A 72089-nucleotide genomic window follows, 5' to 3' on the forward strand; every position below is an offset into this window, starting at 1 on the left:
GCATAGGATAGCTTTTTTTGTTTTATTTGTTCACTTTTCAAAAATCTAATGTACTCATTTGCTGGGAAAATGCCTCGGAGAACCCATATATTCACCCAGGGAACTGCCCTGAAGTACCTTGTATTTGAAAGTTGTTCGTAACAAGACTCGGGATGACGGAATGCATGGATAGGATAATTTAGATTTATATTTCCGAATTTTTTATTTTTGGACTGTAATAATTTTTGACATTTTTAACTCTTTCTGTGTTCTTTTGTGTGTACGCCTTTTTTGTGTTTTGTCACAACCGAGTTAGTCTTAAAAGCAGTTTAAATTCAATGTAAGTGACTATGTTATGAGACTAGATCCGAGGGTGCCTAACACCTTCCCTAGTCAACTAAATCTCCTAATCTGAATTTTTAGTTGCTTACCATTAAAGGAATCAACTTGTTATTTGAAAGGGTATTTTGTTTTCAAATGTCGGCACACTGCAACCCAATGCTAAGTGACGATTCCGATTTTGAAACCGTTTTCCAATATCAGTTTCGTCACTTTCAAAATTGAAAACCCTTTGTACTTAGAGAAATACCATATTTCATCTCATTTTCGTATAAAAAGGTAAAAAGGTAGAAAAAAGGGTGTGAAAATATCAAAGGAGCGAGATTAGGCTAAAGTTGGACATGTTAAAACGGGTAACTCAATAAGGGCAATTTGCAGGATTGGCATTCGCTGGGGGTGGTCTTTAATTTTTACCCCTCAAAATGGTGGTCTTTAAATTTTGCCCTTCAGGCAGAAATTCTGCCTTTGCATGGACAGATTTGCAAGGCAGAATTTGAGGAAGAATTTTGCAAATTCTGCCTTGCGATTTTTTTTTTTTACTGAATTGGGATTCGAATCCACAATTTCGAGGTGTTAGGCAAAGAGAAAAACTTAAAGACCACCAATTAGAAGGACAAAAATTAATGACCACCCCCAAAGGAAGGCCAATCCGTGCAAAAAAAAGATTCAATAAAAGGGTTGTGTCATAGCCCATCCAAATTTAGTTGGGTCAAGCTGCACCACTCATTTTGGGCTAAATAATGATGCACAACATAACTTGCTCAATTCATGACTTTGCCAGCTATTTGGAACCCATTACTTTAATTAAACGGGTTAGCTAATTGGGCCATGGACAATGATATCATTTGGGCTCACAACATGGGCTACTTTCAACGATCCTAACACTTCACTTAGCGGGGCGCTTCCAACTTTTATTTCTTTGCTTAGCAATATGCTTTGCTTCTGTGTCCCAATTTATGTATACTCTTTTGACATTGAGATGTTTCAGCATAATACTCTTATGTTTCTATCAATTTTACAATTTTCAAGAAATTTAAATGCATCTAGAGATACATATTTTAAACGTTGTATTTTCTCTATCAATGGATAAAAGATTTTACTCATTGATAAAACTAATAGTGTAAAAGTTATACAATTTAAGTTTTCAGACTCTACTTCATTCTTCCAAAAAACTATGTTGTGATTGCGATTTGACAATCACAATATTTATCACGAATAACAATTGCTCCAAAGAATTACGCACTTCATCCAACATTTGGTGAAATTCATGCATCAAATTGATAGTCTCGTTACATGTAAAGCTACATGTCACGTACGCATTGGATTGTTGTTAACACCGGGTATGCATAAATATTTCCTGTCTGTTGCTACATTATTCATCACGACATTGACTTAATAAACTCAAACATCCTTTTAGAAAGAAGGAATATGCAACATTTAGTAGCTTGTGCAACCAGTGAATTATAGCACAATTCAGTTGTTTCCAAGTCCTTTATGTGGAACATTACTTTTACACTTATATTTTCATACACGGTTCAAATAAATATAGGAAAATGTTGAACCCCAGTTGAAGAATCAAGAACCAAAATGAAATGTTCTTACATTGTTTGTCTTAGATCTTGAATCTTGCTAGTTGTGGGCAATGAACACTTTCCACTAGTAGAAAAAGACCTCTTCATACTAATAGGAACTTTTTGCAGTGAACGTCCAAAGGAAGAACTCTTCATTGATTTATACAAACTTGAACTTCTATCTCCTCTCTTTGAACTCGAACACCCTTCAATTGTTCCTGAATTCATCTCATTCATCGCGAGGTGAATCTCTTGAGCAGCAGAAGAATCCATTGAGACCGATCTTCGTGCTGGCTGAAGTTCATTGTTGATCACTTTCACTCTATGCTCAGCTAAATCGCTAAAAACACGAACCCCTTTCTTCCTTCCATCAAGAACACGTGGAATTTTCATCAATAGGTCCATAGTTCTCTCCTCCTCGTTTGACAAGGCATCAAGATTTTCAACTCCACGCCTCATTTCATCATTTCCCTCTTCATCCAATTCAAGATTTTCCAGTTGATCAACATTATGCCTTCCATTATTCTCCGATTGATTGACTTCATTTGGACTAGAGTCATCACCTATATTTGTGATTGATACAACTTCCACAAAATTGCTCAATTGTGGGATATTATCCATATTGGAAACTATAGGAGCGCGACACAACGGGCAATTCTTGTGTGACCTTAACCAAGTATCAATACAAGGGATATGGAAAGCATGACTACATTTAGGCAACAACCTTAAACTCTCATCTTCCTCAAACTCAGTCAAACAAACAGAACAATCAGTCCCTTCAATCAAATATTCATCTTTCTTGTACTTAAACACTGAAATTGAATCAATGACATCTTGTGAAAGTCCAATAGTACGTATGTACCAAATTGGATGATCCATAACTGGCCCATGATTTTCATCTATAACAAAATCGTCTCTATTTTCATCCAATTGTGAAAGATTTCTCCTATTTCTTGAATTGGACCTCTTCCTCTTAAGTATAACCATGTAACAAATGAACACAAAAACAGCTCCAAGAACACAAAGCATTAAGATAAAATAAAAGGGCATATGATATTTTTCACTTGTAGCACCAGGTATAGGAGGAGGAGGAGGAGGAGGAAGGGTAAAGAAAGGGTCATCATTAGGAACAGATTCAACACAATGATCATCAGGACAATCATCACTTGTATCTGGAACAAATGGAGGGTTTTCTAATGGAATGGGTTTGAATATAACTTCTAGCATCTTTCTATTGAAAAAAGCCATCAAATAAAACAGAACGAAGAAAACAATACCTTTTAAGGTAACAAGAAACCAAGAATATGATGTCCCTTTTCTTGGATTCCACAATACCTTAAAATTTTCAAGAAACTATGAAAAATGGTAATCTTTTTTCTTGGATATTCAGGGAAGATGGAAAAAACAAGAAAAAATTGGAACCTTTTTCTTGATTTGTTTTTTCCCACTCTGCTACATCTCATGTACACTGATATTTGCTAAGATTTTCCCTTGGTTTTGGCTAGGAACCTAGGATGAAGGGATAAGGGGAAATTTACTAGAAATTTCCTTGTTTTGGAGTTTTTGTGACAAGTCAATGAGGACTTTTACGTGTTATACGCGTTAATAAAAATTGTGGGGCCTTACATGACACAAAAGTCCAAGAGACGACTAAAGTGGAAAAACAACAAAATTGATTGAGGTTTTTTTGTGTATATCTTCTTACACAACGCTAGTGTTACTTCATGGAATGAGCTAATATCCAAAGGAAGCTTGTGAGATACCATAATCCCATTAGGAAACTAGTAAAGTGAAATTGAGCTTAACTTCTATATATTGTAGTGCAAAAAATTATATTAATTGGTTATTTATAAGGTAATTGTAGATAACTAATTAAATAAGTAAAATTGGTGACTTGAAAAATAAAGTAAGAAACATGCTATAACAAGTGAAACAAAACTTTAAATTTCTCTACACTATCAAAGGTCATTTGATTCACTTACTAATCATGCGGGGATTATAATACAGAGATTGTTTCTATGAGGATTAACAATACGGAGACCGTTATGCGATGGTTAACAATAAAGGGAATGTTATAGGTGAATTATTTACTTTAAAAGGTAAATTTTTGTCTTTAAATAACTTAATCCTCATATTATTAATACAAGTACTTTTATTCAATATTCTATCATGCATAAATAATAGTACATAGTTTCCCCATTACATAATGTGGTTATTATTTAATAGCGCCAACCAAACATGACATCAGAATTATACGACGATTATATATACTTATGCGACTTGGTACACTGTACTTCTTACACTAACTCCTAACAAGCTAACGCAAAATTTTGAGCAAGTGGCATGGACTCATTTTCATAGCTTGACTTATATGTAGAATTAGATCTGAGATTGTAGTGGCTCTAAAACTATCTTTTGTTTCAACTTGATATTTATTTTGCATTATATTCAACTAATGTCGGTTTATCATGTATACATCTTTTTTTCTTCTAAAAAGATAATATGTGAAATTAGTTATTATTTCGACAAAATGAAGTAGCATCACCTATTAGGAAGCTAAAATATGAGTGAAATGTTAAAAGGTCCTATGGGATGTCAAGGTGTGTCACGAGGTTGAGATTAACCGAGAAAAGAATCGGTCTTTTTATTTATATAAAATCAAAACAGTTACGTACTGTAACAAATAATACTTGGAGTATGGCAGATTATCAACTTTATTTCTTTTTAATTTTAGGCCAAACCCATCAACAAACACATGTGATCATCCACTTCTTTCATCCACTTCTTTCACTTGAGCACTTAAAAGTGGCCCTTGTTCCATTTAGACACTTCAGGTGGGTCATTCCTATTCCACTTAGACACTTTTTGCACCGTTATCGGAGCAAAACCAACACCAGTCGTCTCCTACGTGGATTAAGTAGCCAATTAAATTGTGTCAACTCATTTAAATTGTGTCAACTCAATTAAATTGTATCAACTCATTTTAATTGTAAATTAACTAATTTGTAAATTCGTGGAGTTTTGACCGTTAAAAATTGGGGCTTTTGGGTTGGTTGGATGTGCAATGAGGTGGCGCCCCCTTTGGTATTGGTTTTGCTCTGATAACGGTGTAAAAAATGTCTAAGTGGAATAGGAATGACCCACCTGAAGTGTTTAAATGGAACAAGGTTCACTTTAGGTTCTCAAGTAAAAGAAGTAGACGACCACAAGAGTCTGTCGATGGGTTTGACCTTAATTTTAACCATGGATAACTTCTCCGAAGTTCCGAAGTGTTCAAAGCTTTAATTAACCTCACGTTTAAGGACGACAAAGTAGGTATCCTTTCTTAATTTTAAAATAAATTCTTGGACTCTAGCAGGTTATCAAACTTTTTCTTTTCTTTTTAGGCATGGATAATTAACTTGCCTAAACTCTGAAATGTTCAAAGCTTCCAACCTAGATATATCTCATTTATGGACTACAAAGGAGGTACCGTTGCTACTCAACTCAAAATATTTTACTTTTTAGTTAATTAGTTTTAGAGAAAATGAAAATCATGTTACTTTGACTAGTCGATAACGTTATCTGACAAGTTTACCGACGATGCAAATTTCGACAAACGTTCCATTGAAAATTAGCAATTTTCTGGTAGTTAAACCTTGACATATCATCACAAATACTACATGCATTTGAAGAGTCCCGCATCATATGAACAGGGATGTGTAAGGTTGTGCATTAGATTTTTCTGTTCGGTTTTACGTTATTCGGTTTCTAAAAAGTTCAATCAAATTCGAACCAAAATAAGTTTTGTTTGGTTCGGTTATTTTCTTTTCAGTTCGATTTTTCTTGATTTGGTTATTCGGTTGCGTCATATGAGCTAATTAACATAATCAAATAGTTATATTTGAATGACAAAAAAATATATAATAGATAATGAGAACTAATCATATCAAATTTCTTAAATATGTTTTTTAATCTAACCACGGGTAAACCTTTAAAAACACAATATTTAAAAGTATATAAATTCGTGTTTATAACCTGAAGATTGAGAATAAGTCATTTTATATCCTAATAGAAACCCGTCACTAAGTAAGAAAAGATTAAAAGTGGTAAATCACTCAAACTCAAACTCCCTTAAGTAATAATTCGATTTTTTTGATTTTTATTTTTCTAAATCCGAAACCGAATCAAAAAAATCAAACTTTTTAATTCTCAATCCGAAACCAAACCAAAAAATCGAAAAACCAATCCAAATTAAAATTCGGTTTGGTTCGATTTGGTTTTTCGGTTTAATCTGAATAATGCACATCCCTAGGGATGTGTGGTCTCCGGACGGATTTGGGAAATCCTCCCTTCATGAACTAGCTTTTTGAATTGAGTTATGCCCATGATTTATTTCTTTACGTGATATCAAAGCAGGACCCATTAAAATTATAGTGGACCGATTTTTTATGTGCATCATCAGGCACCCTAATCATCACTTATTAATAAATTATAAACCAAGAATTATTCAAGTGAATATTTCTTTTTTTTTAATCGGTTCAAAAATATATATACTTTTATAGTTGGTAATATTTTTTTAAAAATTATTTTACCTTAAAGTGAAAATATAAGAGATGTTGGTGGCCTTAGCTTGTGTGACACAATTAGTCTCATTGCCCGTAAGGTGTTACTGCTCTATTTTGTTTAATCATTTTATATAATGCGAGTACTTAATACTTATTAGAATCAAATATTGTTTCTACAATATTTCAGAACCTAACTATTGAAGATTCTTATTAAATATGAGCTTATTTGCATATATTCTTAGGTAATGACTTTACTCTTCAACTATTGATTGTCCTTCAACGCTCTAACAGAAATGGAAAAAATTAATTAATTGCAAGATAAGTTGCATACTTTATTAACTTCAAGCCGAAATTAAATATGTTGGTTAATTCCTCATCAACAATGTGAAAGTTTCAACCAACTGAGTTACTACATCCGTACAATTAATCAACTCAATGTTATAAACTTCAAGAAAGTTACAAATACGAGAACTTAATTTCTGTCACTCCTTTGTACTCATTTTCTTTTTTCCGTTTTCTTCATAATTCCATATCTTTTTATATCATTCGAAATTCTGAAAGGTCATTACCTGATATCTTGAAATAACCATTTTCTTGCCCTTGCCTCTAAAATAACTATCCCATATGTGTGTTTGATCAACAACATGATTTTATATCTTTGTTCTTTCTTAAACCTTGTGTTTAAAGGTTGTGGTTAACAGATAATTAACTTAAAATGAACACTTCTTAATTAGAAGCTTGATCTTTCTTTAACTAAGGACAAATGGAGGAGCAAATAGAATCTATTTTTCCTTCAAAAGCAAATATAATATATTGACTTTAATTTTATGTATGTATTATATCTTTAGTTATATTCAGACGCAAAGAATTTCTCCCCACACCCCACCCACCAACCCCTTTCTTTATTCTTACACGCATCATATATTAAATACTACTATATGTTAGAAAACTAAAACGTTCTCCAACCAACCAGATTGTGCCTCTTAACCAGAAATTGGGCCCCACCAATCCTATCAACCAATCAGAAATCTTAATCTTATGGCCTTTCTTTTTCACTTTCTTGATCATTTTGACAATCCCCTATATCCAACAACAACCATCTACCAACTTCCCTTTCATCCCTTTCTTGATTTATTGACATATAATTTTGCAAAAATAACCAAAATCAAGAAGTTGGGATGATGGCTAGTTGGTTGATGAATAACCAGAAGTTAAGTCCTATGGGGTTGATGATCAAAGATGAGATGAATATGAGTTATGTATTTGGCCAAAAACAAAAAACTAGTAGTATTGATCTTATGCAGAATTGTGACTTGCCTCCACCTTTGAAGGTATTTTCTGGTCCAGATAAGTCGGTGCTATCACCGATGAATGATAACGTGTGGAGGAGGATGGAGGAGGAACACGAGGGGGTGAATATCGAGCTTAAACAAGAAGAGGGGAGTGATAGATTAGAGCTTTTAAAGGCGTTGAGACGATCACAAACACGAGCAAGAGAGGCAGAGAGGAAGTACCTTGCATTGCATAAGGAGAAGGAAGCTCTTTCGAATTTGATGCTTGAAGAATCAGCGCGATCGATTGCTTATAAGAACTGGATTAAAGTTCTTGAGTTACAAATCCTGCAGTTAAAAACACAAAAGCAACAGCAGCAGCAACAACATGAACATGTTGAAACATGGCATAGGACAAAAGAAGATGAAAATGGTACAAATGGTATAACATGGTTTATGGCAATTGCTTTTTGTTTAGGCATAGCTGCAATTGGCTGCAGATACCTGCTTTGATTGTCTAACAGGCTTCTAGATTGGCACATCATACTCTAGGCGAATCTCACATCAGAATAGGAAAGAAAAGCAAAGAAATTTATAAGGTATAACACAAATTCACATGGTACGCGCGCTTTTGGGCTCAATGATGGTGTTGCCCGAGGGACAAATCCATGAGACCTGTTGGGCCAAAATGGACAATATGTGTCGTGGGCTTGAGCTGTGACAGATTGATTTTCTTTCCCCTTTTGTTTTTTTTTTTTTAATTAATATTCTGAATTGTTTTTCCTTCTCTCACACAAATGAGATGTGCATAGTAACACTTTGTTTTGCAGTTGATATTATAGTACTATGATGTTGGAAAAAACAGAATTAACCAAATTCCACAAATGAGACAGAAACTTTATACTATTGTAATATGGCCAATTTAACTATTCACAAGCAACATCAAAGGTTCTGAAGACAGACAAATATATGGATGTCTCTGTGTGTGTATACATACAGGAGCAAATAGCAGGGACACATAAGAGGGGGTCTACTATATAAACATAGATATGTACAGACATAAAAGCACAAATATATACATGAATGCGCTTACATAAACTATGATTCCCTATTTTCCCATGTAATGGAGCGGTGAACAGACCTCAAATGGTCATAGCAATTATCACTGCTGTCGAAGAACCGCGAACAAGCCCAGCAAACATGTTTCCCGCACCTACACTCGATATGATTGCAGCCATCCACCTTCTCGATTGTAAAGCTGCACACCGGACATTTCTTTACATTGTCTTTCCCCTTGGACCATTCCATTAGAGAGGAATCCGGATTGCCTTTGAACTCCTTGTACGTCTCACATGAGTACGGATGATACTCCAGGTGGCATCTCGTACACGTCTCCACGTAGCATGCACCACAGACAAATGGCGGTGAACCAACCATATTGGAATCTGCAACACAATAAACTGAAGGGCAGTCTGGTGAGGGACAAAAGCGATAACTACCCCGTTGGCTGCCACAAAAGCTCCCAAAGAAGCCCTGAAAAGTTCTTCCAACTTCTCACTCGACAATAGAGACTTCAAGTCAGCGAGCAAAATGGGTTCCCGGCAACCTTGATGCATACAACACAAGGGGAAACCTTCCCGGCTTTTGATTGCGGACTTGCATTGCTCTAGCAAACATGACCGACAGAACGCATGGACACAAGCTTCAAGTCTATAAGGATCCTCCAAATCACACAAGCAAACAGGACAGTCCGCCTCATCTCCCGTCGTTTGAGTTGGAAAACTTCTTTGAGCAATTTCGCAGATTATTTCCTCAACTTTTTGCTTCAAGTTTTTAGTACCATTGATACAGATGCAATGACGCTTTGTGTTCAGAGAGAATTCTGCTCCAGGCACCTTTTCTTTAAGCGCACTAAGATCTGGTCCAAACGTCTGAACAACTCTTTTCATCAGGTCAGGAGGCAAAAGTCGTCCACGAAGATGCACTTCAAGTTGTTTACTTTCATGTAATGCCAGAAGGGAATCAATAAATCTCTGCTGAGCCATATTTACAACATTGTCTGAAGAACCAAAGATTCTTACAAGCAAGTTATGCTTGTCAAAGAGAATACAAGTTCCTGTTTCCTTCTGAATCATGTTCATAATGTTACTTCCTTCTCGAGAGAACAGAAGTTGAACAATAGTCGGAGTAATGTCCACGTGATCTACAATCTTTCCTTTCATAAGTTGCTCCAAGGACCTTCTCGTCTCTACCACAACTTTGGTGGCAGTGGCAGATATCTTAACTATATAGGAACCGTTATCATTTCTCTCTAACTTGCACTCCACATCTGCAAAAACAATCACAGGTTCAGTTTAAAACCAAATTCAGCACTTCCTAGTTTGACACAGAAATAGCCAGTAGACTCCAGTAAATGATGAATAAATAAAGGGGTTCTTTCATTTTTGGCCCCTCGGCCAAAATTAATTACTGCCGCTAGCCAAAATATACAAAACTTACACATTAATTATGTATATTATATGTGTATTATAATTGTGCGTATACAATATGTATATTTATAAGTAATATACAAAAGCTATACATTTGCTGGGCTGCGAGGACTTCCCCAAAAACTACCCAACGTGGTCGTTCGCCAAAATTCAAAAGTGAACAGGAACGATGTAGTTGCACAGACTTCATTTTTTTGCGCGGATTGCCCTTCTTTTGGGGTGGTCTTTAAATTTTGCCCCTCATATTTGTGGTCTTTAAATTATGCCCCTCATATTGCTGGTCTTTAATTTTTGCCCTTCGCATTGCAACTCTGAGCGTTCACGCAGAAATCATGAGGTTCTGAGTTCGAACCCCCGTTCAAGCATAAATTAAAAAAAAAATTGCAAGGCAAGGTTTGGGTCGCGTGTATGACGGATCCGGCATACTCTTGTTAAGGAATTACCAAATTTATGCCGGACCCGGCATACTCATGCCTTATGGGCAAACTTGGCATAAGTATGCCGGATCGGGCATAACTTTGGTAATTCCTTAACAAGTTTATGCCGGTGGGGCATACTTTTAATGGGCAAATTTTTATGCCGGACCCGACATAAAGTTGTGAAGGAATTACCAAAGTTATGCCGGACCTGGCATACTTATGCTAAGTATGCCGGGTCCGACATAACTTTGGTAATTCCTTCACAAGTGTATGCCGGTGGGGGCATAGCGAAATTTAAGCTCTGCCTTACGATTTTTTTTTTAAATTTGGGGTTCGAACCTGGAACCCATGAATTTTAGCCGAAAGAAAAATTTAAAGATTTCAAATATGAGGGGCAAAATTTAAAGATCACCCCAAAAGAAGGGCAATTCTGCAAATTGCCCCACAGACTTCCCGGTTAGCGCAACCTCGTAACCAAGCTGATCATAACCTGAGTACAGGGGTAACAAAATTAGCCCATGAAAATATGACCCGCCCAACCCGCCAAAGTTTGGGTTGGTCATTGACCCACCCATTTCAGCCCATCAAAAAGTTGGGCTAATCTGTAAAGCACAGGCAGGTTTTATACCTAGCAGGAAAATAGGGGACAACATTATTCTGGCTCATGAGTTAATAAAAGGTTATAAAAGGAAAGATATATCTCCAAGGTGTATGATTAAAATTGATCTCCAAAAAGCCTATGACTCTTTGGAATGTATATATTTGAAGCAAGTTATGACTGAAATTGGGTTTCCTGAGCAATTCATTGGATGGACTATGGAGTGTGTGCAAACAGTGAGCTATAGCTTTCTCATAAATGGTGAGCCAACTAAACCATTTGAAGCAGCCAAGGGACTTAGACAAGGGGATCCCATGTCCCCCTTTCTGTTTGCCATAGGAATGAGTATCTCAGTAGACAACTTTATGGCCTACCTGAAGTCAAGTCATTTCATTTTCACCCTAGATGTGCTAAACTCAACATTAGCCATCTATGCTTTGCGGATGACTTACTTCTATTTGCCAGGGGTGATGCAAAATCTGTCATTACTTTACACCAGTGTTTCACTGAGTTTTCTTAGAGTTCAGGACTGCAAGCCAATCTTGGCAAAAGTGCTGTCTATTTTGGTGGACTGACGACACTAGAACAGAACAAGATATTGCAACACCTAGGATATAGTTATGGGGAACTTCCATTTAAGTGCTTAGGAGTACCACTTGCAACTAAGAAGATCTCTTTACTCCAATGGCAACCCCTCGTGGACAAGATCACTTCTAGAATCTCATCATGGACTGCAAAGCACTTGTCCTATGCAGGCAGGGCTCAACTAATCCAGTCAATTCTCTTTGGGATTCAATCATACTGGGCTCAACTCTTCTCCATTCCAGCCAAGATCCTATACCTCATTGATGCTCACTGCAGGAGCTTTTTATGGTCATGGACTGGAACCATTACCAAAAGGGCACTGGTAGCATGGGAGTCTGTGTGTACTCCAAAATGTACGGGTGGGCTTAATCTCACTAATGTTGTTTTGTGGAATAAGGCAGCTTTAACTAAGACATTTTGGGACATAGCTCACAAACAGGATAAGCTATGGATTCGATGGGTTCATATCTACTATGTCAAAGATCAGTTGATAGACGATATCCAGGTGCCAAAACAGGCATGCTGGTTACTAAGGAAGATCTTTGAGTGTAAAGATGGGGTTCATCAACTGCAGAACATCAGTAGCGGGAAAAGCTTGATACAACAGATATATTATCAGTTAATGCCTCCTCTACTTAGAGTTCCATGGAAAGCTATCATGTATAAGAATGCAGCAAGACCTAAAGCAAGATTCACTACCTGGTTGCTCATGCTAGGAAGGATGACAACCTCTGATAGATTGATGAAATGGGGAGTTCAAGTAGATTCGGAGTGTGGATTATGCCATCAGCGTGCTGAGTCTAAGGAGCACTTGTATGTGCACTGTGAATATACTAGGAATATATAGAGTAAAATGGAGCACTGGATGGGACTGCTGCCCTGCATATTTGCAACTTGGGAGCAGCACATTACATGGATGATTGCAAACTCAAAGGGAAACTCTCAACGTGCAGAAGTTTTCAGAATGATTTACTCTGAGACTGTGTATGGCATATGGATGGAACGAAATAGACGAATCTTTGAGAAAAGGAGCCAGGAATGGAATATTGTTGCAAAGGAGATTGCCTATGTCACCTGTGTTCGAGCCCCAACCAGAATTAGGCCCCTAGTACTTAGTTTCAAATTTTAGCTTCTGGCTCAAGTGTTTATTTAGAACGGCAAGTTGTATGTAGCTATGCCCAGCTTTGTTATTAAGGACTCACTTTGGTGATTAATATAAAAACTTAGTTACCAAAAAAAAAGTTGGGCTGATATATAGCCCAAGTTGATCCATGAGAAATCTTGTCAAAATATTTTCAAAAAGACAGTTTTTATTTGATATGTTCTATACAGCCAATAGCCATAATAAAGGGATTTTTTTTAATTAGGTGCTACAAAATTTATAAAAGAACAAACAAAGAAATAAAAACTTAGTAAGAATTGAGGGATTAAGTTATGACTTACTTTTTAGCCCATTTCAGCCCAAGTGACTTTTGCGTAACTCGGCCTATTTTGACCCGCCCAAATTCAGCCCGACCCGCCCAAATTTAACCCAACCCGTCCGTTTGACACCTTACCTGAGTACATAGCAACATTTTCCGCAAGTGAAGAAATAATTATGTTTTTCAGTACTTCGTCATGCTCGGCATGCACTCGAGGATGCCAGCTCCAGTAACTGGCGACGATCATATTTAGCTCGTTTTTAAGGCAGGCTACTATTTCCAGTACAGTCTCCTCGCATCTCTTCATGGATTTGGCATTGATACTATTATCCCAACACCAGTTGTTCTTTTCTCCAGGCAGGGGCGGACCCACGTGTTGCCAAGTGGATTCAATTGAACCCACTTGGTCTGTAAATCTACTGTTTATGTAGGGAAAATCATCATCACATTTTAATATATGAAACCTTTTGAATCCACTAGACACAAAGCTTGGCTCTGGCGCAGCGGTCAAGTGGGTTCAAATACACCTTCAGAATGCGGGATCGAACCTCTTTAGACACGCTGCATGTTGTATTTTGTTACTTTTGGCCAATTTTCCTGCTATGCTACAAAGATCAAAGTATTGGCCAACAAAAGTCAGTTAATGTTGATTGGTGGTCAACTAGCTAGCCTTTATATTGTCTTTCTTTTTTTCCAATGTCACCTTTTATATTTTGTTTTCTTACTCAAATTCAATAAAAAATAATTATATAAAATCTATTTTACCTTAAAGAAATTAAAATTTTATAAAATGAATTTTGATACTCTCTTTTATAGTTTTTTTGCTAAAAGATGCAACTATATTTGTTGAAATTATATATAGTTTATTTTAATATAGTTAATCAGTTTATATTAGTTTTTTAGTTTACAACTTTTTTGTATCGTCTTTTGTTCGTAAATAACAAAATTGGTCATTATGAATGAATTTTGTTAAATTACATAGAGTTAATAGATTTTTTAATTCTTGTTGAAGTAAAACTCTTTTAATTAGATAGTTTTTCTTAAAAAAAAAAGTAATAGGTTCTTTGTAATTTTTTTTTCTCAAGTTGTTTTAAAAAAAATTGAGGGTTGAGTTTAAAATAAGTCTATTTTGAGATTACATTATTAACCAAAAAAGGGCGGGGGGGGGGGGGGGGGGGGGGGGGATTGTTCTGCTTAACGCTGCTTAAACTATTGGTTATCAATCCTCATTTATTACGTCGTAATTGAACCCGCTTGTGTAAAATCCTGGGTCCGCCACTGTCTCCAGGCACCATCTCCCATTCCCTGTAAACAGATAGTAAAGTAAAGAGGTCACCGTTCGGATGGCAGAATTTCACCTTACGGCGATCAGACTTTAGCTTGTCTCCTTTAGAACCGACCCTACAGAAAATGCTACTACAATTCGCCGTAACGGCAGCAAGCACAACACCTTCTTTACTCAAACATTGATCAAAGCAACTGAGGATCATTTTTCCCAACCGAGGTTCATAACCCAACTTGACCAGTTTAAGTCCTTGTGCAGTTAATTCATATGTATCGTCATCTTCTCTTTGTGTAACAGCTCCTAGCTGAACCAGATTTCGAGTGGCCATCTCAATAGCTTTGGGGCTAGGTGCATCAACAAAATCAAAATCCTGTACATTCTTGATACCTAAAGCAAGAATTCTCATCACTGCAAGACCAAGATGAACTTTGCGAATTTCAGGTTCCTGATGACGTGGCATACCCTCGAAATCACTTTGAGAGTACAGCGTATAGCATTTTCCAGGTTCAGTTCTCCGTGCACGACCAGCTCTTTGGTTCGCAGAACTTTGGCTCACACTGCATATCCTGAGAGTATTCATGCCAGTGCCAGGTTCAAACCTGCTTCAAAAAAAAAAAAAAAAAATTGTTTACACTGAGTATGTTGTTGTTAAAAAAAAAAAAAAATCATAATAAGAAAAATAAAAAAGACCTGCTTTCTTTAACCATGCCAGAATCAACAATATATTTGACACCGGGAATTGAGAGTGATGTCTCAGCAACATTTGTGGTGAATATAACCTTTCTCCTCCCTGGATAATGAAGAAACACTCTGTTTTGTTCATCATATGATAATTTGCCATGCAAAGGTAATTAGGTAAAACAACAACCAGAGATGCTTGAAACTTCTCACAAGCAAACTCAACTTCACTCTGAGATGTCAAAAAGGCTAAAATAGCTCCCTCTCCCTCACTCCTATGTATATCAGTCACCATTTTGATAACACCATAGACATAAGAGGTTCCATCAGATTCACAGGGCACATACTTAATATCAACAGGAAAAGTTCTACCGGCAACATGGAAAGTTCGACAACCAAGGAAGTAATCAGCGAGCTGGTTTGCATCGACTGTGGCAGACATAATAATAAGCCTCAGATCAATCCTCTGATCAAGTAGTTTCTTTATCAACGCTAAAATAAGATCGGTGTTTAAGCTTCTTTCATGTGCCTCGTCGACTATGATGCATGAAATCTTGGACAAAGTCTTGTAATCCATATAGTGCTGTAATAGGCAGTGACCTGTGATAAAACTTATCTTTGAATCAAACTGTTGACAGGTGATCGAATTATCGTCGTAGCACCCCTGGCTTTCCTCTCTAACTCGACTTGCTAAAGAGTTGGCAGTGAGTTTCCGAGGCTGAGTGCAAATCATAGAACCATTTCCAGCTATTCCTGAATCAGCAAGGAATTGCGCTAATGGTGTACTCTTTCCTGATCCAGTCTCTCCAAACAAAACCGTCACCTAAAACATAACCAACAAAAAAGAGGGGATAATTACATTTTTGGGCCGCTCAAAAGAATAATAGCGAGCAAATGAAATAGGTTTTTATATCAAGTATACATATGATATACATATTGTATACACAAATATATATGTAATATACATAATCAGTGTGTAAGTATTGTATATTCTGGCTAGCGCCATTCAAGTCACCAAGGATGCATACAAACAGTTACAAAAGCTCATCACTCAAAAACATCCACTGTGGAAAAGTCAATTATGAATGACTATATTTACCACCTGGAAACAACAGGATAATAACAGCTAAGCACAAGTTATAGGTCCTCTTAATCCAGTAAAGCAATTTATAACTCCTTCACCAAAATGTTCGAGTAAATTTTTTACAAAAAACAATAGAAGCTGCAAACTTTTTTCAAGATAAGTGAAAATAGCTGTGATTTCAATTGGTATATATCTATACAGAAGAAAGGAAAAACAGCATACTTTGAAAGTATCCGTGATTATTAGCAAAATGTATTGCAACGACTTGCAGAAAAAACTTAAGCTCATTAATCCCTCTTTTACACTCCCTCTGTCTCAAATTAGTTGAATTTCTAAAAATAGTTGTCTCAAATTATTCATCATTTTATAAGTTTAGGAAAAAATTAATTATTTTTTTCCATTTTACCTTTACTACTAACTAATAATTGTTTTTGAACTACAAACACCTCAATAGAGTAAATATTTAACGAAGGGAGATTATATCTTTTTATAGAAAAGAATAAAGAAGATCATATCTTAACACATAAATGAGGGAAAAATAATCAAATAAATATGTTAAACTTGAGTCTTTAAATAAACATGATAAACCGATAAGTACTTTTCAATTGACTAATTAATTTGCCAGTGTTTTAATATGTTAAAATAAGAAAATTTTCAGTTGACCTCAAATAGAGTTAATTGATATGTTACCAGGTGACAAAATATAATGAGTGTCTAGAAGAAGTTCATATACTAGCACTTGAAATTTATACAAGAATTGATTGGAGTATTATTTTTTACCTCGAGGGGCATTTGGATGTAAGATTTTCATCTATCAACTAGAATCAGCCTGCGCTTGAGTCAGTGAACTAGATCATTTAGTGAGTCTTTCGTCTGTCACGATTAAATGAAGGGTTCAAACATTATTAGTAGCATATCATCCCTCCTCCTCTGCAATGTAATAAAAAAAACCTAAGAAAAATCTGCAAGTTATTAAGTGCCGATCCACCTTTACTTAGAAATTACGAGGGGTCGTTTGGTTGGTTTGCTGGAAGATATAATTTTCACATAAAGTATAACATTTGGCTCCCATTTTTTCTTTTTCCACAAATAATATTAACATATGTTGTGCCAAAATTTATGTGTTACTTTATTATACAAAAGAAAATGTGAAATAAAAATGAGACTATTGATACTATGTGAATTAAAACAACAATGCATAACTCCTCGCTAAACCAAACGATCCCTGATTGATTGAATAAATAATTTTAACTATAGTAAGTTACTTTTACTATAGTTATTTGCTTGGCCTAACTAAATTTTGTGTGACCACAACAGCCGCCGCCTTCATGGCAAAAGACGGCAGCTATAACTCTAATCCTAGGTGAGAAGTTTTTTTATATTCGTTGTAAAGTTCTGATTAATTTATATTTTTGTTGCACAAATATCTGATATATAGGTAAAAGTTACTTACGACTGTTCATATTATTCATCTTTTAAAAAATTTGCATGTTTTTAAGGATAAAATAACAACCTTAATCATAAGAAATTTCTCTAAACTATATTTATCTCTAATAAAATATTTCAATTCTTAACACTCTCGAACTAGGGAACGTCAAACAAGGATTTACATTAGCAAAAGAAATGGACTACAATGAACTGAAGGTGTAAACGGACTGTTTACTTGTTGTCCAGCTTATTCAAGAGGAGTATATACAATATCACCCGCTTTGGGCTATAATTGAAGATTGTAAGTATCTGTTGGAACCAATAAACCATGATCAAGCATATCTAAAAGAAGGCGAACCAATGTGAACCACGATCAAGCATATCTAGAAGAAGGCGAACCAATGTGCTGATTATTTGACGAATGAAGCCCATAGAGCACGAAGAAAATCTGATAATTTGAGAGAACGCACTAATGAAAATGAAGTTTCCTCTAATGCCAGATTTAATCCTTGTGGATTATGAAAAATATAAGAACTTCGCTTAGTCAATTTACCAAAAAACAAAGGTGGATAAGAAGGATAACTCTTTTTAACTTTTCTGGAAGATCCAAGTGTTTTCAAACAAATTAAGCTTGTTAGAACCACTAATCATCCTCTGCTGTTCAATTAGATCTCTCTTTTAAAATGAATGCAAAACCAGTCCAACTTTATAATTCTTTATCTGTGATTTAAGTTAATCAACTACATCTCTGTCCCAAACTAATGAAATCAACTACATCTATGACACAAAAGTTACTTAAAAGCTTTTGTAATCACCTTTCCTCTTTAACTCTTTCACAAGATCAAAAAGTACATAAACCAACAAAGCTAAAAACGATGTTTGTTTAACAAACTACCAGAAATGCAAGTCATGGAATTGAACCCCAAATCAGTCAGCATTGTTGGATAATTCATCGTGGCTCGTTCTACCAATTTCAGAACCATTAATGTGGCCATTGGCATCGTTGGAACCATATATGTGCCCCAGTTTCACGCGTTTGGTCTCTAAGTATCTTTTATTTTCTGTAGTTATAGGAGCCAACAGTGGAACTCTACCCGAAATTGCCAGACCATATCCTTTGAGCCCGACATACTTCGCAGGGTTGTTTGTCATCAGTTTCATTGTACGAACACCCAGATCCCGTAGTATCTGAAATCAACAGGTTAATGTTTAACAGAAAAACATAAAAAGAAAACGGAAAAAAAAAACGCGTGAAGGATAGGGGATGTTGCTATTAATATGTACCTCAAGAAAATCACAATTTTTTCACTACTAGCCGAAAAATTATGCAGCTTCGGGAATGCTATGACAATGATTTAAAGTTGAAGGAACGAAATATTTTACAAACTAATAGCTCAGGGATCAAATCGACAATTTACTGCAGAAATATAAAGGGCTATAACAGCAATGACATATCTCCTCTCACTCTCAGTAAATATATGATGCAACCTTGTTTAAGAAACCGAAAGATTAGAGATGTCAAAATTGGCCGAAGTTTGACCAGCCCATTTGTTTAAGGGTGAATATCTCAAAAGGTTATTGAACTTTGAGAAATTATGTAGTAAAGCCATTGAACTTTGCTATATATCAATAAAATCACTTAACTTTGGCTTATTATCTCATAAAATCACTCAATTACATATGTCATCAATAAAATCTGACATGATAATATTAATTAATTATTTTATGTCACGTAGACGTGGGCCCCACAATAAAATAAAATAAATTCATATCTTTTTACCCACACCCACTCACCAACCCTTCATCCAAAACCCATTTTCCCTTATCTATACCTTCTTCTGACTGTGTCCTTAAAATTAGGTTGGATCAAAATAATTACTTAGAATAAATGTTCACTAGTTGTACAATTAAAGAGGTTAAAAATTTTCAACTCCAGAAAGAGAAAATAAATGTTCTAATGTTAAAAGTATCAAAAATTAATAACATTTTTCTAATAATACTGATTAAGGAAACTATAATCATCTCAGTTCTCAAATACTTGTACAACAAGTGAATTTACCAGCATTTCGTGCGGTTGTAAGAACTTATGAAATACTTTTTGTAGTTTTCTTTTAGATAAGAAATAAAGTATTTAATCTGTGTGTGTATATATACACACACACAAAAATTAATTTTATAAATTGATTAAAAGACAAATATTCTTATTAGGTTATTGGAGTTAAGAAATACGAGTTCACGTTTATTTGGGTCGATCATCTAACTTCGAAGCAACAGTACTATGATACAACCAAAAATGAAAAAACCAACCAATTCCCTGTTAAATTGAAACATTTCCGCATGGTGTGTGTCTTTTGTCGTCAATGATTTACATCACTCTAAAATCAATAACTGAAAAGTTATTGGTAGAAATTGCAACAAAATCTGGATTAGCTTTGAGGCAGTCTTTGTAGGAAAATAGAATACTTCAATTCAAAATAGAATAAAAAATGGATTTATTTTATTTTATTGTGTGGCCCACGTCTACATGATATAAAATAATTGATTAATATTGTCATGTCAATTTTTTTTTATGACATATGTAGTTGAGTGATTTTATGAAATAATAAGCCAAAGTTAAGTGTATGTAGCAAAGTTTAATAACTTTACTACATAATTTCTCAAAGTTCAATGACCTTTTGAGATATTTACCCATTTGTTTAACTTTAGCCCATTTGATCTGTCCGATTCAGTCCATTTAAAACTAGGCTGATTGTTAGCCCAAATTGACTTATGAGTAACTTTGTCAAAATACTTTTAAAATAAACATTAAATATTTTTAAAATAAACATTTTTTTTGTTTTATATGTTATATATAGCCTTAGCAAAAGGAAAAAAATAACTTATTTGGTAATTGAACAATTCATAAGGAAACAAAAAGAATTAAACTTGGTAAGAATTGGGCGGACTGGGCTATGACCCAGATTTTAACCCATCTTGACCCAGCCCAAGTAACTTTTAGGCGGGTCATTTTACCCATTGTGACCCGTCCAAGCAGAGGTGGATGTAGCACTATAAATAGGGGTTCAATTGAACCCCAAACTTTCAATGCGGGATATAAATTTATGTGTAAAAATTTACAAAAATTACAAAAAATAGTGGATATGAACCCATAACTTTAGAAATATAATGGTTCAATGCTAAAAAATTTAAAAGGTTAAACCCCTAGAGTTTAAATCCTAGATCCACCTCTGCGTCCAAGATCATCCCAACCCGCCCAATTGACACACTACTCAAGACAAGTAGGACCGATAGATGTTACTAAAAGTTAGTTTTATAATCAACGAAATGATAACTTTCTTTGCAGTGAATACCTGTGCACCAATGCCATACTCCCGTGAATCAACAGGTAATCCCAGCTCTTCATTAGCTTCAACCGTGTCGCGCCCGTCATCTTGCAGGATGTAAGCACGAAGTTTATGTCCCAAACCTATTCCCCTGCCTTCATGTCCGCGGAGATATACTAAAACACCCCTTTCAGCTTGCTCAATTTGCTTCATTGCAAGTGCCAACTGCTTACCACAGTCACACCGGGCTGACCCAAATATGTCACCAGTGAGACATTCCGAGTGCACTCTGACAAGTACATCTTTCCCATCCCCGATATCACCCTATTGAAATTGAACCTTGTCATGATTGTCAAGAATAATCAGAAGAATACTCCCTATTCAAATAAATCTTGTATTCACAGTATTACCATTTTATTTTCCAGATTAGTCAATAAATAGAGCTGGCACTGGAATTACAGAGAAGTTGTGATTAAGGTCTGGTAATGTTGCTAGTGTTGGGCTGGTAGAACTACAAGATCATCTAAAGAGAGACATACCCTGTTAGGCCAAGCTTCTAAAATCATTTTATTTTGAAAAGAGCTTTTTACAAAAGTGCTTTTCACAAAAGTACTTTTGATGAGAAGCACTTTGTGTTTGGCAAAAAACACTTTTGAGCAACAATTAGTGTTCGTCAGGCTTAAAAAAAGTTATTCCAAGTGTATTTTCTCAAAAGTACTTTACAGGAAAAGCTACTTTGACACACTTTTTCTTCTCTAAAAGATTGGCCAAACTCCTCAGCTTAGGCCAAAAAAAACACCTTCTTCGGAAGAAAAAGCAAGTACTTTTGATCTTGGAGAAGCTTGGCCAAACAGACTATTAAAGCCACGTAGAATATGAAAGGAGCTATTTATTCAGCCCTCTAATCACAATTTTGCTTACTTTGACCATGGCAATATGCTCAATTCCATCCAAGACAGACTTAAAACAGTAGGCTTTAAAAGGTCCCCACATTGTTGGTATTGGTGCAGCAGCTGCTAAATCCACCAGTTTCTCTCTTTTCCTTCTATACCTGTTATAGAATATGGAAGTCACTTCTTCTCATTTGACGCTAGACTAATCGGGAAAGAAATAAAAAGCAATTGGCTTTACAAAGTACTCTCTGAAACTAGATATTCATGAACTAGTGGTCAGTCTAGCTATTTTGAGACTGCAGTTACTAGTACACTTCAGTAAATTGGAAAAGTTTAGACTTGACCACTTTAGGCATAACTTACAAGCTTATTCGATTTGCCCATCATCATATTTTCCTTTTGACTCTGTTTCTCATTTCTCATGTTGATGTCTATGCAGAATGAATATTGTCAATTGATAAGATAAGTCAACGATTCAGAATCATGCAATGAGACTAAGGCAATCCTGACATTTGAAAGACGTGTTTTATTTGATTCTGCAAAATCATGATTGATTGAAATAGAAAGTATTTAGAATTAACTTTAAAAATTGGACTGGTTGACCCTTGTACTGTGAATCGTGTCATTCTTTCTCAACGGAGGGTTTTTTTCCCCACTTATTCTCCGAGGGATGGGGTTTTTTGGTCAAGTTGATAAGTCAATAACCAGAATAATAACCACAAGTAAGGTTTTTAGGTTGTACACCATTTTCAGCCTTCATGAGTACAACCTCAGTTGAATTAACTTTTTTAAAATGCATCTATTTCTCTAACTTGACCTGCATTCAAATTTTGTTACTTCAAGCAGCAAGTGCTCATTATCAAGCTCTTGAGTCCCAATTTTCTTTATAATTGATTGAAATAGAAAGTACCAGCAACATCTCCGAAAATTCTTCAATTTCTTCTTTGACATGTCAAAAGGATGTTATCTAGGACTAATAGTGTTAGAATTGTGAAAGCTGTTAATGTTAGTTTGCATTATAAAGTATTTACCTGATCAAATCGGCAATGGATACAATCTTCAAGTTCTCAGCCTGAGCAAATTGTCGAAGCCTCGGCAACCTGGCCATGGAACCATCATCATCCACAATTTCACAAAGAACAGCAACAGGCTCCAATCCAGCCAATACAGCAAGATCAACAGAAGCTTCAGTATGACCAGCTCTTTTTAGGACCCCTCCTTCTCTATACTTGAGTGGGAAAATGTGTCCAGGTCGGTTGAAATCCTCGGGTTTTGAATCACCAGATGCTAGGGCCAAAACTGTTTTTGCCCTATCACGAGCGGATACACCTGTTGTGGTACCATATTTTGCATCCTATCAGATCCAACTAATTGGTGTCAGACAAAAATGAGTCGTGGACACTAAGCAAATATCAGAGCAACATGCCCTATAGTGTATGCTTTTGACTTTTGAACACGGAGCAAGTCAAACCAGCCCAAGGGCAATCATAAATCATAATAAATTACAACAACAATGACAACAACAAAATACCCAGTGAAACCTCACAAGTGGGGTCTAGGGAGAGTGAGGTGTATGCAGACCTTACCCCTACCTTTGTGGGTTAGAAAAGCTGTTTCCGTTAGACCTCGGCTCAAGAAAAATGGTTTCCAGAACAGGTTTGAAAAGAATGCAAGAGTTAAAAAAAAAAAAAAAAAAAACTATGAAAATATTGAAGACAAGAAAGTACTGACAGCAAAAATAGTAAAGATAACCAAAGTAACTCATCATAAATTAATTTCTCTTATTTTATTTTTAATTTCTCTTTTTTTTTTTCTCAGACCGAATAGTAGCTTCTGGAACTATTAAAAAACAAAAGTAGTGGACAACAGGACATACCACAGAAACAGTGAAAGCAGTACTAAGTTTCTCCTCATTTTCCTTTGGCGGCACCATGAGTGGAAGTTGAAGCCTATCTAGATCTTCACCTTTCATACTTACACACACAATTCCAGTTCCATATTTTACAATGAAGGCCATTGCTTCAGGTGTCACCAATTGTGCTGCCATTATTAGATCACCCTCATTTTCTCTGTCTTCATCATCTACAACAATCACCATCTGCAAGTCTTTTTCCAAATTACTAAGAGATGAAAGTATAAGTTTCGAAGTGTCCTCCTCTAATAGAGGCGGAGAATTAGAGAGTTCTATACCTCAATTGCAGCATTTAGAAAAGAGATAAGTACAGTCCAATGCCTTTTGCTGATCTTATTTACAAAATAGCCAACAAATCTATAGGTTTTGTATATTTAAGTATAATACACATAATATGTATATTATATACATACATAAAATATACTCAGTGTATATGTTTTGTATATGTTGGCTAGCGCCAAAAATGGGAAAAAAAGCCCTTTAGAAAACGAGCAAAAAAAAAAAAAAAAACAAAGAAGTCCACATCTTAGGAGCAAACTAACCTTGCCCTGACGAATGTCTTCAATAGCCTCCGGAATAGAAGAGAATCCTGCAACGGTCTGATCCAAGTCAAATTCATCAACACCAGAGAGAAACCCACTTCTGTTTCGAGTTATTTCTGCAGCAGGTGTTCCAAAATCTATTTCATCAGATTGATTCTGATTTCCAATTTGTTCTGCTTCATGATTAACAAAAGAACCATTTTCTACACCTTGGTTGTTAAAACAGGACCAAACATTGTCTTCTCCTGATATTAGTCTAGCCCTTAGTATTCCGCTACCACTTTTGAAGCTGAAGGGTAACTTTCTAGCAAGACTTAGTGAGGACAAATCTGTTTTGTGGTTTGCTGTAGTTGCCTTGACAAAATACAGACCATGGTCGGATCTAATAAGAAAGAGAACATGAAACACAATTATCTGTGAAGCCTTACATCAGAAGACGAGATGGAAAGCAAGAGAAGTAAAGTGCTTGACTGATTATACGGCCTGAAATATTCAACTTCTAGGAAGTAACACCCTTTCGTGCACTTCATTCCATACCAATATGGCGATATGCTCATAATCAACTAGTCAGGCCCACACATTCCAGAACATATTACGGAACTACGGTTTTAATCCACTTTTCAAGTAAAAACAACAATTTCCATATAAGCAACGCAGAAAACAAATATAACAAAAATAATCATTGGAGCTAAAACTTTTTGAAAACCCGACATCGTGTTTGGAGCGCCAATTCCAAGATCATGTTTAATTGACAACTAAACCTCAACACCTACCTAGTTTGCCTTGGCTATATGGGTTGTTATATTCATTTCACTCCATCTGGACCTGTTCCATTCCAATACTCAATACCTCGTCTTTTAGGATAAATTAGTCATTCTCTAAAATTAGAGGTTCTCTAAATCTCAAAGTTATCCCAACACGGCATACAATCTCTAAGAAAACTAGAAAGACTTGTCAAACAGCAAACCTAATGTAAGTGTACCGAAAAAGTCTAAACCAATCAACTAGACCTTTTAGATATTTTGTTTCCATCGTCATGATAGATTCCAAGAGATTGTAGGTCTTTCCTGAAACAACTTTCCTCCGTGGAACTTTAGGTCCAGCCATCATGGTGTCACCTCTATGAACCGGCATACTTGAAGCTCTAGAGAGGACATGACCAAACCATCTAAGTTGACATCTCATTTTTCCTCCATGTGACTGTTTCACCTTCTTCCCGTGTGACCATTTCAAATTGTATTTAATCTTGGAGGATTGCACATCTATCCTTAACATCTTAATTCTTGGAAAAAGTGTCGAAACTTTTTTACACTGCAAAAAAAGTGTCGAGATCTTTTTACATGGCAAGTCTAGCTGAGTAGATCTTACGGTAACTCCAGAAAAAGATACTCCCTCTATTTCAATTTATGTGAACCTATTTCCTTATTAGTCCGTCCCAAAAAGAATGACCTCTTTCTATAGTTGGAAACAATTTACCTTTATGAAATGATTTATAGCCACACAAACCATATGTGACTCATTTAACACACAAGTTTAAAAGTCTTCTCCTCTTTCTTAAACTCCGTGCCCAGTCAAATGGGTTCACATAAATTGAAACGAAGGGAGTATATATTACAAGGACCTAACTAGTGAGATGAGCATAAAAATGATATCAAACTACTCTAGATCTGTGATTTTCTACTCTAGGTTATTTACAACTCTAATCAGTAATCACTATAGAAATGAAGCTCCGTCCATGACCGGTTTCTGGCTTCTTTATCTCGTAAAAGGGACATAAGCAACTTAAATTGGAGTGTGACATTGAAAGTTTAGAAAACAAGACATTGAAAGTTTAGAAAACAAGACAAATCCCAATGGATTCACCAAGACCTTGACCTTTGGAATAACAAAATGCAAGTAAATGAATCTCTTTCTAACAAAGTCCAATCCTGGACTGCAATACTGTGCGTCACATTCATACAAGTCAAGTAGATTATTCTAATGCATCCTCGACTTCATCTATTGCAGATAGTCTTAAAGTTCCACCAAACTTCAAATCTTTAGGGAATTCCTGTTCATTGGAAGATAAAATCACTTATTTACGACGGATTCCTATTCAAAGAGTGCATAACCGCATGGATAAGCTCACACTAACCCGTCAATTTGGGATCCAAATTCGAGATTTTCCTTGGGAGGTATCGGGAAGGATTTTTTTATCGAAAAATTGGAAGAAGAAAAATACTCAGATTGCTTTAGAAGCCTCTTGGAGAGGGAACTTCTAGGTGTCAGTGACATAGCAGGCCCAATTATTTCATAATCTCAATAACTCAATTTTCGTATGACAAGTAAATCCTGTAGAGGAAAATAAATGAAATATCCACTCGTTACACCCTTTTTTAGCTTTTGCGGTTGTATCTCGGATGCTGATCGTTGATGGCACAATATGTCGTACGCTCATTCTTCAGTAGAGCATTTATAATGTAAAAACAGTACTAGGTATTTAGCTTGAGATCAATAAACAACCGTACTTCTGTTTTCCATACTCTTAAAGTATCTAATCACGGTATTGACTAGTCAAACCGAAATGCCACTGCTACATTGGTAATTTTTATTTAATGTACAAAAAGTTAATCGAATTTTAGTACTTTAAATATTTGTTACCTCTAAGGAAAGAAAAACTATTTTTAGACAAAGAACATAATCTAATTTTCCATGTTAGTCTATGAAGCAGCAGAACGAATATATCACAGGCAATCAAACCCTTCCCCCCACCCCCAGCTCAGTGCAGTTTATATACACACACTCTTCGTTTACTCTTTTCTGCACAATCTCGCCTTTGATAACATTAACAAAAATAATATAAAAATAGCGTTTATAATGTGCACCAGTGACAGCTCAGAGAATAAGTACAGCACTATATCTGTAAATTCTCTGTAATGTGGTTTTGCTGCTTTATTACATTCAAAACCCTGTCTCCTCCAATAAACAAATAAACCCTATCCTCTTATTTTAATCAATAGCATACAGAATTTGTCTGTCTTGGTTTCATTAGCTCAATATATTAGTGCCATCTAAAAATGTATTTTGCTAATCTTGTAATCACACCCCAAAAGATTCCAACATTTTTAATCATAAGTTTCCACATAAATGCATTTTCCAAAGCAAGCATATTTTAGGTCTAGATGTTCCTAAAATCCACCACACACAGCCTAAAAAGAAACAAACTTTACAAGATTCTTGGAACTAAATACAGTACAAAAAGAAATGGGGTCAAAGAAAATGGCCAAAATTAACCAAATTTCCAGTGATCCTGCATTTTTCGAGCAATAAGAAGAAAAGGGTGTTCAAGAAAGCTCACCTTAAATGGGAAAAAAAAACATTGAATTTTGAATTGAAGCCATTATTTGTGCTGACCCAAATGAGTATAAAGCTTTAATTTTTGATAGGAATTGAAAAAGGTTTGAAGAGTTATGGATAAAAAAGCTTTTATTCAATAGCATACAGAATTTATCTGTCTTGGTTTCATTAGCTGAATATATTAGTACCATCTAAAAATGTATTCCCCCGTCCCATTTTAAATGTTGCTTTAGCTCAGAAGAATTATCCCGCAATAAGGATTCAATACTAAAGTTGACAATTGTTTTCAACTATACCCTTAACATTAAATAAGTAGTATTACGTTTTAATACTATTCAATTTTCAAAAAGCATCTAATAAATAAGGATAACTTATCAAATTGTACCTTGTATTTTTTTTTTTCTGAACGGGCGTGAAAAGAGCTAATTCGACAGTTAAAATGGGACGGAGGGAGTATTTTGGCTAATCTTGTAATCTCACCCCCAAAAAGATTCCCAACTTTTTAAATCATAATTTTGTACATAACCAACCACATTATCCAAGACAAGCAAATTCACTCACAAAGAAAAAAACTTATAATAACTAGGTCTAAGATGTTCCTAAAATCCACCACACACAGTCTAAAAAGAAACAAACTTTACAAGATTCTTGGAACTAAATATAGTAAAAAAGAAATGGGGTCAAATAAAATGGACAAAATTAACCAAATTTACAGTGATCTTGAATTTTTCAAGCAATAAGAAGAAAAGGGTGTTCAAGAAAACTCACCTTAAATGGGAAAAAACCATTGAATTTTGAATTGAAGCCATTATTTGTGCTGACCCAAATGACTATAAAGCTTTATTTTTTGATAGAACTGAAGAAGGTTTGAGAGATACGGATTAAAAAAACAGTTACAAGTAGCTGTTAAAGGCAACCACCGCCACTGTTTGGGGATCATGAGAACTTTGAATATGGACCGTTGGATTAGGATGTTTTTGTGATAAAACATTCACATATACCCTCACCAGTGGTGCAGCGGATAGGGCTCCTTCACGAGATCTCGGGTTCAAGTCCTAAAAATGGAAAAATTCTTGGTAGGAGAGCTTTCCCTCAAATGAAGCCCTACGTGGAGCGAATCCGGATATAATTGGACTCCAACGCGAATACTGAACACCAGGTGGGAAACAAAAAAAAACATATGGCTTTCACTATTGTTTCATAAACTCCCTAGTTTTATTTGGATAAAGTATTTTGTGCTGTTAGTTTAGCATAATTATATGCGTCCACAACTCAATATTTTTATTGATCAAGCAACCAGAAATTTTCGAGAAATATAACTTTATAAATCAATAAAAAACCTGTTCAATACTTCTTGAGAGTCAATTTGACTAATTTTTTGAGCTAAATTAAATTAGATTAATTCAATATTTTAAATTACAATTTAAATATTTAAAAACTATACGGAAAGTATTATAAGTTTTAGTTTCTCTCATATCAATATGATGAAAAATATATCTTAAAATATTGGTCAAAGTTCATATAATTTGACTTGCAAAAGATGAAATATGATACTCTTTCCGCCTAATTTAAATGTCTTACTTTCCCTTTTAGTCTGTCTCAAAAAGAGTGTCTCTTTCTATATTTAATAAGTTCTAACAAGTTTAGGATCACAAGATTTAAAAAAAAGACCATAAGATTCAAAAGTCTTTCTTTATTTCTTAAATTCAGTATCAAGTCAAATTAAGACATTTAAATTGGGACCGGAGAGCATGTACTTTGGAATGGAGGGAGTAGTTAATAAAGTTGCAGTGCTATATTATCTTTTGGCTTTAAGGTGGTGCAATCCTACTAGTGATAACAAAAACTGGTTCCAAAAGCTGATTACAAATTGATATTTGTCACGTGTATGAAATATTTTACTAGGATTATACAACATGCGTCCACCATGAAAGATTTCCATTCCATAATAATGGGAAAATACATAAATACCCCCAACGTATACTCGGATTAATTATGACGCACCCAACCTTTGCGGGCGACCTATTACCCCCCAGTCTTAATTTTTCAGTATTTTAGTGACCTTTTAGTGCTGATTTTTAGTGACCCTCAATTTTTTAACTTACGTGTTGTACACGCGCCTTTTAAATTTCCAAATCAGCATTATTTTTTAACTCCCTTTTCATTTCACCCCCTTAAACATAAACAAAATTCATTTCCACTCCCCCCTCTCTCTCTCTCATCGATTTTCACAGCATTTGCACTGTTTACCTTGATAATTTTCAACCGATCTTCCACCACATACATTAATTCGCGTAATACTTAGTGATTTCTAGGGTCGTTTTTGCATTCTCAAATTTGGTGAAGTTTGTTTTGCTGAAGAAGGCTATCATTCGTGATTTTGCAGGTTTAGATTTTTTCGTTTTGTGTATTTTGTAGTGTATTTCTCTACTGATATAGTTTGCTTGTTAGGGTTTTGACACATTTAATAATTTGCTTGCATTCTAGGGTTTTGAATCGGGTGTTTGTTAATCTAGGGTTTTTTTAGTAGAATGAGGTAAATGAACGAGTAACTTTTGCTGCTGATTTTGTTAAAAATCATATGTTTCCCTTTGATGTTGCTTGTTGGTGAGAAGTTCTGTTGCTTTGTAATTTAAGGGTTTTATTAAGTATTGTTGCTTTGTAACTTTCAGGTATGGCTGATTTTATTTATGTTACGTTGAGATGGTTTTATGGTGGGGTATTTGATTTAAGCAGTGGTGTGCCAAGATATGAGGGTGGTAATTGTACAAAATTCTTAGATGTTGATGTTGATAGGTTGTCATATTTTGAGCTTAGAGACTACATAAAGGATTTAGGATATAGTCCAAGTTGTGGTTTTAAGGTGAAGTCCCCTAATAGTGACATTCTTGTAGATATACTTACTGACAAAGATATTTTTGACATTTCCCTAAGTTTGAAAGATGGGTACATTGTCGAGATTTATGTCTGCCACATGGTAGATGAACCAGATGTGCCCCCATTGCCTTTGGAATATACTGTTCCCAACAACCAAACAAAAAGTGATACTTTTAATAAAGTTGGTGAGGGTATCCAATGTGAACCAAATGTTTCTCAAAGCAACCCTAATGAAAACCCAGCCACTGAAAATACACCACTTGAAACTGCAGCAACTACTACTTCACCCTCTCAATTTCCCACTAATTCTTCAACCCCACAAATATAAGCTGCTGAAAATTCACCCAAAACAAACTGAACCTGCAGATGGTGAAAATGCAAAGCAAGTAAGTAGTGACCATGTTGACTCTCAATCAACAGATTCTGATGTAGAATCATACCATGTGGCAGTATTTGATGGTCCAGATGGTGATGATGGATCTGATGTACATGAGGAAGTTAGAACATTTAGAGCTGAAATGAGGGCTTATAAGAGAAGGACAAGAAGAGAGAAAAATGGGAAACCTAACCTTAATGATGCACCTTTAGGTGAAGTTGAACAAGACATAGGATTTGATGAAACAGAACCTAATAAAAGAGATTTGGAAGGAAGGGTAGGTGGTGTTGAACCCTTTTACTTTAGTTCTGATGCATCTAGTTGTACATCTGATGAGGATGATGTTGAGGAGGGGGTAACCTTGAAACCTAGAAGGGAAAGTAAATACATAAGGTTTGACCCTACATGTAATAAGGTAGTATGACAGCTTGGTATGATTTTTCAGAGTGTTAATGAGTTTAGAGATGTTGTGACTAGATATTCACTTCAGAAGCATATTCAGTTAGATAAGTTTGTCAATGAGCCTTCAAGGGCGAGGGTCACATGTAGGGATGGTTGTCCTTGGTTAATTTATACTAAACTGGACAATTCAACCAAGAATTTTCAAATCAAAACATACTATCCTAAACATAGATGTGTTCAGACCACAAGGAACTATATGTGCAATTCTAAGTACCCAGCCAGCCACTACAAAGATAGAATTACTGAACAACTAAACATAAGAATTTGCAAACTCCAAGAGGCAATTAGAAAGGAACTTGGTGTACATGTTGGCAGGTCCACTGTTAGGAGAGCTAGATCTAAGGTTCTACTAGAGATCATGGGTGATCAAGAAAAAGAGTTTGGAAGAATACTTGATTACAGAGATGAAGTATTGAAAACAAATCCAGGAAGTACTTGTGTGGTGAAAGTGTCTACTACAGAATTTGCTGAAGATGGTAGGCCTTGCTTCTTAGGTTTCTACATTTGTTTTGATGCCTTGAAAAGGTCAGTTTTGAGTGGTTGTAGAAGCTGCATTGGGTTAGATGGTTGTTTCTTAAAGGGTTGTAGCAAAGGTCAACTGCTAGTTGTTGTGGCTAAAGATGGCAACAACCAGATGTTGCCAATTGCTTGGGCTGTTGTGGAATATGAGAACAAAACCACATGGACTTGGTTTATGAAAATATTGATTGAAGACTTGAACTTAGGGGATGGAACTGGTCACATAGTCATTTCAGATATGCAGAAGGTACTAAACTGTTAATTTTATATTGTTTATGTTGTTACACTTTGCTGATTTTATATGCAGAAGGTACTAAACTGTTCTTTTTTCAAGGGCGTCTTGCCACTATAAAAGAGCTCCTACCAGAAGTGGGGCAGAGGCAATATGCTAGACATATCCTTGCAAACTGGTCAAAAGATTGGGAGGCCTTGAAAGGAGGCTGATTTTTTGGAGATGTGCTAGAAGCACATTTGAGGCAGATTTGAGGAGAAATTTGGACAAATTAGAGCTGCTTGGTGGTGAGAAGATTGTTGAGGATTTACTCTACTATTAGGAACACACTTTTTGTAAGGTATTCTTTAATACTGAAACTAAGTGTGACATCATTGACAATAATATGGCTGAGAGCTTTAATGCTTGGAATAATATGACTGAGAGCTTTAATGCTTGGATCTTGCCTGCAAGACACAAGACCATCATAACCATGCTAGAAGAGATTAGGATGAAGGTAATGACTAGGATAAGTGTGATGAGGTCTTTCGCAAACACTTGGGTCACAAGAATATCTCCAATGGCATTAAGGACATTAGAAGAAAACATGGGGAAGTCAATAAACTGTAATATTGTGTTTAATGGTGAGCATGGGTTTGAGATTCTTGATGGTCCATATCAGCACACTGTTGATATTGTCAATGAGAAATACAGTTGTAGGTCATGGCAGCTCAAAGGAATACCATGTCCACATGCCATGTTGTACAAGAAGTATGAACCTATTGACTATGTCCATGAATACTATAGCAAGAAGAACTGGTTCAAAACCTATTGTCACTACATTCAACCAATGACAAATATGGCAATGTGGCCTAGGTCTGCTAATCCTGCTATTGCACCACCAATCATCAAAAAAATGCCAGGTAGGCCCTCAAAAGCAAGAAGGAAAGAGGCCAGTGAAACAAAAAAATCGGGAAAAATGCCAAGAACAGGCATGCTGATGACTTGCAGCCAATGTGGAGGTAAAAACCACAATAAAAGAGGTTGTCATAGGGTATGTCCTTCCTACAATTTTCTTAACTTTGCATTGCACTATTGAATTTTTATGACTTTGCATTTTACTTGTAGAGTGGAACATGGGCTGCTTTTGCTGCTTCTCAAGCCAGTACTGCTTCTCAAACATTTGATGCTTCTCAAAACAATGATGCCTCTCAAACTAATGATGTCTCTCAAACCTTTGCTGCTTCTCAAACCAATGATGCTTCTCAAACAACTGCTGCTTTAAACAATATCCCAAGGACAAGGGGGAGACCAAGAAAAGCACATGTGGTACCTGAAACTCCGCCAAGACCAAGGGGTAGGCCAAGAAAAGATCCTAATGTGCCTAGTGCTCCTCCAAGACCAAAGGGAAAGCCAAGAAAAGAACCTGCAGTTGCTACTCCAAAGCCTAGAGGAAGGCCAAGCTGCAATTGCTACTCCAAATCCTAGAGGAAGGCCAAGAAAGGTAACAGAGGTTGTTGCTAGTCTTGCCCCTGCTGTTGTCAAAAGAGTTGATTCTGAGGGTCCCCCTTCTTACCCAAATAAAAGATCTAAAATAGTTGGTATGAGAGTCTTTGTTGCTGAAAGTGGTTATACATCCCTGAATGTAAGTTTAATATTTTCTTTACAATAGCATTGGTATGTGAATTTGTGAAGTGACTAATTTTCAAATTTGTTTATTGCAGCATGGCATGCCTACTAGTAGAGTGTTGAATTTTGGTGGTAAACATCAAGCAAGTCAGCCTATAAGATCTGCTGAAGTCACAGGAGACCTTGGTCACAAGCCACGGCAAGGGATGAGGTACAAAAGCAAACCATGCTACTCAAGAAGCATACTTGATGAGATTAGAAGGAACAAACTCAACAAGGCCACTAGCAGCAAAGGAAATAGGCCATAGAAGTGATGGCCATTATTTAGATGATAGAATTAAGTTGTTTTTGGATATTAAACACTTTGTATGAATTCGGTAGTTTAGAAGACTTGAATTAGCAGTTGCAATGACTTAATGTTTTCTGCTTAATTAAGTGTTAGAATGACTTATTAATCATACTTGTTTGTGTCCATTGTTTGTGCTCTGTTAGCTGTGGTACTGTGATTTGGGCAGTGTGTACATTGAGCACTAAAGTTAACTGTGCAGGGTGTGTACTATGTAGTGTGTGTACATATAAATGTGGGCAGATTTCTGTGGATGCTTGAATTCAGGTACATTGACTGAAATGAATTTAGTCAGTCTGCATTGGACGATTCAATTCAACCTAATTGAATTCATGTACATTGACTGGTAGTTGGGAAGGCTAATGAGAATTGTAACCTTTCAATATCATCAGCCTATAAATAGCCTATTAAGCTATCCATTTCAACTCATCCCTACACCATTCTTTCTCATTCAAACAACGAATTTCATAGCAAAATGCCTCTAGGTGAAGATGACGTGATTTACTTCGAGAAGAAACTAACCAAATCATACGTTGACAACGATGACTTTGTAAGTGTTATTTTGCAAACTTATTTCAATTGATGTGTTTAATTATTCATAATGTCTCATGTATTTTGTGCAGATCCTACCTTCTAACATACAAGATTTTCTTCCAAACACAACTACACAAGCTGTTGTTTTCTACGAGCAACGTGAATACAATATGATGTATAAGGTTGGCGCATATACCCGCCTCTGCCAAGGGTGAAAGGATTTCATTGATGCAAACCTTCTAAGGGAGGGACACATCTTATGCTTTAATGGTTGTGAACATAATGAGAAAGTAACCTTCTTTGTTAATATCAAGAGGTAAGTTATCGAAATAGATTAGGTTTCTCCCTATTATGTAAAGTTTATGAATTATCAATGAAATCTATATCTATGGACTTTATCTTTATCTATGGTGTTTCTTCTCAAGTTGAATGAAGACAACTTTTTAATTGAACATCCATGACAAGAAACTTCTTCAACTTACATACATAAAGTGAATAACAATCACTTAAACATCCTTCAACATACAAACATGTAATCCTACTATGGCAATCGACATTGGTAATGCTTGTTCAAAAACACCCAATAAACCAAATAACAACACCAAAGAACAACACCAAAGAAATACAAAAACAAAAACTTGTTAATAGTAAAGCATCTACCCCTCTTCTCTTGTTCAAGCTTCATCACTTTCATCTCTTTTTCAAGCTTTGACACTTTCATCTCTTTTTCAACCTTTAACACTTTCATCTCTTCATTTGTAGTGATATTCTCATTACCGATGGCCATTTCACTATTGCCATTGCCAATATCTCCATCAATGCGAGAAGACTCTCCTTCTTCCATTTCATTTGTCAAACCAACTTCTTCCGCCATTTTCTTCTTCAATTCCACTGCTTGCTCTTCCATTTTCTTCTTCAATTCCACTGCTTTCTTTTCCATTTTCTTAATCAATTTGTGAATAACAAACTTAGACCTTTCATCAATAGGATCATCCCTCCATTCAAAGAACTTACATTTCTTAGCCTATAAAATAAATTCAACTCATGTTAGGCACACTGTAATGTGTGGCAGAAATAAGGCACGTAACAGTAAAAAAAAAAAAAAATCGTACCCCATAGAATGGGCATGTCCAAAATCTTCTTCCGAGATTATTAGGAGACCAAGAAATCTGCATTTTTAATAATACTCCGTGCTGGCATCGCACTTGATGCTTCATCTTTGGATCATCATTTTGAGTACAAAGATTGTTCAACTCCGATTTGAACTCTTTCATTAAGAACCCTAGAAAAAAAATTAAGTGAAAGATATAACATATAAATAAAAGATGAGAATAATAATGAGATTGGAGAAAATAATACTTACCACTAGAATGCATAGGCATATTTCAATTTGTTTTCTTCAAGCTTTGGCAACAATGGAGTCAAAATTAGAAAATGAAGAGAGAAGGAAGAGAAAATAAAGGGGGAGGGAGGTGGGGCGGGTTTTTTCCCCTTTTTTTTTCATCCACGTGGCAAAAAATAATAGGTCAAATGCCCCCTCACGCGCTGCTTGGTCGTGTAGTCACGCGAATCCGCGACTTTTCTAACACAAAAAAAAAAAAAAATTGAACCAAACTAGTACAAAAAAAAAACACATTAATAGGATTCACGCATGAATTTCGTGCGTGAATGGACCAAACTGCAAAGTGCAGTTTAGGCCTTTCACGCACGAAATTTGTGCGTGAATGAAAGGCTCTGAAATTCCATCAGCTCCTTAGTTAACAAATTACAATTTCAATCATTGTTCTCAATTGTACATGTAGAGTAGCCAAATGTAGGTCTTTCGAATTGCGGACTCCTCTATTTTTTAATTAATAATACATAAAAGCTTAGGCAGATTCAAAAATTTTAATTTATGGATTTTGAATTCTAGAAAAGTCAGTTTACTTTGGATAAATTATTTATGCATATTAAGTGATTTCTTAACAAATAAATATTTTTAACCAAATCTAGTAAATACTTACTTCGGGCACCTTTTTAACCCCTCAAATGATGATTCGAACGTTTACGTATCCATGATGTATTGGGCCTACATTATTGTACGCAGAAAAAAATATCAGGTTCTATATAAAATATTGACGTTTCGGAGTCTTGACACACGACTAATCGTTGGTCAAAGTATGGAAAAAACACTAAGTTTTTTCAAACAAAACTTACTTTGAAACGTCAATATTTGAAAAAACTTAGTGTTTTTTCCATACTTTGACCAATGATTAGTCGTGTGTCAAGACTCCAAAACGTCAATATTTTATATAGAACCTGATATTTTTTTCTGCGTACAATAATGTAGGCCCAATACATCATGGATACGTAAACGTTCGGATCGTCATTTGAGGGGTTGAAAAGGTGCCCAAAGTAAGTTTTGTTTGAAAAAACTTAGTGTTTTTTCCATACTTTGACCAACGATTAGTCGTGTGTCAAGACTCCGAAATGTCAATATTTTATATAGAACCTGATATTTTTTTCTGCGTACAATAATGTAGGCCCAATACATCATGGATACGTAAATGTTCGGATCGTCATTTGAGGGGTTGAAAAGGTGCCCGAAGTAAGTATTTACTAGATTTGGTTAAAAATATTTATTTGTTAAAAAATCACTTAATATGCATAAATAATTTATCCAAAGTAAACTGACTTTTCTAGAATTCAAAATTCATAAATTAAAATTTTTGAATCCACCTAAGCTTTTATGTATTATTAATTAAAAAATAGAGGAGTCCGCAATTCGAAAGACCTACATTTGGCTACTCTACATGTACAATTAATGATTGAAATTGTAATTTGTTGACTAAGGAGCTGATGGAATTTCAGGGCCTTTCATTCACGCACAAATTTCGTGCGTGAAAGGCCTAAACTGCACTTTTGAAGTTTGGTCCTTTCACGCACGAAATTCGTGCGTGAATACTATTAATGTGTTTTTTTTTTTTTTTTTGTACTATTTTGGTTCAAATTTTTGTTTTTTGTGCTAGAAAAGTCGCGGATTCGTAGCCACGCACAGTGCCAGCACAGTGCTAAAAGGTCACTAAAATACTGAAAAATTAAGACTGAGGGGGGGGAGTAATAGGTTGTCCGCAAAGGTTGGGTGCGTCATAATTAATCCGACTATACGTTGGGGGGTTTTTATGTATTTTGAAAGACTATATATGGAACTTAACCAGCTCGACAGATGATGTATTATTGCAAGGGTGAGCCGCAATCGGTACTACTTAAATTGCACTGTATAGCCTTTTATATGCCATGCTTTTTAAAATATAGCCGGATTTTGCATGCTTTTGAAATATATCCTCTTTTTTTTTTGAGAAATATTCAGCAAACGTTTCTGAATTTCAAATTCACAGAAGTTTATTGAATTTTATGGTAGATAAGTTGAAAATTATAAAAGTTTTATTTTTTATTTTTTTTTATCTTTGTCCCAGAGAACTTTAACAGTTTTCAGTATTTTTAAGCATGAGAAAATATGTACATATTTTTTTGATTTAAAAACAACAGCTATTTTTCAAAAACTTTAGAAAATTTAGCTATTTTGTAGAAATTATTTTGCGATTTTTCGCCCCTTCTCTGATACATCGTGGCTGGATATTCAAAACTTATATTGGGGTGCCCGTGCCACGCAATGAGGATTAATAAACAAGTGGGATTATAATAGTAGTAAACATTAGATTCTTTGAGAATGTCAGTGGCCGCAGCACAAAATGAGGATCTGCCATGGACCTAGATTTTTGAGAGACTTTTTCTCAAAAGTGAATCTTGATATTGTGTTCGTTATTTGAGGATTATTTTACTACTATATAGAAGTATGGGTTTTATCCATGCTTCGTCGTCAGTCACTCTTTAGAAAAATAAAAATAAAAAAGATGGATTCATACTAAAAACACTAAGTAATATTATTTTTTAAAAAAAGTGGATCCCACCATCTCCAAACTCATGTAAAAAAAAAGTGAACCCCATATTACAAAAATCAAGCAATATCTAAAAAAAAAAAAAAGTGGACCCATACTATATAGAAGCATGAGTTTTATCCATGCTTCGTCGTCAGTCAGTCTTTAGAAAAATAAAAATAAAAATGATGGATCTCATACTAAAAACACCAAGCAATATTAAAAAAAAAAGTGAACCCCACCATCTCCAAACTCATGTAAAAAAAAAGTGGACCCCATATTGCAAAAATCAAGCAATATATAAAAAAAAAAAAAAAAAAAAAAAAGTGGACCCATATTAAAAAAAAAAGCAATGTCAAAAAAAAACGTGCACCCCATATTAAAAAATCAAACAATATTCATGTAATTCCCAAAGTATCCCCATTAAGTCAATAATGGTGGATTCATTGCCACATGCGTATCAACACATTAGTGGGAGCAAATGAAATTAATGTACAGCAAAAAACATGGACCCCATATTATTGTTTTTCTTCAAAAGGTTAAGTAGCCAAACCAAACAATTTCCTTTCTTTTTTTATATTATCCTGAGATCTAATCTAGATATTTAACTGTTGTATTTGCTATTTCGTCATGTCATTTATTTGTTATGTTTATTTATTTATATTTTAAAATAAGATAGAATTTAATTACTTTTTCATTTGTTTCCTTACTCTAATAAATGTGAAAAGAGATTAATATCGTAAAAAAAATATTAAATGGAGATCAAATAATTAATAAGGTAAATTAGTCAAATTATAATTCTAATTGACGTTTCCTTACAAAATCGTGCAAAAGACAATATGACAAGTAAAATAAGCTAAACCAAGAATATTTACCAAAAATTAAAAAATGATAGTTCTTCGTTTTATAGAAAATCAAATTTCTATTTTGTTTCGTTTTAAACATGTAAAATTAATTTAATAATTTAAATCATGCACCACTACTGGTATCATGTGGAGATCAAGTGCAAAAATTTGTAAAACCATTCAGGTTTCTCAAATTCTGGGTGGAACATGATACTTTTCTTGATTTGGTTAAGCAACAATGGGAAACAACTTTATCAGATGATGTATTTCTGTCATTTAAACTCAAGATGAAGAAACTGAAAACAACTTTAAGTACATGGAGTAAGGCTACTTTTGGTGACATTTTTAAACAACTTGTTATTAGAGAAGAAATAGTGAAGATTAAGGAGCAGTTGTTTGAGGCAGATCCATCTGAAGAAAATAGAATGGTCATGCAGAGGGCACAAGCAGAACTCAAGCTGTATCTTCATTATGAGGAGGAATTCTGGAGACAAAAGGCTAGGATAGATTGTTTTTCTGAAGGTGATAAGAACACTAGATATTTCCATAGCCTGGTAAAAGGTAGAAGAAAAAGAATTCACATTAGGAGGATTAAAGATGATGCTAGTAACTGGCTTGAGGATGTTGATAGTGTTGCTGCTCAAGCTGTCAACTTTTTTCAGAAGCAATTTACTCATGAAGAGGTGAGAGAAGATTCTCCAATATTTAATCATATTCCAGAACTGATAAGGGAGGAGGATAATTTAATACTTGCTGAACAGCTACTATGGAGGAAGTACAGATGGATGTATTTGAGTTACATGGGGATAGTGCTTGTGGTCCTGATGGATTTTCTGGTATATTCTATCAGAAGTGTTGGGAGGTGATAAAGTTTGATGTATACAAGATTGTTAAAGCTTTTTTTGAAGGACATACTCTCCCCAAGTCAGTCACTCACACAAATCTGGTTTTGCTGCCAAAGAAGGCTGTGGTTGAGGCATTTGCTGATATGAGACCTATAAGCCTTAGCAACTTTATCAATAAGGTCATTTCAAGAGTAGTTCATGATAGACTTGATAAGCTACTTTCCATGGTAATCTCTCCAAATCAATCTGGTTTTGTTAAAGGAAGGAATCTAATTGAGAATGTGTTATTGACACAAGAAATTGTAAATGATATAAGGAAGAGAGGAAAACCAGCAAATGTTGTGATTAAATTGGATATGGCAAAAACATATGATAGGGTCTCATGGTTGTACTTATGTAAAGTGATGAGAAAGATGGGATTTTCTCCATTTTTCATTGACTTGATTTGGAGGCTGTTGGCAAATAATTGGTATTCTGTCCTCCTAAATGGCCAGGCTCATGGTTTTTTTCATTCTACAAGGGGTGTCAAACAAGGGGATCCACTTTCTCCTGCCTTGTTCATCATTGCTGCAGAAGTCCTTTCAAGGGCACTAAACTCTTTGTTTGATCAGCCTGGATTTGTTGGATATGGGATGCCAAAGTGGAGTGCTGATTTGAATCATCTAGCATATGCAGATGATACAATCATATTTCTTCAGCACATAATCAGTCTTTACAAATGATCATGGATACTCTTAAGGAATATGAGAAAGTGTCTGGACAGCTGATAAATAAGGGGAAAAGTTCATTTTATATGTTCAGCAAAGTATCACATGAGTTAAGCCACCAGGTTGCAACAGCAACAGGATTTGTGAGAGGTCAATTTCCTTTTACATATCTTGGAGTACCAATCCCTCATGCCAGGAAAAGGAAGGTGGATTACACTGCATTATTGAAGAATGTCAAAGATAGGTTACAAACATGGAAAGGCAAGCTGCTGTCTTATGGAGGAAAAGCAGTGTTGATTACAAGTGTGCTTCAAAGTATTCCCATTCATGTGTTATCTGCTATAAGGCCTCCTAAATGTGTTCTAAAGGAATTACACAGAATCTTTACTAAATTCTTTTGGAATAATAAGGAAGAAGGTAGATGCAGACACTGGGCAGCTTGGCTTAACATGTGCATTCCCAAGAATAAAGGAGGTTTGGGCTTCAGGTCTATCTATGACACATCTAAAGCTTTATGTGCTAAACTATGGTGGAAGTTTAGAACCACTAGTTCTCTCTGGGCTAATTTTCTGTGGAATAAATACTGTAAAAAAAAAAATTCCTCAGGTGGTACAATGGAAGGGAGAATCCCAAGTCTGGAAGATGATGTTGGAAGCTAGGGATAATATAGAACAGGAAATCTGGTGGGAGCCTAAGATTGGAAGTTCAAACATTTGGTTTGATAATTGGACTAAACTAGGTGCTCTTAGTTATGTGGTTCCACAGTCCTGGCAAATCAATGAGCAGGCTGAAGATGTTTCTGAACTTATGACAGATGGAAGATGGAATATCAGCAAACTCATGCAGCTTTTTCCTGAAGATATTGTGCAGCATATAATACAGGAAATTGACATTAAATATGCATCAAATGAATGGGATAGACCTTGGTGGATGATGACAAGTTCAGGCAAATTTACAGTAAGTAGTGCATGGCAGCTACTGAGGAAAAAAGCTAATGTAACTGTGCCATTTCAGAATATGTGGATCAAAGGTGTGCCTTTTAAAATTTCATTCTTCCTGTGGAGGGTGTGGAAGTTTAAAGTCCCAATTGATGAGGTGGTGGCAAGTATTGGCATTCCTTTAGTTTCAAAGTGTTGTTGCTGTCATAATGCTCAGATGGAGACAATGAATCATCTATTTCTGTGTGGAGATTTGGCTACAAAGGTATGGAGATACTTCAATATGGGGGCTGGTTTGAATATGAATTGTATTCAGGTAAAACATGCTATAAGAAGTTGGTGGGAAGCAAAATGCCACTTCAAAATGAAATCCATATTTAAAGCAGTGCCTGCTTTTGTTGTATGGCAAATATGGAAGTGGAGAAACAATAGGCTTCATGGTGGTACAATGAATCTGAATATAGTGCTATATGATATAAACATGAATATTCATATGTTGTGTAAAATTCAGTTTCCTGGGCTGAATATTCCAACTACTTGGCAGCACATTGTTCAGTTCTTTGAAGAATATAAGCCTACTGTTATATGCAGACTTATTAAATGGAGGAGACCTGTATCTGGTGTTTTCAAGTGTAATACTGATGGAGCTGCTAAAGGAAATCCAGGTCCAAGTTCTGCAGCTTTTTGTATAAGAAATGATGTGGGAGACTTGGTGTATGCAGCTGCAAAAACTTTGACAGATGGAACAAATATTGTGGCTGAGGCTGAGGCTATTAGGATGGGAATGAGGTATTGTGTGGAAAAACATCTTTTCCCATTGATCATAGAGACTGATTCCATGTCTATGAAGATGATTTTAAAGGAAGAATGGAAGGTCCCTTGGAGCATCTCAATACTGGTGGATGATATCAAGAGAATGATGGAGGATCAAACAGTAGCTGTGGAGCATATACATAGAGAGGGCAATGGGCTGGCAGATTTTTTAACTAACTTGGTTTTTAATTTTGCAGGTACACTTCAGTTTCATAGTTTTCAAGAATTACCAAGTCAAGCCAAGAGGATTCTGAACATAGACAAGAGAGAAATCCCAAATTTGAGAATAAGAACCATCCAAGATAAAGCACCAGACTGACAGCAGAATTGCCACTACTGTGATCACAGTTTGCCAACTGATTGTGAGCATTTACAACATTTTTATTAGGGTGGTATCAGTGTGCTATGCATGCTCATTCCTTAATATAAATGGTGTGATGCTCATGATATGGATAGCAGGCTGTACTTAGAGGATGGTTTCATGTAAAGGATTAAGCTAGGGGCAGGTATTAAATTGAAAGAGATGCATCAGATTCAAATGCTGCAAAAATTAGTAGGTGCATGCTACATATGTCCAGGTACAATTCACTTTAATAGTTTCCATGACTTACCAAGTAAAGCTAGGAGGATATTGAACATAGTGAAGGCTGGAATTCCAATTTGAGAATAAGAACAACACTAGATAAAGCTCCAGACTGAAGATCAGGCATATAAAAGAGCCATTTCCAATATGCAGACTGAAGCATAGACATGATATGCTTAATGCTGGTTTGGTAATGGTACAAGTTTGAGAGTGGCCTAGATCATATACAGCAGAAGATGCCCACAGATGAACACTATTATATTCAAGACTGCCTGAAGAATGATTCACATGATTTGAAACATTCCACCTGTGAGACTTTGAAGGTGTGATAGGTGTTATCAAGTCAAGGCCCTTAGATTTATAGTTGTCACTAATCTGTTACATTCTCCTTCTGTATTTTCTTTTCCACTTGCTGTTTTTTTCATGTATTTTGCTGTTTTTCTTTCTTTGATCAATCACTTTTGGATTGATCACCCCTTTTCTTTTTGTTGTTTCTTCTCTTTGATCAATCACTTTTGGATTGATATGTACATAATTTTCTTTTCAATAAAATTTCCACCTTTCTGGTGGCTTTAAAAAAAAAAAAAGAATTATCCAAATCAAAATTTGATAAAAAAAAATAATAAGTATTGTTTAGGTCCAATCTACATACATTAACAATGGAATATTTACACCTTTAAATTAATCGAATTCAAATTCAAAGTATCAACTGATGCTTAAATATTGCTATTGTTTTGTCTCAAAGAAAGGAAAATAGTTTCCTTTTAAACAAGTCTTCTCTTTTAAAAAGTATTAATAAATTTTTGCAAACATTGTATTCATAGCAAACACTAATATAATAAAGTTTTAGATACGGAGCACAAACTACAATGTTATATTAATCGTGTTTTGAACATAGTGTGTGTCTATATATATATATTATCACTATCCAAACACAACTACATACGCATAGATATAATATAATTTAAAGTGTTGCGTACGTGCATACGCCATCTAGTTATATATTATCAGCATAAGACATAAAGTAGTAGTAGCAGTGGTGGTGTCATTTTCCCTAGTAAAATGCTCTTGACCTTATCCTTAAATGACTTGAAAATCATTGCCTTTTTGAAATGAAATTTCAGATCATTATCAATTGCACGTAAAAGAAATAGATAAGTTTTTCGTGTGAGAAAAATTTCATTTTTATCTCTTTTATTTTATTTTTTTCTGTTTAACAATTCAATATTCGGAATTTATTGATTTGATTAATATAAATTCATATTGAGTAGAGCCACTTAATGAGTAAATCACTCTGCCAAAAAGTTGTGTGTATTACATGGAAAGTTGTTTGTTGCTCCTGCAACTTAAAGTCTGCAGACGTTTATGTGGTGTGACAGTTTGGCATGTGCATCTTCTTCTTTTTCCATCTGATTTTGACATCTGTTTTGGGATTTGTCTAATTCAGATTTGTTTGAGGAAGTATCACTTTGGGCGTAAAGTGCTTTCTATCAATAGCTAACGCTCAATTATCAAACCCCAAGATATCTGGTTAAGTATCGAATGAAGCTTATTCTCACCACAACCCATTGAGAAATTTGGACCATTATTCAATTTGTATGAGTCATCCTACAATGGTACAATTTGTCTCCCACTTGTTTGATGAAACCACAAAACAATGTAATGAAAAATTATATGATGCGTTACTGAGAAATTTTAATTTTGTTGCCACACATATCTTTTCTTTTACTTACTTCTGAGTTTTTATCTACTATTTTGATTAATTTTATTTGTACTAACAAGTGAAATAGGTGAAGGAAAAGTTGGTGTAATTATAAGAGTTAGTCGTTATGTGATCAGGAGGTCACAAGCTTAAGCCGTGAAAACTGCGATCAGGAGGACACAAGCTTAAGCCGTGGAAGCATTCTTGCACAAGAGGAGGTCACACGTTCAAGTCGTGGAAACACTCTTGCAGAATGCAAAATAAAATTGCGTATAATATACCTAATGTGATCCGGCCTTTTCAGGAACTCTGCACAAGCGTGTATTGGGTCGCCCTCTCCCTTTCTTTTGATAGTGATCAAATTGGCAATAAATTTTAATTAGGGTCCTACTAATTAAGTGTAGATTTTCTTAGTTAGCCAAACAATTAAGTTAAATTGAGTTCTTAGACACATATCTCGCATTGTCATGTGATCATTTCTTTCCTAATTTAGCATCGAAGTTCCAACTATATGTTGTTGCTATATAAGCACATGGTAGGTTTGAAGATCAAATTTCTAAACGAAAAATACACAAAACCAAATACTCCGCCATTTCAATTTAATCGATGCACTTTCCCTTTTAATATATTTAAAAAGTATTTCAATACTTTGGAATTTCTATTTTATTTTTAGAAGTTATTTGTTTCAAAACAAGGTTATTCCAGGATCATAATACCTCACCTCCTATATAGGATAATATCAAGATTTTGTCATAAATTTTGTACCAATATTAGCTAAAATATATCCATATCAAATGGTGGATAAATGTAATCCCAAATTTAATAACGAGATTTGTATTTTAATCCCAGTAACCAAACGGCCCTTTAATAAATTGATTTATAACTCACATACATATTTATGACTTATTTTAAAAAATGTTGAAAAGATCCTAGCGATTCATCAAATTTGTGATCAAAATCTTGATGATCACGATAATTTCTTGTTAAGGTAAGTGTTGTGACTGAAATCCTGGTAATTCATCAAGAGCTTCAATTCATCATAAATTGACGTTAAGGAAGCCTTTGCCCAATATCATTAAGGAAGCTTTGCCCAATATCATTAAGGAAGCTTTGACGATCTGCCAGAATTTTACTTCATGCATATTCAAAAAACTTTTAACTATTTTTCTTTCTTAAATTTCGTAACATCGCTTCAAACTAGACGAATTGCTGCTACTTCTACTAATTATAGTAAGAAAAAAATAACGACTCAAAGAACACAAGACAGCTAACAAGGCAGAGAATAAAATGTCCTTCGCGGGTATGTAATACCAACATATCACATATGTCGCTTTCTATTGTCCTTTTCAATCAACCAAAAATCAAATTTCCTTTTTTATTTAATTTAAACTACATAGAAGCATGGGTGCTCGTCGTCCGTCCATCATTTAAAAAAAAAAAAGTGTGAGCCCCGTACTAAACACCTACTATTAAAAAAAAGTGAAACTCGTCATCTTCAAATTTACGGAAAAAAAGGTGGACCCCATATTAATAAAATCAAGCAATATAAAAAAAAAGTGAATCTCATAGTAAAAAAACAAATAATATCAAAAAAAAAAAAAATGCATCCCATATTAAAAAATCAAACAATATTCATGTAATTTCCAAAGTATCTCATTAAATCAATAATGATGGATTCATTGTCACATGCATATCAACTCATTAGTGGGAGCAAATGAAATTATTGTACAACAACATACTTAAAATACTTATATATTAAAATAAGATAGAATTTAATTACTTTTTCATTTTTTTTCCTTACTCTAATAAATGTGAAAATAGATTAATATCATAAAAAAAAGTATTAAATGGAGATCAAATAATTAATAAGGTAAATTAGTGAAATTATAATTCTAATTGACATTGCCTTAAAAAATCGTGCAAAAGACAACATGACAAGTAAAATGAGTTAAACCAAAAATTAAAAAATAGTAGTTCTTCATTTCAAATTTCTACTTTGTTTCATTTTAAACATGTAAAATTAATATAATAATTTGAATTAGAATTATCCAAATCAAAATTTGATAAAAAATAATAGGTATTGTTTAGGCCCAATCTACATACATTAACAATAGAATATTTTACACATTTAAATTAATCGAATTAAATTCAAAGTATCAACTGATGCTTAAATATTGCTATTATTTTATCTCAAAGAGAGGAAAATAGTTTCCTTTTAAATAAGTCTTCTAAATTTTTGCCAACTTTATATTCGTAGCAAACACTAATATAATAAAATTTTGAATACGAAGAACAAACTACAATGTTATATTAATTTTAAACATGATATACTCTCTCTCTGTATATATATAATCACTATTTAAAAATAACTACGTACACGCATTATAAACTAAGGTGTTGGACCGTGCTGACTGTCTAGTGAATTAGAGAGGAGTGGAGCCAGTAACTAAATAAACAAACACAAATCTGAAAAGACGTTTGTGTCCCTCCTCCTCTTCGTCTTCCTTGTCTTTCTCCTGTTTTTTCTCATTCCTCTGTGAAAGTTTCTCTATCTATATATATAATCACCCTATCAAATCCTAACACCAATACATATATATATTCAGAAAAAAAAAAACGAAAAAAGAAAATAGTTGTATATTATATATAAATAAGAAGATCATCAGGTTGTAAAGAGAGAAGGTTCGGAAGTGTGCTTGGATCCGAACGTCGGATCCAACACTTCCTCTCTTCTCTAGGCTTCCCTCCTTGTTTTTGTTTTTTTCTTCTTCATCGCCGAACGCCACGTAGGCCTCTTCATTTTTCCTTCACCAGGTATGCCTTTTTTCTTATATGAGTTTCTTTTTATATTTTGACATTGTTGTTGAATCACATTTTCAAACTTCCTCTTTATTTCCCTGTGAATTCATTTTCTGTTCGTATTTAATCGTTTCGAGTGCTGGAAGCAGCAGCTAATGCTTGCATTAGTTAGGCTGTCTACCACACGTAGGCTGCTTTGTGCACCAGGCAAAGCACCAGGATGTCCTTTTGTTTTATTTAATCGGTTTGCTTTAAAATAGGTGCTATTGAATTTAATGGTTTCACATAATAGAATGTTATTTCGATTTTTTGGTTAACTTTTGTTTCCAAGGCCTGTTGATTCATAGATTGTTGCCATTATGGTTCTTCATTTTCATATACGTCTCGTATTCTCATATATATATATATATATATATATATATATATATATTACTTATAGAAGAGTCCGTTTATGAGCAAGATCGTCGTGCGTCCTTTGTCCACTTTTTTATATAAGGGCAAAAAAAATTCTTTTTGGTCCCATCCACTTTTTTATTTAAGGGCAAAAAAATGACATTTTATATTTTATATTACCAACTCTTCTAAAGAAATACTTTATTGTATTTCTATTTTTCTACTATATAGAAGCATGGTTTACCCATGTTTCGTTGTCAGTTAATCTTAAAAAAAAAAGGTGGACCCCATACTAAAACGCCAAGAAATATTTAAAAAAAGAAAAAAAAATGGATCTCACCCTCTCCAAACTCATGAAAAAAAAAGTGGACGCCACCCTCTCCAAATTCATGAAAAAAAAAAGTGGACCCCATATTAAAAAAATAAGCAATGTCAAAAAAAAAATGTGCACCCCATATATTAAAAAATCAAACAATATTCATGTAATTCCCAAAGTACCCCCATCAAGTCAATAATAGTGGATTTATTATTATTGTTTTTCTTCAAAAGGCTAAGTAGGCAAATACATACAATTTCCTTCCTTTTTTTTTTTTTTTTATATTAGCTTGAGATCTAATCTAGATATTTAATTGCTGTATTTGCTATTCTGCCATGTCATTTATTTGTTATGTTTACTAAAATAAATATACTTAAAATATTTATATTTTAAAATAAGATAGAATTTAATTACTTTTTCATTTTTATTCTTACTCTAATAAATGTGAAAAGAGATTAATATGAAATAGAGATCAAATAATGAATAAAGTAAATTAGTCAAATTAATATAACTATTGATAATAAACATACATAAGTTTGTACTGTTTTTATGGATATATATATATATATATATATATATATATATATATATATATATATATAACTATCTAAACACAACTACATATATATAAATACACTATAATCCAAAGTGTTGGGCCGTATAGGCCATCTAGTTTCTTGATAAGAGCGACTTAAATAATTAAAGGAGTTCATTACACAAAATCCAAGTCAAAAAGCAGTTGTCCCCACCTCCCTATTCCCACCACTTTGTCTCAAAATTTCTTTCCCACCACTTGCCAATGGCCACAACACTATGTACAAGTAGATAAGTTTTCACATAATAAAGGGCTTTTACGCTTCAAGAGTGATAAGTTTTATTACGCGACTTCAATAATCCAGTTAAGGTAGGAAGTTTTGTGTCTACAATTATTTTTGTGATAATGCTTGTATTGAACTTCTTTGCTTCCATAAGTCCAGTTTGGGTAAAAAGCTTTGTGTTGGAATTGTTACTAATGCATGAATTGAACTTCTTTGCTTTAAAACATGCCAATTAATTCTTTATATTTTTTCTATTTTTGGGGTCACGCCGTCACGGGCATACTATAGAATCATAATCAAGTTCATTCTTAATTAATTTGCTTCTTTGTTTTCATACATGGTAAATTCTTTATTTTTCTTCTATAGAATCATACGCAAGTTCATTCATAATTTGCTTCTTTATTTTCTAAGTTCTTTAATTTGCTTCTTAATTTTGGTGTCACATGCTGATTATAAAATCATATTCATTATTTTCTTCTTTGCTTTCATACATGCTAATTAATTCTTCATTTTTTTCTTCCTATTTTGGTGTCACAGGCAGTTCCAATATCTTAAGCAAGTCTATTCATTACTTTCATCTTGAAATATATACAACTTGATTGGATATTCTTAAATCACACGTAAAGTATCATTGTCTTGCAATCGTGATACTTAATTTACATTCATCAAGTTCAAATTCTGAATCCAGTTTTGTGACTGACAACAAGTAGTTAATGTCAACTCCAAATTCTCCCCTCCCTAGCCATACTTCTCCTACCTCTACCGCCAATCATCCTCGTCGTCGTCGCTTCTCACTTCTACCATGGAAAGGTGCAAAACCAATCCCACTAGCCATATCCATATTTATAGGCCTAATTTTTCGCTTCGCCATTCCAAAACCTCACCAACTCTCCACTAAAGCGTGGCAACTCCTAGCCATTTTCCTCACAACTATCTCGGGCCTCATCCTAGGCCCGTTACCAGTGGGCGCATGGGCTTTCCTCTGCCTCACACTCACCGTTGTCACAAAAACTTTAACATTTGCTGCGGCATTTGCTGCTTTCACTAATGAAGTCATTTGGTTAATTGTTGCATCATTTTTTTTCTCAAGAGGTTTTATTAAAACTGGTCTTGGTGATAGAATTGCTTTGTGTTTTGTGAGTTGGCTTGGGAAAAATACTTTGGGCCTGTCATATGGGCTGGTTTTGAGTGAGGCAGCAATATCTCCAGCTATTCCAAGTACAACTGCAAGGGCTGGTGGGATTTTTTTGCCCATAATTAATTCATTAGCTGTCACTGCTGATAGTCACCCAAAAGATGGTTCTGCTAAGAAGCTTGGGGCCTATCTTGTTCAATCTCAGTTGCAGGTTAGCATTAATTTTTTAAGAGCTTTAAGACAATTTAAGTTATTATATACGTCATCGGTCATTATTATTTTTACATCAATAAGATCACCTTTATGTATTGTAGTCGGTAATTAATTTGTTTGGTTTTCAAGATTAAAAGTTTATATTTTAAAGAGGCTTACTTGTAGGTATTTTTTGGGTGAGCTGATTGTACACTGAAATTGTATAGAACTTAAGCTCGTTATTTAATGAGTTTACCTTATAGACTGCATAAATATTTTTTCACATCATATTATCAAAGAAATATCTGTAATTATCCAATCAAAATGGGATTTTAATCTTAAAAATAGGGATACAACAGGTTAAGGTGATCCAACAGTGTAAAAATTCTTTACGGTGGATATTTGTTGAACTCTTGTTTAAATTATTCACTCAGTACTATATGTTTTATTATAGGGCTTAACTTCTATGCACTGACCATATTAAAAAAAAAAAAAAAAAACTATCTGATCACCTAATATATGTGACCATATACATAAATGGTATTAGCAACTTGGGTTAGCCTAAAAAGAAGAAAACAACAAATTTACATTTATAAGAATAAGGATATAAATTATATAGACCAATAATATAGAACTGTTTTTGTATATTATCAGAATAGTCTAACTTATTATAGTAGGCCAATTACCATTTTTTATTAGGTTTTCAATTAAAGCTGATCATAAAAATTCACCTTTAATGGGTTATTCTCTGTCTGACCTCAGTACCATCTTTGGTGAATCCTAGCTAATTAAATCATTTTCACCATAATACCTAGTAGTCTAGTGTGATAAAGTCCAACACAAGGTTTTTAGCCTGTCATTTAGGCTAAATATGAATATGTAGATTAAAATTTAAATCAAAATAAAACAAAAATTACCTAATGGATAGAAGTTGTGCTCAGCAGAGATGAAAATATAGTAAACAGTAAACTTTTATTAAAGAGAGAGAGAGAGTATTTTTACAAGTAGAGAGAAGGGGATCTGTGAAAACTTGCCTTCTTTCTGAACTAAATGATCCTTTTTATAACGGATTAATATGAATACTTACAAAATAAAATGGTCAACAAGTAGCCAACAAAGTAAAGCACCATTGTGAATGCTTTTACAAAGTAAAATACAGATAAAGACTTTTTAGAAATTTGAAAAAAAGAAAATTGCAATGATTAAAGGGAAGAAAGAAAGAAAATAAAGTAAAATGATTACAAAAAATAAAGTAAAACTTACTTTATTAAAGCAAAAGTGTCTTTTATAAAAATCTTTGTCTGCTTTTCAGCATTATTGCTGAATACTGGGTTCGTCGATCACTTCATCTTTTTTTTTCTCTTGTTTTTTGTGGAGGTGGAAGGTGCTTCCCGTTAGCTTTTGAATTGAGCCATGAATTGTATAAAATCCTCATTATTATCAGGATTTTGAGATTCGCCTGCTAGACATGTCTGTGCTTCATTTACATCATCATCTGCATCATCATTTTCATTATCTGTGCTATTACCTACTGATGCCGTAGATATATCCGAAGGGATCTCAATGTCAAGATTTTTTATTAAATCTTTCTTGAATTCCTCCATGTAGGCGGCTATCATTTCGTCTTTGGATATAACTCCTTTTATCATCTGGATCCTTCTAGCAATGTGCTGGAAGGGACTGGGAATTTCCCTTTGTCTGGAATTAATTGAGTCTCTATAACTGGCTATAGTAGTCTCAGTTTGGTCTAACAAATCTTGTCCAGGAATTGTTCCATCACCAGATTTTTGTACTAATTTCTTCTACAATTTTGTATAAAAAATCCTATTGAGACAAGGTATATTTTGTGGGGTATTACCCACTTCCACAGACCATTTCATGATCCAAGAGATAGAGAATTCAATGAAAAAATACATATTGATAATTCCTTCAAAGAACGCAGTATTAGTTTCCAAATCTATAATTTTTGGAGAAACTTCAACCCATTTAGTATATAAACTTTTAAAGGGTTTTGGTAAAATTTTCACAGTTGGACCGTAATGGATCCATCATTGGCAAAACCAGTTTGGAATGCCTTATTTATAAACATTGGTTATCATCCTTTAAATGCTTTAATATTAAGTGTTAAATTACATGGTTATGATTATATGTCTGGTACTGAAGTTATATATATTTGTTATATGATATATTTTAAGCCTTTATTTACAATGAATCCTATATGTAAAATCATGAATTTCAAAAATGAAACTATTTTGATAGAAACTAATTTTGGCAAATCCAAAGTTGTTACTCGAAGACCTATTAGATAAGATGAAATTGATTTTTCCAGAGAATGGGTCATAGAGGGAGCAGCTCCTCCTTAAAATAATATTAATACTGATATTTCTAAAATTGAGCAAGCCCCAAATGGGACTATTAAATTGAGGTTTTCTGAACTTCCATCTTTATTAGATAAAGCTGAAAGCCATAGCATCAGCACCAGATCTAGACTAAATAGATCAAATTCTTCGTGTCATTCTTATATTTCACTAGTTGATTATATTGTAAAGTCTCCATCTAGAGCTTCTAATTCTCAAATTAGAGAAACTGATGATAATAGAATAAGTAGTCTTAAAATTGATCAACATAATATTGTTATGGGTATTCAGGACATAGAATTAACCGCGTCTGACATGGATTTTGATGGTATTTAATGTATCAAGTCCATAAAATTGATTTTAGTCGGGGATCACTCGCAAGAGAAAAAATTAGTAATGAATTTTATATGCCCAGATGGGAACCATTTAGAAAATATTTTTTTTTTCTTTTTTTTGTTTTTGGTGCAAATTTTCATAAAAACGAAACAAGGGTTTTTCAAGAAGAATTTTATAAAGATCTTTCCCAAGACAATAAGATTATATCTTTTGTTCCTTGGTTTATGGCAAAATATGTTGGAAATTATATTTCTATCTTGGAATGTGAATACAAATTGATTAATGGAGAAATCATTAATACAGTATTTCCTTCACAACAATATTTTCAAATTGGTAAGGATGATAAGATCCTTCATTTTGCAGCTTTTTCAAAATTATTTGAAAATGATACTTTACAAGTTATTTTCAAATTGGTAAGGATGATAAGATCCTTCATTTTGCAGCTTTTTCAAAATTATTTGAAAATGATACTTTACAAGTTACTGCTAGGCATATTAATAAAATGCTAAAACAACAAAATTATGCTAATATTTGCATGAATATTTTGGGTGAACAAATTCTTTCACTTCATGATAAAATTGACAAACTATTTTCTCAAATAGAAAAATTACATGATTCTACCCTTAATAAGGGAAAAAAGCAGGAAGTTGTCGCTACTCCAAGTATACAGCCTCCGCCTGAAATTAAAGATTTTAAATTAAAATCTTTTTCAGAATTAGCTCAAATGTTTGATGAGAAATTCGAAGATTTACACATTCATCCTTTAATAGCAGAAGATGATGATAATTTTCCTAATACGGATTACAAGGTCAAAATTGCAGCAGATATTAATAAAATTGATGAATATTATGCTGATAAACCTGTGCAAAGGATGTACTACTATCCTAGACCTACTCCTCAAGATATCTTATTAAAAGAACATGAGCATGTTATTACCAATAGTTATAGTGGTAAAGAAATCTATGAATGGAACATAGACGGTTATAGTGAAAGACAAATTTATTGTACCATACATAGAATGTTGATGTATAGTACGATATGTAAGGCTAATAAGAATAATGAGCGAAATATCGCAGATACGATTATCGCTGGTTTTACTGATCAATTAAAAGGATAGTGGGATAATTATTTAACCCAACAACAATGTGGTAATATCCTGAATGCTGTAAAAAGGGAGCAAGGAACTTCTCAAGAACCAATTGTAGTTCCAAATTTTGTTTATTCATTAGTTATTAATATTATAGAACATTTTTCAGAAAGATGGTCAGGTAATAATGAAACTATTAGGACCATGCTTTAGAATTTAAGATGCAAAATCCTTACCTCATTTAGGTGGTACAAGGATGTATTTCTTTGTAGGGTTATGGAATTACCTGAGTGCAATGACACTCATTCGAAATCCAAATTTATAGATAGATTACCCGCCCTTTTTGCAGAAAGAGTTAGAAAAGCTCTTAGAAAAGGAGAAGCTAGCATCATCAATTATGATGACTACACTTATGGTAAGTTAATAGGAACATGTACGTAGGAAGGTTTAGCCTTATGCAATGAGATCAAGCTAAATCAGCAGATTAAGAGACATGAGACCATAGTTGTAATCCCCATCTAATAAAGGAAGGGGAGGACAAGGAATTAATAAAGGAGCAGGCCGAGGCACTGTTCTTGCCCAAATGGGCAACAAAAGGCTAATAGTCGATACCATTACAAGATCTTCCAGTAATACTAAGGAAGAAATTACATATCAGCAATATCTGGATTTTATAAAATCCCAAAAGCAGAAGGATAATATGCCACCTTCATATTCCAATGCCCTCACCGATGATGATTATGAGGACACTGATTCATATGAACAAAATGACAACAGAGAGTTAATAATTCTCATCGAGAATGAAGACCTCCAATTGAGAAATGAACCTTGGCAAATAATGCAAAGGTATTTTGATGCAGCGTAATACACTACAATTACTTATAAATATCGTATGAATTATGAGCTGGTTCTTTCATCTTTAGGATCAACAAAATTCAACATTTCTACCCTGCTAATAGCAAAAAAGTTTATAACTTTTCCAAAATCATTATAAAAAAGATTTTCTCTCCAAATGAATGGGATTAAGTAATTTAAAGGAAATGGATTATATCCATCCTAATAAAAAAATCCCAGTTAAATTTAATTATTGGGATTATGTTGAAGGCTTTAATAAAGTCTTTTTATATGAAAATCCTAATAAAACATTCATGATTTATAAAAATATGTGTCAATGTTTATAAACAAGGCATTCCAAATTGGTTTTGTCAATGGTAGATCCATTACAATCCAATTGTGAAAATTTTACCAGAACCCTTTAAAAGTCTATATACTGAATGGGTTGAAATTTCTCCAAAAATTATAGATTTGGAAACTAATACTACGTTCTTTGAAGGAATTGCCAAAATATATTTTTTTCATTGAATTCTCTATCCCTTGGATCATGAAATGGTCTTTGAAAGTGGGTAATACCCCACAAAATATACCTTGTCTCAACAGGATTTTTTATACAATTAATATAGAAATCTGCTGATGGAACCATTCCTGGACAAGAATTGATAGAACAAATTAAGACTACTATAGCCAGTTATAGAGACTCAATTAATTCCAGACAAAGGGAAATTCTCAGTCCCTTCCAGCACATTGCCAGAAGGATCTAGATAAAAAAAAGGAGTTATATCCAAAGACGAAATGATAGCCGCCTACATGGAGGAATTCAAGAAAGATTTAATAAAAAATCTGGACATTGAGATCCCTTCGGATATATCTATGGCATCAGTGGGTAATACCATAGATAATGAAAATGATGATGTAGATGATAATATAAATGAAGCATAGACATGTCTAGCAGACGAATCTTAAGATCCTGATAATAATGAGGATTTTGCACAATTCATGGCTCAATTCAAAAGCCAATAGGGCATCTTCCACCTCCACAAAAGACAACGAAAAAAAAAAAGATGAAGCGATAGACGGACCCAGTATTCAGCAATAATGCTGAAAAGAAGACGAAGACTTTTATAAAAGACACTTTTGCTTTAATAAAACAAGTTTTACTTTCTTTTTTGTAATCATTTTACTTTATTTTCTTTCTTTCTTCTCTTTAATCATTGCAATTTTCTTTTTTCAAATTTCTAGGAAGTCCTTATCTATATTTTACTTTGTAAAAGCATCCACAATGGTGCTTTACTTTGTTGGCCACTTGTCGGCCATTTTATTTTGTAAGTATTCGTTTGATCCGTTATAAAAAGGATCATTTAGTTCAAAAAGAAGGCAGGTTTTCACAGACCCCCTTCTCTCTACTTGTAAAAATACTCTCTCTCTCTCTCTCTATAATAAAAGTTTGTTGTTTACTATATCTTCATCTCTGCTGAGCATAACTTCTATCCATTAGGTAATTTTTGTTTTAGTTTGATTTAAATTTTAATCTACATATTCATATTTAGCCTAAATGACAGGCTAAAAACCTTGTGTTGGACTATATCATACTAGACTACTAGGTATTATGGTGAAAATGCTTTAATTAGCTAGGATTCACCAAAGATGGTGCTGAGATCAGGCAGAGAATAACTCAGGATGACTGTTCAAATTCAGGCAGTGGTCCTGTTCATGTGCCCGTTGAGCCGAGGTAGCATTAGGGCTATTTTTGAACTTGTTTTGAGTTGGACAACCTCCTTGCCAGGGTTATTAACCTAGTAAAAGTCCCTTTGCAGTATCATCTCACCATGCGATCCGTGCCGATAAATGATATCAGAGCCTTGATATTGATGATGACCTAAAAGAATCGTTATACAAACTTTTATTAAATTCAGAACCAGAAGATTCAGGTTTTGAATCTGACAAATCGGAGGACTCTTCATCAAATAAAGACCTTATCTTGGAAATGAGAGTTATACCTCTACAAGCTCAGATAAGGAATGTGCACCATGTCAAATGGTACAACCTTGTACTAGCAAGGGTAACAAAAAAGAAGATGAATTTTATAATCTCTTCTCCCAATTCCAAGAAACCAATATCAATGTTTTGGAGGGTAATAACCTTGTGAATTTGTTAAAAATTATGAAAGATCCAGACCTCACGTCTCAAATCATTGATAAGGTGAATGAAGCACCCAAGAAACCAGAAATTCAGACTGGTATTCAGATACAGGAATCAACAGGTCCGTACACCATGTCAGGAGTTAAAAAACTTCTTCAACAAAGGAGAAATATCATAAGTACTCCGGCCACAATCCAAGATTTGGAAAAAGAGATTGATAATCTAAAACAGGAGATCTCCACTCTCAAAAAACATAATATGAGTCTAGATGAAAGGATCTCTAGAATTGAGGGAAGGGGAAAACAAGTTATAGAAACTCCAGTTGATAATACCATAGAAGATCCAGCTGTGGGAGAAGATGGAGGTACTAGCAAAGAAGGAGAGTTTCTTAAAATTCTAGAAATTATTACTTCTCAAAAGTTTTTTATAAAAATTACTCTTTTAATTTATTATAATTTCAAAAAAAAAAAATTACTGCTCTAGTTGATAGTGGAGCTGATTTAAATTCTATTCAATAAGGATTAATTCCTTCAAAATATTTTCATAAGACTACCCATAGTCTTAGATTCGCTAATAGGCAGAAAATGGAAATTACTTTTAAATTACCCAAAACATATATTTGCCAAGACAAAGTCTGACTACCAGAAAGTTTTGTGTTGGTAAAAGATATTTCCAATCAAATAATACTGGGAACCCCATTTTTTCAAAAAATATTTCCTATCCAGAAATGGGATACCCAAGGTATTGTAGGGACCTTTGAAGGGAAAACAATTGAATTTCAGTTTATAACTGAACCTTTTTCAAGGATTTTGAATGAAATCAAAGATAGGTTGATGAATAAACATCAACAAGTCAATTTTTTTAAACAAGAAATTTATACTCTTAATATTGAAGAGATTCTACAAAATCCCAAATTACAGCAAAAAAAAAAAAAAGATTTTCTAAAAAATCAGTTTTCATTACAAATTTGTAGTGATCATCCTAATGCTTTTTGGGATAGAAAAAAACATATTGTTTCTCTTCCATATGAAGAAACTTTTTTAGAAGAAAATTTTCCTACTAAAGCAAGACCATGTCAAATGAATTCTGAATACCTAGTATTATGTAAAAATGAGATTTCTTCTGTTTTACAGAAAGGTCTTATAAGATCTTCAAAATCTCCATGGTCATGTACAACTTTTTATGTTAATAAACATGCTGAACAGGAACGTGGAGTTCCTAGATTAGTTATTAATTATAAACCTCTTAATAAGGTTTTGAAATGGATTCGATATCCGATTCCTAATAAAAAGGATTTATTGGATCGTCTCCATAATGCTATTATGTTTTCTAAATTTGATTTAAATTCAGGATATTGGCAAATTCAAATTGCCGAAGCAGATAAATACAAGACTGCTTTTAATGTCCCTATTGGGCAATTCTAATAGAATGTAATGCCATTTGGATTCAAAAATGCCCCTTCAGAATTTTAAAAAATTATGAATGATATTTTTATGCCTTATAGTAAAATTTATCATTGTTTATATCGATGATATCTTAGTATTTTCAAATAATATAGAAATGCATTTTAGACATCTTGACATATTCAAGAAAATCATCATTCAAAATGGATTGATCATATCCAAGCCAAAAATGTCTCTATTTCAAATAAAAGTTAGATTTTTAGGACATAATATTGAAAAAGGAAAAATTATTCCTATTACTAGAAGTATTGAATTTGCTTCTAAATTCCCTAATATTATTACTGATAAACTCAATTTCAAAGATTTCTTGGAAGTTTAAATTATATTTCACCATTTTATAAGAATTTGGCAAAAGATACATCTATTTTATGTGATAGATTGAAAAAGATTCTAAAGCCTTGGATTGATGATCATACACAAGCAGTTCACAAAATCAAAGAAAGAGTTAATAATCTTCCTTATCTTACTCTAGCCAATCCTATTTGGCAAAAAATTATTGAAACAGATGCCTCTGGTATTGGATATGGAGGAATCTTAAAACAATATTCTCCAGATGATAAACAAGAATATTTAGTACAATTTTATTCTAGTAAGTGGAATAATAGCCAGAAAAATTATGCAACTATTGCCAAGGAAATCCTTGCTATAGTTAAATGTGTTCTTAAATTTCAAGGAGATTTATATAATCAAAAGTTTTTAATAAAAACTGATTGTCAAGCAACCAAGTTTATGTTTAATAAAGATTGTAAACACGATGTTTCTAAATAAATATTTGCAAGATGGCAAGCTTTATTAGCTCAATTTGATTTTGAAATACATTATAAAAAGGGGTCAGATAATAGTCTCCCTGATTTTCTCACAAGAGAATATAAGTTATATATACCAATAATATAGAACTGTTTTTGTATATTATCAGAAATAGTAGGCCAATTACCATTTTTTATTAGGTTTTCAATTAAAGCTGATCATAAAAATTCACCTTTAATTACCTTATAAGTGACTTAACTATATAAAAGAAAATTGACGCCTATAACGTAAATCTTTAGAATACAAAATTTCAATCTAAAACTTTAATCTGAAGAGTGAAGATTTCAAAGTTTTAAATTGCAAAATGTTCACAATTCATCAGTATTTTGTAAATGACTTACAATTTTGTGTCTTATAGCCTGGCCAAGTTTCTGAAAAGTCAAAAATGCTTATTTTAGAAAGTTTGAGTTGTTTAGCCAAGCTTTTAGATAAAAAAGACAAAAAAAAATATTTTTGAGTAAAAACAGAAACTGTTTTTTAGACGCTAAAATAGTAGCTCCAGAAGCACTTTTTGAGCTTTAGTCAAATGCAAATTGTCGAAATATTTTCAAATTGATTACCCAAACACTGCTACTCTCAGAGTACTTTTTCAAAATCCTTCCGACGAAAAACTCTTTTCAAAATAAGCAGATTTTGGATGTTTGACCACTATTATTTCAAAGTGTATATCAGATGTTTGATATGATGCCTGTTACATTCTAGTTCAGTTTCTGATTATTAATGCAATTTGTTTTTGTGATGCATTTACAGTCTTCAAGTAGCTCAAGTGCCTTGTTCCTAACAGCTGCAGCACAAAACCTGTTATGTGTGAAATTAGCTGAGGGTTTAGGTGTAAAGATATCAAGTAAATGGCTCACTTGGTTCAAATTTTCTTGTACACCAGCAGTTATATCTCTTCTAGCAACTCCAGTTATTCTATACAAGATTTTCCCTCCAGAAATGAAGGACACACCAGATGCTCCATTAATGGCTAGAAGGAGACTGGAGCAGATGGGTCCTATTAAAAGTGATCAATGGGTGATGATGATAGTAATGCTTATCACTGTAGCATTATGGATTTCTGGGTATGTTTAAAATATTTACTATGTTTTCTGAATGCTTTGTACTGCTTTCCTTATTAGTTGTGATGTTTTCTTCACTGTCGTAATTCCTTATTCATCACTGCTTTGATTTGCTTCAATTGAGCTGAGGGTCTTTCGGAAACAGCATCTCTACCTCCACGAGGTAGAGGTAAGGTCTGCGTATACGCTTCACTCACAGACCCCACTTGTGGGATTACACTAGGTATGTTGTTGCTATCTAAAGGAATTATGAGTTTCTTTGACACAAGAAAAGTAATCTCTAAATACTTAAGGTTGTGGCCTGGTGGTTAATAAAGTCAGTCGAGAACTATGACGTCTCAGGTTCAAATTCCAACGAGAACAAAAAGCACGAGGTGATTTCGTCTCACTGTCCAATCCTTGGTGGATAGAGTTACTCGATAGTTGTGCTGTTGGAAAGTAGCATATACCCCCTGAAATTAGTCGAGGTGCCCATTGTGAGATAAAATTAGTAATTAACTTATGTAATAGAGTCGATCCACTAAAGTCGAGCGACGGTATAGGACCCAAAGATATTTAGGCTCAGACACCACATTTATCCGAAAAAGAAGAAGAAATGTAGTAATATATTATCCCTAAGGAAGCATAAAGGTTCAGAATCAAGTTAAACAAAACTGCTGAATGTGCTAGCCTAAATTAGAAGGTGCATAAACCACTTTTAACACTCAAAAGTAGATTTTCTAGATTCAGATTCTTACTAGAAAGGTTCAAATATACCTTTCTACTATTCGAGATATCTTAATTTTACCATCCGTTATTCTTTTGGTCCACTCGTACCATTGCCGTTAGCAAATCATATTGTATTTGCCCTTTACTCTAATGTAGCTGCACCATGGATTGGATGGATTCCATGTGTCAAAATACTTCGAGAAAAAAAGTTCAATTTTATCCCTCTACTTTTGACTATGGTTTAAAATTACCATCCGTCATACTTCAAGTTGGAGTTTTGTCAGGATCAAGGGGCGAATACGAGTCGATTTCTTAACAGTAAGGATATAGTATGAACGTTCCCAAGTATAATGGAGGGTAAAATCAAGATTTTTTGTATAATAGAGTGGTAATTTTTAACCCCTTTTCCTTCTCAGTATAAACTTTACTTCTTTAGATTTTCTAGTGCTATAGTGTTCTCAGGGAGGTAGACTGGTGTATCGAATAATACTCCTTTGGTCCAAAATATTTAAGAGCTTTTGATTTGGTTATAGTGAATAATTCTTCAGCATATCCCTCTGCTCATGACCAGATTGAACTTTCTGATATAGCCACTGATTTTGATATAAGATCTTATAACATGGCATTTCTGGCAGGATTGATGGAAACAGATTCTTACAAGAATATATGTATTGGCATGTTTATGCTTTAGATTGAGTTTATCTGGTTTATGATTATACGACAAAACTTTGGTCTTAACTCTTACCATCAACTCAAAAAGTAAAATACATTCACCCTTTTTCTTGAATATGTCTCTTAGTATGCCTGTGTTCATCAGCTTGTTTCCTGTGGATGTGTGATTTTCTAAAGTCTGATACTGTCTTAATCTCAAAAAGTAAAATACATTCACCCTTTTTCTTGAATATGTCTCTTAGTATGCCTGTGTTCATCAGCTTGTTTCCTGTGGATTTGTGATTTTCTAAAGTCTGATACTGTCTTAACTTTTTATAGAAAATATAGAGAACTCCTAGTAGTTTTTATTTTATTTTGTATAATATTGGTCTTAAATGAGCCTAAATGGAGCGACATGTTTAGTGAGAATTTATTTAGCCAATGAGGCGCGATTGTTATTGTGGATACTATCTACCTTTTGATCGAATAACATTTTCTTGGATTATAGTTGTCACGTGTTGAACATTTTCTATTCACTCATGATCTGGTCGATCCAATCATGATACTGAAGGAGGGCACAGTTTGTTGAAAACTCCAAATCCTGAATCGAGTCCTAGTCTGGAACATATTGCTGATTTTGCATCTTTCTTTTTTCTATTCATCTATTTCACTAGATAGCCGATGCTTGATAATAGTAGCAACTTTTATTTTAAGAAATTGACATAAATAGCCGCCCACTAGAATAATAGCCAACAAATGTATATTTTTCGTATATTAATGTATAATTTATATCAAATATACATTTTTGATACGTCATAGTGTATATTTTTTGTATATTTGGCTAGCGAATGTAATTATTTTTTGTTGACAGGCCAAATGTGTAACTTGCCGTTTTATTTTTGTACAGAGAGGCTCTTGGGCTAGCGAGTGTTGTCACAGCAATGTTGGGATTGTCTCTACTTTTGGCTTTTGGAATACTTGAATGGGATGATTGCTTGAGTGAAAAATCTGCATGGGATACCTTAGCTTGGTTCGGGGTTTTAATAGGCATGGCAACACAATTAACTACTCTGGGAGTTGTCGCCTGGATGTCAAATGCTGTAGCTAATTTCCTCAAATCTCTTTCACTACATTGGTTCGGGGCATTTTGTGTCCTTCAAGTAGCATATTTCTTCATTCACTACTTGTTTGCTAGTCAAACTGCTCATGTTGCAGCATTGTACTCGGCATTTCTCGGAATGTGCTTAGCGTCAAAAGTTCCTGGTCTTTTTGCTGCATTGGCTTTGGGATACAACACAAACCTTTTTGGCGCGTTGACACATTACAGCAGTGGTCAAGCTGCAGTATACTATGGAGGTAATTCTGTTGAACTATAGTATCTGTTTTGTTTGACAAAATATTTGCCCTATTGGGTGTATGTGAGAACAAAGTCTAACATGAAAAGTAAAAGAAAACAGAAGTTACTTATAAAGTGTTGGATACTCTTAAATCTTAATGGTGTGAGGCCTTCTGGGAAAAATCCTGCGGGCTTGACCCAAAGCAGTAGATATCACACCATCACCATGTTAAGAGTATTTTTGGTTGTTTTAGCTCAACATCCCCATATCATTATATCTTTTTTTTGAGGTTGGAAAGGAATTTTATAATTGGCAAGTTCCACATTTGGCCTGTCAACCAAAAATTAATTACATTCGCTAGCCAAATATACACTATTATGTACCAAAAATGTATATTTTATGTATATTTACATTAATATACATAATATATACATTTACTAGCTATTATTTTGGTGGGCGGCTATTTATGTAATTTCTCTTTTCTAATTGCCACGAGAGGGAAGTATTGCATATATGCATAGCATTTCTTTATTAAGTATTTGCTGGATGATTTAGTTGGTGTCAATATCCACGGAGAATTGGTAAACGTCCTGGAGTTTAAAAGCTCCAGGAGATATGTAGCGCTGCGAGAGTCAAAGAAAATACGTTCTGTCATTTTTCAGTCAAGTGTCGCATTTTAAGCAATATTTGGTATCGATATAACTCCTGCGGGAGCAGATATTAACTTTCATTTTTGGATAGAGGAGGAGAAAGACATTAAGTTAGATGCATTAGAAAAGTTTTATCTAGTCATCAAAATGTAGACATAAACAAGAAGGAACGTTTGAACCAGTGGTTTTGTTTTAAGGGAAAAGGGCCAAAAATACATTGATTGACTATTACAGGATAATCAATCGTGTCTGCCTTTAAGATTATCTCTAAGCATTCCGAGATAAAATGTGAGTCTAAGCATTATGTTTTACAATATCAGGCTGATTCAAAACATAATTATCTCAAAAAAAAAAAAAAAAAAAATTGTTTCTGTTTTCGGAATGTGTATGTCTGCAACTTCTTAAGTCTGTTTTTCATCCCACTAAAGGGAAAATGCAGTAAGAGTGGTATTAGTATTTTAATCTCTTTCGGGTTTATCTGTATTCAATATTTCGATAACTATTCCCTTTTCGTTTATTTTGATGAAAGTCGAATTGATCTCATTTCGATGCTCTTCCTTGGCAGCTGGTTATGTGGAACTACGCGATGTCTTCAAATTGGGCATTATCATAGCTCTTATTAATATTGTCATATGGGGATTAGTAGGAGCTGGTTGGTGGAAGATTCTTGGCCTTTACTAAAACTGAATTACGTAAGTGAATTTTGATTGCTCGCTTCTTATCTAATATTCTTCTAGATAGGCATTCTTGGATACCATATGTAAAAACATCAAAAGAATGCAGCTAAAATCACTTATGACCAACTTAAACTATTGTCGAAATTTTCAAACTCACCAGAGTTTTGTGAAAAATTGCTGTCGATTTTGATTTGTTAATTGTTACATAAGAATCTATTATTGAGCTTGCAATATGTAACAGGAATTTTCTGGTCTAAGAACTTCAGGATGGACTGCATGAGGCTCTAATTTTTTGACTTAAAAGGTACTAGTGTCTGAGCTTTTTTAATCAGCTAATTTGTCATTCATTATATCATGCTAAGCTTTGTCGCGCCATTAGAGTAGGGATCCTCTGCAGTTTACTGCCAGTGTATGGCCTCTAACTGCATCTCAAAGAAGAAAAGGTTCTTGCTTGCTTGGACCAGTATCTAAAATCCCATCAGTTGGAAAAACTAGCTATTATTTTTGGATGCCTTATTATAGCTGAGTTGTGGTAATCAATGTTACTAAAATTGTAGGTTGTTAAGTTTCTAAGTATAAATCTATTAGAATAGAGCTTAGCCTATTTTAAGACTAAATCTATGACTAGCTCAATATGGTTGAAGAGGATTGAACTAACCTTGCATTTACGGATTTACTTCTGGTAACTCCTATGTTCTATAAAAAGGAAACACGACTATAGCAAAATCTCTTACATCTGATTCTGCATTAAACTTAATCAAGAGCCAAAGAATGAACCATATGTTGCACAAATCTATCATTTTAGCTCAATTAAATAACAAGCATTTACGTTATCGCAAAACTCACTTTTATATATGTCTTTCATGTACTTCTTTTGTTGTTGATCATCAAATTTTAAAACCTGCTCTCTTTGATCCATGACAGGGAAGGAACTTAGAACTTAAACTTATGTCTCTGTTTCTGCACACTGCTAATGGATTAAATAGAAGATCAATCGCCTTCCTTCAATTGGTGTAATCTCTATTAAAACGTATGTTGCTCTCGAATACTTCAAAAAAAGTTGTACATTTTTGGAGGATCTGACACGCGTACAACATATTTTTTTTTTTTGGAGAATCCGAGCGGTATAGATCAAAATTTCTGAGAAGTGAAACACCAGATTCGTAGGTGATTTATCTTACATATACTGTCTTTGTAAACCTTAATGAAAATGTTGTATACATTATTCTAGCTAGTTATGCATTTTTTTAATTATTTTTCTGTTAATTTTCCAACCAGATTATCCATCAATCCAACCACCAAAAGATTTTATTTCATAGAATATAAGAGGAGCCATTTTAGGAAATTACATGACAGAAGATTTGATTTTCTAGCTTTACATATGCATGACAATTTTCTTTTTGTGAGCGCATACCTAGGGCCTAGGGGTGTCAGCAAGCTGAACTATATTTGGAATCAAAACGGGCTAAGTTAAAATGGGCAGGTTATTGGTCTGGGCAAAGATTACTTGGGGCTGAGATTGATTGCATCAAGATAGGTTATACAATATGGACAATAGCCCACCCCTATGTGTACATTTTTACCTTTCTTTGTCCTGCCAAGCCCAGTATTAGTAAATCCTCTTGCTACACTTAGACTTAAAGGCACTTCGAAATTCACTCATAAGATCTCATTAATTACCACGTCTTTAAAGTACTAATGAAATTTTAATTGAATTCTCTTATTCAGTAACTTAACGAGCTGAGTATCTTTGTGGTGAACTTGATTTTACCTAAGAGGAAGATAACTTTGATTTTACAATACTGAAAGTGGGCGCTACTTTTAAAGCACAATGTACAACACTCCTAACTATTAGTAATTCTGTAACTACTTTAGATTTTGAATTTAAAAAAAAAATAAAAAAATTGTAAAGTGAAAGGAGTGAAATCCAAAGCCCTCATCAGTTTTCTACTTTTCCTTTTACTTTTCCAAGTTTTTTTTTTCCCCTTTAGACAGCACTCACAAAATAGAAAAGATAACATTGAAAGCGAAGTTGCCTACCATTAAGGGGTCTACACTCTAAAAAGCCCACTTTTTCATCAAAATCTTTTTCCCTCATTTGTTACTTTTAAATTTTATATTATTTCTCATTTCCTTTTTTCCTAGTTTTTTATTCTCTGTACAATTACTCACAGGCCATATCAGCTACCCCAGAAACAAAAAGATCACTCTCTTTTCCTACTTTCTAAAGTAGAGGGAAAAAATATGTTCTTTATTTTATTGCTACTTTTATTTTCTTTTGTGTGACAGTCACTTACACTTTTGAAAATTAAACTCAAAAGGTAACTATCTATCACTGTCTGCTGGAAAACTACTGTATGTATGAACATTCCAATACTATACATGTGATTCATGCAAAATGTATAAGATATCAAGGTTAATTTGATCAACTTAATTTCATGTATTAAACTGCTTTTAGCTAGTAAGTTTTGGATCAAACTAATTCATTAACGCAAAATAGTTCATGGGAGAAAATTAAGTTATTTGGACCCTGGAGTACAAGACGCCGTCGTCACTCTTATTCTTTCTTCAATCATTCCGATCAGGATAAATGGGGTGGTTCCTTTCATACTCCTACTAATGTAATCTCCGTCTTCATACGTTCTTAATTGTGTTGGACGAAAGTTAATTGTAAAAGAGCGACCACCAAACGTTGTATTTGTGCGCTAGAATATATAAATGGTTAACCACGTGTCCACATCCAAGGGAAAACCAAAGAATTATTAAAATACAAGCGTCAACTTGATATTGGCAAATGCAAATTAGGAAGTGCTGATGAATTCTTAGACTGAACTTTGATATTATGTTGATTCTCACTTCTTCTTTTTTTTTTTTTTTTTTTTAATTTGGATTTCGCACTTGGCGTTCAATATCTGTTTGGGGGTCACCTAATCCGGATTCGCGCCGCATGATACCCATCAAAGGAGAAAGCGATCCAGACCAAGAAATTATATTAATTCAGTAGGAAAAAGAATAAGGAAAATCTATTGAACTGCCCCAAATAGATGCCTAATTGATATGTGACATTCTGCACGTAAATCACAAGATGTATGGTATTAATAGTAATCCCAAATTAATGGGGACCAATTTTAGTCAATGTAGCAAGGGGTAGAGATACAGCATGAGGTGTTTGGAGGCAAGATTAATCATGAGGTTTGTCTTGATATTAATTATGTTAGAATATGTAATTAATAATTTAGGCTGTGACCAAGAAAATGACCAGTGGTTCAAGTAAATCACTTAATTTAGTACTTTCTCATGTCCCAATATGATGATTATAAGATACTCACAGTTGCTTATCAAGAAGCAAAAACCCACAAGATTTATGCCAGTATTTAGGGTACAATATTTGATATTTAAGCATTAATAGAGTCCACAGTTAATTATCTATATCTTCCTAGTAAAAAACTAAACATGGCACATTTTTATTTAATAGGTAAAGGTTATTAATATTTAATTAGATTGTGGTCTTAATTAATTTCAAGATTTGCAAATTCACATGGGGAAGGAAGAATATTGGACCATTAGACATTCATTTCTATGTTATCGTGGGTGTGAGAAAAAGGCTAAAGTAACTTTTAATTAAAAAAATGTTTTAAATGTTGTTACTTTTTATACTTGTTGAAAAGTATGATCAACAAGTTTAAAATTTTGGCTGATTGTATAAATCGACGACTGCTATTCTCTTGGGGGCCTTCTAGAACTGTTCCGCCTTTGAAAATAGAATGATTAAAAGGTGTTTCAATTAATTAAATTAGGATATAATTTTTTTACATCAAATACGCCACCATCCACTATTTTCTACTCCAACGTAACGTGTAATTGTATATATCTTTATCATTAAGCGTTACAATAACGTACAAGTCAAGTCATTAGGACTAGAACAAAAACTGGGAGTTTCGAGTTTGTAATTTGAATACTAATTGAAACTCATTCTATGATTCTAAATATATTAAGAAATTGAGTTTAACTTTTATTTACTGTTACAATACTCTTAGGCCATTTTAAAGTTAATTTAAAGGTAACACACATAACAAGTGCAATTAGTGACCCCAAAAAAATAAGTAATTTCTTTACTGTAGGTTAATAAAATTGCACTGATTTTATAAAATTTTATTTACATGGTTAGGATTACATGAGAATTTATCGAAGCATCGCAACGATATGGCAACCAGTGGCGGATGTAGATAGAGCCGAGGGGGTTCATCCGAACCCCCTTCGGCGAAAAATTACACTGTATATATAAGGTGAAAATTATTTTTTATGTATATATAGTAGACGTTGAACCCCCTTAGCTTCTTCATTTATGGCTTCTTTATATTTTTGAACCCCCTTGACATAAATCCTGGCTCCGCCACTGATGGCAACTGCAAAGTTGGAATGAAGGACAACTGAAGTAACGTTAAAATTATCTTCGTATGATCTATTGATCATATATTGGTTCGAGTCATGAAATCAGCCTTTTATGCTAACGTCAAGGTGGGCCATGCATCTATATTACATCCTTTGAGATACGGCCATTCCTCAAACTTAGCATAAATGCAAGAAAATAATGGTGGTAATCCTTGGTCATCCCAAATTTATTAATTATTAGCTAATGGGCGAACTATTGAGTCTTGATTTAGCTTCTTTTTAACTTCACTTAACGGTCAATGAATATGATTTATGCGTTGGAATGAAAGACAATATAATTTCAAATCCGCTTTGTTTACAAATAAGAAAGCTATAAGTAACTACGAATTTCATCGAGAGTTCAATCCTGACTCAGAATAAATGCTAGCGGATATGCTTAATACATGCAAGTCTGACGAAGAAAGTAGAAACGATACTTTCAGTGGCAATCGAGCGAGTAACGTAACTGTTTTTTTTTTACTGAAAAGATATGATCACAATTGGTATTAAATTACTGTTGCCTAGTATTTTGAGAACCAATCATTTTCTTGTAGTTATCTTTGCATGGATTTTCTTATAGTGGAGGTGTTATCTCTCCAAAACCAAGAAGCTAAGATGCTTTTTCAAAGTTCTTGTTGATGGCACATAATGATTAAATCATAGAAAGATGTACATATAAAAAGAATATATAAGAAAAATGTTAGGGGTTATTTATACTCATGCTTTTGTGCAGGGTCAGAGACACTAATTGATATGTCCCATACTTTTTGATCTCTTACCAACTAGAAGAAAAACCTCCTCTTCCCATACCCCTTATTCAGTGAACTGGAAAGAAAGTTGTGTTTTTTTGGTGGAATTGTGCGTTGATTTTGAATATTATGGCTTGAGAAAAACACACTAATACTGAGTTTCTTTTTCTTCTTTTGTTTCATTCTATAGGGGAAATAAATAAATAATCTCTGGTTTTGACACTTCAACTGAAGTCATGTTATATCGAATAACTTATGCTATCGGACTGAACCTTTCAAAAATAAAGATATAAAATTCGATTAAACTAATTAATCAAGTTATTTGAAATACGCAAAAGGAGAAAAAATCTAAAACCCTATATGGTTAATATCTCTATATCCTCCATAGTATGCTCCGTGCTATTCGAGCTTGTGGGATCGTATCACTGTCTCTCAAGAAGATGAGAATAACAAGAGGGATAAGATTAACCATAATTTTTCAATGAAATACAAAGAGAGAACGTAATTGACAATAAAGAAATTAGTGAACAGAGGATCCGACATCAAATGACAATTTTATATCTAAAGAATTTTTCGTATTTTTTTCAATGATGTGACCATATGGACAGCTTCTGCTTTGCAATTTATGTCCTCCTTGAAACCAAGCAAATGCCTCATTCAAATATTTTGTTTTATTCTTGAAACTTTTATATGTTTTTTTGAACAAATATAAGTAGACTCACATGCACACAACTCATCAATTCCCCTTTTTTCTTGTGGGGTTTCTCTTTGAGACAATGGGAGAAAATTTAACACACACTAACACGTGTTGTCCGCATTATAAAAGTGAAAAATTCCTTTTTTGCAATCCCCCATGACCATATTATAGCCACAGCAATATATATATAGAGAAGCAATTACCGACCAGAATCTTAGTGGAGTAGTAATTAACTACTCTTTCATCTTTAATAAGAGGTTCTGAGCTCGAACCCTGAGTATAAAATTATCTTTGTTATGCACGTTTTACTCCTAATATGAGACTTTCCCATGCAATATGAGTTTAAATTTAATCGAATACTGAACGGATTGGAAAATAAAAATATATATAGAAGGCAATTGATTAATTTCATTTTTCAATCATCTTGGACTTGCTTTTTGTTGCCTATTGTGGGCTCCTAGCTAGTTTTTTATTTTTTTATTTTTTATAATATGATGAGAACTTGAGAAGCTAGTAGTATATTACAGCTAAATTCCCACTTGGATGTCCCCTAGATGTCACAACTCGAAAGAAATGCCAATTTTTCTCCCATCTACTAATCAATAAGACTTTTTTGAATGAGGGTTTTGAAAATGAGATCTCATTGCGATGGATCTATAGTTTTCTAGATCTGATAGTGATTCGAGTTTCGTCATGAGGATTTTACAGTACTCAAATTCATTATAATTTTAAAATAATGGGTCCAGAAAGTTTTTTTTTTCTTCACATATACATATACTACGTGTCAAAGAATATTGTGATCAGTTGAACTCATAATCAGAATACTACACCCCGCCTCTGATAATGACATTGTGTAATTACATAGTTCTCGATAAATGAAACAACAACAACAACAACAATATATCCAGTGTATTTCCATATGGTGGGGTCTGAGGAGGGTAGAGTGTACGCAGATTTTACCCCTGCCTTGGAAGGTAGGAAGACTGTTTTCGATAGACCCCCGGCTCAAGAAAAGGTGCCAAAACAACAATAATAATAGGCAGTAATAGCAACATATAATAAGATAAATGACGTTAAAGAAAGAAAGAAAGAAACAAGCTATATGAGAGATCGAAAAAATAAGCGAGTAAACAATGATAATAATACTCCTAATGCGAAAAAGAAATCCTCGCGGCCCCCTTCTAGCCCTCTACCATGATACTCGACCTCCACATCCTCCTATCACTGGTCACGTCCTCGGTAAGCTGAAGTAGCGCCATATCCTGCCGAATCACCTCTCCCAGGCCTTCTTTGGCCTACACCTCCCTCTGTTCGGGCCAGTGGCGGACCCAAGATTTATTGGTCCTGGGTGCTCACCTTAAAATTAAAAAAAAAAAAATATATATTGCTTTGAGTGAGATTTGAACTTGGCTTTTTCATGGCTTCGCCTAAAGTTTACAACCTTT

General features: G+C 34.1%; 6 protein-coding genes across 9 annotated transcripts; 3 read left to right on the forward strand and 3 right to left on the reverse strand.

The window, feature by feature from the left end:
* Positions 1-1710: 1710 nt before the first annotated feature.
* On the reverse strand, positions 1711-3442 carry LOC132612638 (RING-H2 finger protein ATL52-like). The gene has a single exon (XM_060326753.1). The coding sequence runs from the start codon at positions 3135-3137 to the stop codon at positions 1917-1919; it is 1221 nt and encodes a 406-aa protein (XP_060182736.1). The 5' UTR covers positions 3138-3442; the 3' UTR covers positions 1711-1916.
* Positions 3443-7617: 4175 nt separating this feature from the next.
* Positions 7618-8220, forward strand: LOC132612643 (uncharacterized). The gene has a single exon (XM_060326758.1). It carries the CDS (start codon positions 7618-7620, stop codon positions 8218-8220), a length of 603 nt encoding a protein of 200 aa, XP_060182741.1.
* Positions 8221-8407: 187 nt separating this feature from the next.
* On the reverse strand, positions 8408-17058 carry LOC132612644 (ATP-dependent RNA helicase DEAH11, chloroplastic-like). The gene is given in 8 exon segments (XM_060326759.1): positions 8408-9209; positions 9212-10036; positions 11028-11105; positions 13355-13570; positions 14499-15103; positions 15195-15355; positions 15358-16005; positions 17047-17058. Coding segments are annotated over 8 exon segments (2949 nt in total). The 3' UTR covers positions 8408-8805.
* A 1320-nt stretch (positions 17059-18378) lies between these two features.
* On the reverse strand, positions 18379-28634 carry LOC132614056 (bifunctional riboflavin biosynthesis protein RIBA 1, chloroplastic-like). Of its 2 annotated transcripts, XM_060328415.1 has the most exons (8): positions 28469-28634; positions 24574-24746; positions 24365-24480; positions 23787-24008; positions 22942-23264; positions 21939-22068; positions 21045-21341; positions 18379-18882 (listed from the first exon to the last, which is right to left on the reverse strand). In XM_060328415.1, exons 1-8 carry the CDS (start codon positions 28507-28509, stop codon positions 18622-18624), a joined length of 1563 nt encoding a protein of 520 aa, XP_060184398.1. In that variant the 5' UTR covers positions 28510-28634; the 3' UTR covers positions 18379-18621. The 2 variants fall into 2 exon arrangements, with proteins under 2 accessions (XP_060184398.1, XP_060184397.1); XM_060328414.1 differs by having other exon boundaries at positions 24365-24746; positions 28469-28633.
* Positions 28635-41610: 12976 nt separating this feature from the next.
* Positions 41611-43038, forward strand: LOC132612645 (uncharacterized). The gene is made up of 3 exons (XM_060326760.1): positions 41611-41925; positions 42043-42171; positions 42223-43038. Exons 1-3 carry the CDS (start codon positions 41611-41613, stop codon positions 43036-43038), a joined length of 1260 nt encoding a protein of 419 aa, XP_060182743.1.
* Positions 43039-47546: 4508 nt separating this feature from the next.
* LOC132614579 (dicarboxylate transporter 2.1, chloroplastic-like) lies at positions 47547-66027 on the forward strand. 3 transcript variants are annotated; one of them, XM_060329050.1, is made up of 7 exons: positions 47547-47818; positions 49868-50676; positions 60434-60747; positions 63011-63459; positions 64656-64782; positions 65009-65071; positions 65692-66027. In XM_060329050.1, the coding sequence occupies exons 2-5, from the start codon at positions 50044-50046 to the stop codon at positions 64769-64771; spliced, it is 1512 nt and encodes a 503-aa protein (XP_060185033.1). In that variant the 5' UTR covers positions 47547-47818; positions 49868-50043; the 3' UTR covers positions 64772-64782; positions 65009-65071; positions 65692-66027. The 3 variants fall into 3 exon arrangements, with proteins under 3 accessions (XP_060185033.1, XP_060185035.1, XP_060185034.1); XM_060329052.1 differs by having other exon boundaries at positions 47663-47818; positions 50451-50676; XM_060329051.1 differs by lacking the exon at positions 47547-47818 and adding an exon at positions 49119-49416.
* The last annotated feature ends 6062 nt before the right edge of the window (positions 66028-72089 follow it).

This window comes from Lycium barbarum, chromosome 10 (genome assembly GCF_019175385.1).
Source record: "Lycium barbarum isolate Lr01 chromosome 10, ASM1917538v2, whole genome shotgun sequence".
Taxonomy (NCBI): Eukaryota; Viridiplantae; Streptophyta; class Magnoliopsida; order Solanales; family Solanaceae; genus Lycium; species Lycium barbarum.

Bases quoted from the DNA above. Each gene is read 5' to 3' on its own strand.
- LOC132612638 (XM_060326753.1), bottom strand. From the start codon at position 3,137: ATGGCTTTTTTCAATAGAAAGATGCTAGAAGTTATATTCAAACCCATT.
- LOC132612643 (XM_060326758.1), top strand. From the start codon at position 7,618: ATGGCTAGTTGGTTGATGAATAACCAGAAGTTAAGTCCTATGGGGTTG.
- LOC132614056 (XM_060328414.1), bottom strand. From the start codon at position 28,509: ATGGCTTCAATTCAAAATTCAATGGTTTTTTCCCATTTAAG. The intron at 23,265-23,786 runs GTATGTCCTGTT...TGGATCTGATAG, and splicing joins CTGCTTTCACTGTTTCTGTG to GATGCAAAATATGGTACCAC. The intron at 22,069-22,941 runs GTAAATACTTTA...ATTCTATAACAG, and splicing joins TCCATTGCCGATTTGATCAG to GTATAGAAGGAAAAGAGAGA.
- LOC132612645 (XM_060326760.1), top strand. From the start codon at position 41,611: ATGATGTTGGAAGCTAGGGATAATATAGAACAGGAAATCTGGTGGGAG. The intron at 41,926-42,042 runs GTAAGTAGTGCA...AGGGTGTGGAAG, and splicing joins CAAGTTCAGGCAAATTTACA to TTTAAAGTCCCAATTGATGA. The intron at 42,172-42,222 runs GTATGGAGATAC...AATTGTATTCAG, and splicing joins GTGGAGATTTGGCTACAAAG to GTAAAACATGCTATAAGAAG.
- LOC132614579 (XM_060329050.1), top strand. From the start codon at position 50,044: ATGTCAACTCCAAATTCTCCCCTCCCTAGCCATACTTCTCCTACCTCT. The intron at 50,677-60,433 runs GTTAGCATTAAT...ATGCATTTACAG, and splicing joins TTGTTCAATCTCAGTTGCAG to TCTTCAAGTAGCTCAAGTGC. The intron at 60,748-63,010 runs GTATGTTTAAAA...ATTTTTGTACAG, and splicing joins GTAGCATTATGGATTTCTGG to AGAGGCTCTTGGGCTAGCGA.